Source organism: Carassius gibelio, chromosome B5 (genome assembly GCF_023724105.1).
Source record: "Carassius gibelio isolate Cgi1373 ecotype wild population from Czech Republic chromosome B5, carGib1.2-hapl.c, whole genome shotgun sequence".
In the NCBI taxonomy this organism is placed as follows: domain Eukaryota; kingdom Metazoa; phylum Chordata; class Actinopteri; order Cypriniformes; family Cyprinidae; genus Carassius; species Carassius gibelio.
This window is the reverse complement of record NC_068400.1, coordinates 8,440,392-8,512,480: the sequence shown is the minus strand read 5'-3', so window position 1 is coordinate 8,512,480 and position 72,089 is coordinate 8,440,392. Positions and strand designations below refer to the sequence as shown.

The following is a 72,089-nucleotide window of genomic DNA, read 5'->3' as shown; positions in this document are numbered from 1 at the left end:
AGCACAGTGCTGCTTTGGTTACAGAGATAAACATAGTAACTGCTGCATTTCTGCTTGTCCCAAAGCGCCATCTACTGTCAGAGAGTGAATTTGCATTTTCATTCAGCTTTTGTTGCCATCAGTGTTGCAAATTGAACCATCTGATGGAAAATGAGAACAATTAGGATAATAAGGTATCTAGAATTATTTGTCTGTTTGATTCGTAGATAAAGTATTTCAAATGGATTGCACATATGCAATTTTTGACTGTCTTCTGAGGGTTTAATACTTTTAGACTAGTTGGTTAAAAAATTTCAGTTTAAATGTCAGTGAAATTAGGCCCAAGTCTGCTTCAACTATATGTTTCAACCTCTGCAACTTGTGTCAGGCTTAAAAGATTAGTTCACATTTTCATCATGTGCTCATCCTCTTGTTGTTCCAAACCAATAAGACTGTTTTCAAATACGAAACCCAAATGAAGAGATTTTTAATGGTGTTTCAGAGATTTCTGTCCCACCGCTGAAAGTCCATTTAACCAAAACTCTCAGGTTTCATTAAAACTATTTTCAAGTTTTGAAGTCTTGTGGGTTTGAAATAACACAATGGCTAGTAAATCATTTTTTTTGTGTGAAACAATCCTTTAACACGGTTTACTCAAGTAGAACGAGTTCCAGCATCCTTGGTCCTAGAACAACATTCTTATTAATCCGGGATTTTGGGGTTAGGCTTTAGTTTGTGGTTAGAGGCTTGAACAACTGCCTATAAGATTTGTAGCAGGACTAGGGTCATGATTAGAGTTCAAACTATTTTAGTTTTCGATAGTAATGTTGTTCCTAAACCAACAAAAGACTTGTACTGCTTGTGAAAATGCACACTTTGCCAGAGTCAGATGCCGCACTGTTTGTCATTTACACTCTTAGGAGTTATATCTTGCCCAGCCTAAAAATGAGTCCATTTACTCTCTGGCTTTCAGGTCTACTGGAGATACTACATAGAAATGAGCTGGTTCTGGTATCAGTTGATTGAGCAGCTCTTGAAATATACTTTAGCAAAAAGCTTGGCTTGTGTGACACGTAATATTCCACAGTACACCAAAATGAGATTGTCTGTTTGTTGATTAGATGTTCATATACAAAGACACCAGAACCTGAATTAATTATCTTCAAAAACAAAGCTTAATTGCACAACAGTTTTTGTAAATCAAACTATAAAAGCTGTTTTGATCATGAAAATCCTATTTTATATCCACTTCACATATATGTTTACTTTGCTACGCCAGTACGTTGTTTAGTGTCTGTAAACAACTCATTTTCTGTTCATTTCCTGTTGTGAGCTCTAAAGAGGTCTTGAAACTTTTTAGTCTGCTTTGATTCATAACAGCACTGTTCATCTCTTAGGCGCCTATGGGATGAAAACATTCTTGACCAGTTTTCTCGAAGATTTGTGTCACGTACATCAACAAATGTGCAAAACAGTCATGCTTTGCGGGTGCAGGAAGTTTCGTGAAGAGATAAACAGAGCAATGTGTTTCCATGTAAGGTATATGAACCTTTCCACTAATCTTGTCATTTATCACGTTATACTTTTCAAACAGAGCACAAGCATTCTCGTCTGAATCGCATGTTAGTTCCCCCATTAGGGCCCAGTGTGAGATCTCTCTTATCCCCCCAAAAATGAGCCTCATTCTGTGCCTCTCCCGAGCTTGCACTCCCCCACTTGCCCCCCGTTGGCGACTGCACATTCAAAGCCATCCGTCTTCTCTGCAGTTCACAGCACGTGCCTCCTGCTTCTACAGTTTCTCTCTCTCCATCCTGTATACCTGTGCAACCCCCTCCATTTCCTTCCCAAAGAATCCTTGCTGGTTGCATTTTTGTTGTTTCTTAATTAAATCCATAACCGGCTCTAAATATGGTTGGTTGATAGGAATGATGACACATCCTTCTTTAATTAATCACATTAAATACTATTAACATGCTTTCTTGTGAATTAATAACCCTGATTAATGCATTCACAGATAATCTACTCACGAAGACCCTTTGTTAAGACAGACAATTAAAAACAGGGAAGAGACATGTATTTCAGAAAGATCTGCACTTAGGTGTCTGGGTGCTCTTAAAATAGGTCAGGTGTGTGTGTGTGAAGCAGATTAAGTGTTGGCGTTGACATTAAGTGTTGGCACGAAAGCTTGTGTTTCTACACACATAAACTGTGGTGTCCACAAGCATTCTGGGTGGTGATTGGACATGTTTAGGTTTACATACACACAGTGTAAAAATGTAAAAATTCAACATAACTGCATTCAGATTTTAGGTTCTATTGACTATTTTTTTAGTTGTGCCACATAACACTAAATTTGCCAGTTCAAATTAGTTTGTTTACCAGATGCAGAATGCCGCATTAATACAGTAAATTCTGAAAGGCAACTAAAGGTTTCTTGTTCTGCAAATTTTCAATTAGTAACAAATTTTATGTTAAGTGAAATATGGTGTCTATGTTTCTGAAAGGGCAATCACCTTACAAAACAGATCTTTGGGATATTATTTTAGAAGTTGTAACACTTAGCGCCCTATCATACACCCCGCGCAATGCGACGCAAGGTGCAGCTCAAGTGTGTTTGCTAATTTCCGTCCAGCGCCTTGTCGTTTAATGAGCAAATGCATTTGCGACCATTTGTGTGCCCATGGGCGTGCTGGTCTAAAAAAAAGGTGTGTTCAGGCGCATTGCTGGTGCATTGCTATTTTAAGGAGCTGAAAATAGTCGGCGCTGTAGACCAATTGCACAATATTTTTTTTATTTATTTAAAGAGCACGTTGGTAGAAAATGTGCCTCTGAGCGGGTCCACATTCAGCATTGACTTTGCTTATTACACACAGGGATGCGCATCACACAAACATGCCAAATATTAAAAACAAAAGGATTACACTGTAAAAGAATATTATTGTGTTGGCTTGCGCGCTTTAACTTTGCGCATGAGCAGATCGTTTCTTCGCTTGAGAAGCGTTCAGCTTTTCCTCCAAAATATTTCGGCATGTAAATAGTGATTCACCCTGGTGAGAGTACATCTTGCTCTTAAAGGGAATGGGAGATGACACTCTGATTGGTTTGTTGAACATTACGCCCATTACTTATTAAGAGAATAGGGACAACCCATTGCAAAAATGCGCCCCAGCGCACTGACCATTTTTCTGTCTATAAAATAGCAAAAGTAGATTTGGACACGCCCTGAGTGCACCTGCGCCGTGCGCTTTACACTTTGCATTTAGATCGTTAAAATAGGGCCCTTCAACTTCAAGACTGGTAAGAAAAAAAAATAGCAAAGTGTTAATGTTTAACACTCCTTTATTTTGTGTTATGGTCATCAAAAAATGCTAGTTATTGTTATTGCATAAGACAAAAACCTACTAAACCATTTTTAAAGGGTTAAAATAATCCAGTTTCTTATGGTTTGTGACTCAAAAGTGTGTGTTTTTCTTGTTTTAGTCCAAACTGCCACTTGGACTTATTAAACACATTTATTTAGTTGAATGAGTACATGTCAACATTATTTTTTAAAGGTAATAAACGTTCACATTAAGTATATCCCATTTCCATTTAATTAAAACAGAAAACTTTAATATATGACACATCAGGACGTCCCCAAAGGGGAATGTTTGTCATATTTAGCTCACTTCATGGGGACAAATTTGTCCCCAAAGAGTAGCTAAATAAACACACACATGAATGAAGCGTCATATGAAGTCATAATGCTTCACTTTAATGTCTTTTTATGAATTTGTTCTGTGTAAGCACAAATGGTTTTGTCATGCTCATGCTCTCTGATCTTCACTGAAAGCCTGGTTAGAAATTGAGGGATCAGAAAAGAAAAGAGATAGAGGAAACAAAAGATTGAAAGAGGAGAGTCATGCAGAGAGTGTATTATGTATCAGATATCTGCTGGGGTTATGCTGGGCCTGTGCGTGAGTGTGTGTGTGTGTGTGTGTGTGTGTGTGTGCGCGCATGCAACAGACACGAACAGTCTGCTTTCTCTGTTCACACACCGATCAAACCAGCACGCCTCCTGGCTCCTACTGACACTTACTCAATGAGTGTGTGTGTGTGTGTGTTGGAGTGGATATGATTAAGGGTCAGTTTGTGTGTGTGTGTGTGTGTGTGTGTGTGTGTGCTCATGATGTAGCCATATGGGGATGTAATGATAATAAAAGCTGTGATGGTAGCTGATGGCCTGCACATCAATACAGCTCAAGAGTTCAACAGATTGCAAAGGAAGTCCTTGGCTATGCTGGGAATGAAAAATTAGCTTACAGCATACTGTGCGCTTCAGTATATAATGCACATACACTTTTGTAAATAGTTTTAATTTTTTATCATATTTCGTTTAAAATATACTTACACAACCTTATCAATTAATAAATCCAAATTGGTTGATATTACTTCTGTTTTATTCAGTAAAGGAAATGTGAGGTCAAGTTAAGTGTATTGTATTGGAGTATATATGAACGATTTGGTGAATGTAGACTGTTATTCAGATGCAAACAGAAATTCAGATGTTGTGCTCAGTAAATACATAGTAAGCTATAAGTATTGTTAAAATCTCTTTTGGAAATGGGTGCTTCACATTTAAATGCATGCAAACTTTACATTTAAGGCCCCAAAATAATACATGATTTTTGTTCCACCCAAGCTTGACTTCAAGGATCTTCCAAATAAAATTCTCTCTTAATGCAATGCAACGTTCTTAGGTTACCATAAATTATCCTATAGCCTACATTTAGCTTTCTACTTCTGCCAATTGTGCTTAGGTTTTAAATTCCTAAAACATGTGTTCATTTGTGCAGATTACCATGATGAACAAAACATGCCAGAAACAAACTTTTGCTTGTCACAGAGTTTATATTCTGCAAGAATCCAACAGCCAACAGAAAAATACAATACACTGAAGTTTGCTGCTGCCAGAGTAACGCAATAACGCAAGTTAAATATGTACCTCAGACCATACACTTTCAACGCACCTGGCAAACATTTGCATTTGCATACTTAAAGTATGTTTCAGGCTTTACAGTGTTTCTGTGTCCAAAAGCAAACAATTTCATCTTTTTCTCTCTCTTTCTTTGTAATTTTCTCCCAACAGCAATACAAGTGCAAACACCGTCTAGCGTGCGTTTGCTGAAAGGCTGACTGCTAGGAAACGAATCCACACTCAAAGATACGTCAGCCTAAATGAAATATGTAAACAAGTTGAGACGAGAGAAGTATTGTTAATTCGTTTAGCATGGACTTAGGAGCAGTCCACTTTCCTTTCACGTGTCCCAGTCTGACGACGCCATAGTAACAGGAGCAAATCATTACTCATGGTGGTCCCCTTCAAAGACAAAGCCTTGTTTTCATAAGACAGCTTGAGAAATTGGATTTTGTCCGTGCAAGTTGCAGATGTTTCATCGCTTCACCGAGTTAGGCAGGTTGGCTTATCTGCTTATGTTGTAAAAGGTGTGTGTGTGTTTTGGTATAAATCAGTAGCCAACTTATTTTTGGTTTCTTTTTCTTAACGGTGTAAGAATTGGACGGTCATCTTAAAGTGTACTTAAAGAGAGATGTTTCTTTATACATTTTCTAAAGTGCACTTTGTAGTAACGTCAAATTATACGCTTTTCTTTAAAGTATATTTTAAGTCATGTTTTAATAACGTTGTCATGGTTTCAAGAAATACAATTATTTTGATGTGTCGATTAACATACTAAAACACGTTAAGTACTTGATCATTATTTAACTGTTTAAAAGTAATATATTTGAAGTGTACTAAACTGCAACATCATTACAAATGTGTACAAAATTTTAAATACTTTTTGTTTCAGTAGAACATTTAAAGTATATTTTAGCTTATAATAAAGGCGTGTCAGTAAATTCAGCAATACACTTCAAAAGACAATAGTAATTATGAAATTAGATATAAAGATGTACTTTGGTGGGTCAAAATAGCAATCTGAAGTTCAGATGATTGCATTTAATATAAATTGCAACTACAATAAGTAATCATTTAATTAACATGCAATTAGGTGTCCGAAAATATATTATTTCCGTAATATGAACTCTTCTTTTTTTTTTTAAGTATACTAAAAAAAATTGTGTGAACATGTACTTCTTCATAATGGTACTTCTGTTATCTAAAAGTGAAACAAAATATTCAAAAAAAAAAAAAACTTTATGCATCATAATTGAAACATGACAAATATGTATCACATATGAATGTCTGGTGGTTAGAGGGAATGAAAAATAAGAGGGCTGGATGAAATTAGCCAGAACAGAAAGCCATTTGAGAGGCTGAATAAGTTATCGCACTTGATGAAAGATTACAAAGAAGAACTTTTGTTTTCTTTGGAATAACTTGTTCACAACAACACCAGGAATGTTTACTGAAAAAGTAAATATGGCCTGTTTTCATCTCCAACTAATCGTTTAGACAGATTTAGATGGATTTTGCAAGTGTGTGGTTTGGTACATTCCTAGTAGAATCATCTGTAGTCCAGGTGTGCTTCAGTAATAAACCATTAGACACACAAACACACCGTCACGCAACAGTACTCGAATTAAATGCTCATCTCTCTTCACTATCTGTTCATCTCCATCCATCTCTTCCTAATCCCTGTTTTCCCTTTCATCTCCCCTCTGCCACTCTTTCTCCTTGGCCTCTTTTTTTTCACCACCTTTACATTTTCCATCCCTCCCCCTCCTTTCACTTTCTCCTCTCTCTCTCTCTCCTTCTCTTTCAGTAATTGGCACTGTCTCTTTTCCTTAATTAAAGTGAAAGACTAATTGTAGCCTGGTGCTGGTCTTCTGTCATTTACCTTTGAGAGAAAGTGAGGATGTGTCTATAATTAAAGAGGTTTGGAGTGCACACAGGAAAGACTGAAGGCATGATATCAGCTCAAGGTCACGTACCACAGTGTGTGATTTACATTCAAGATTTCTGGAAGAAAAATAATTCCTCAACTATCTCAACTGTTATTCTAAGATAGCTATGAGATTAAGTAGAGAGTAAATGGAGACTTTTGCCGTGGGGAAAATCAAAGTCATTACACAATATCGCTCAAATCTTGCAAAATACCAATGGCTGGCTGCTTTGATTAAAATCTCTTAGGACTAATTGAGTTTGTTGTCTTATTTTATGGCGGCAGTTTACTCGATTAAATAAAAATATAATATATATACTATTTTAATTAATCATTTTGAGAATTCTAAGTTTCCCCAGCACTGAAAAGCAACCTCTGAGCAATACAATTTTCCATTGAGCTTTTCTAGACACACACTTATACAGAAGACAGACATAAATGAGCCAGAAACGTGAAGCAGACAAACACTCATCCTTTATCTGCAGAGGTGAGAAACAAACACGACGCTCATACACACGTCTTAACATGCTGACAAGCTCAGACACAAATACAGAGTCACGTTTGCCATTATTCATATAATAAAAGTCAGGAGATATCACACACACACACACACACACTACTGTTCAAAAGTTTGGGGTCAGTTAGAGTTTTTGTCTGTATGTTTTTAAAAGCAAATAATACTTTTATTAAGCAAGGATGATTTAAATTGTTCAAAAGTGACAGAAGGACTCTTATGATGGTCCAAAGGATTCTATTTTAAATAAGCGTTCTTCTTTTGAACCTTCTGTTCATTAAAGAATCCAGAATGCTCATGGTTTCCACAAAAACATGAAACCGCACAGCTGTTTTCAGCACTCATGATAATAAGAAATGTTTCCTGAGCACATGATTTCTGTCGTGACACTGAAGACTGGAGTAATGATGCTAAGAATTCAGCTTTGCATCTCAGGAAAAAAATGACTTTTTATTCAGATAGAACACAGTTTTATTTCAAATTGTAATAATATTTCAAAATATTACTGTTTATCATATTTTTGAATGAATATATGCAGCCTTAGCAGAAGAGACTTCTTTCAAAAAGATTTTGAATAGTGCTTTTGAATAGAAGTGAGCGCCAGGTGTGTTCACTACTATTCAAAATCCTACGGTTGTCACAAAAGCCTCAAGTTATCTTTTACTTTCCTACCTAACCAACTGGAATATTATATTGCTCTTTCAAAGCTAAGGAGGGATAATAAAGTGCACAATTTCTCAGATTCTCTGATCTCTTAACATTCCTTAAATAAGTATTGTATTGGCCAGATTAAATAGATCATAAATAAAGAATTTGATGACAAATGTTTATTTAAAATTTCTGATATTTTATTGCAGATATGACATTTTGGCAAAACGGAGTGTAGTTTAAGACATTAAGATCTCAAAACATGACACTATTTGGCTCTTTCAGTCAGAAATCGACTTGAAGTCCCCATTAGCTCTCCATTTTATGTCATTGCTTCCTATGAGACACAGCCGAGATGTGAAAGTCTCACTTGTGAATTTGCTGCCGGTTTATCACTGAAGTGCATTTAGGTTAGATTTCATGTGAGAGCCGTGCAGTTCAGTGTGTCTGAACAGGAGCACTGCATTAAACAGATCAAAAAAATTGCCCACCGGGAGCCTAATCCTGTAGAACAGCAGCCACGACTGATGATATCAGGCCAGAGACGTACGGACAGATGTGTAGGTGTGTGTGTGTGTGTGAGTGTCAGGTGAGTGATAATCCTGGTGTCTAACCTATTTTTTGAGACAAGCCGTAAGGAGAAACACACTTTTTCCTGGCCCATTATAAGTAATGATAGAGTAGACAGCAGGATATAGACCACTGTAATTACATACAGGCACCCACACACAAACACACACACACACACACACCTCGTAACAGGCCATAATCTATCACCTCACACACCGTAGTCTTCACTAACCTGGTGTTCATACACACATGCTTCATGGATGAATCTCCAGGTCATAATTCATACCAACAAGATAATAAATAAATAAATAAAAAATTAACTTAAAAACAACAATAACAACAACAACAACAACACAAAACAAATTTAAATGAAACTTTTTATTTTAAATATTATATTTTATTTTAGGACCATTAAGATTTATACTTTCAGAGTTTTTAGTTTTGGGTTATATATATATATATATATATATATATATATATATATATATATATATATATATAAACACAATACAATATTTACAAAATATATACAAAAATATTATGATTAACTATAAAAACTAAATATAATTCATTATGAATTCTCAACTGAGAATAAAATATTTGTTATTTTAATATTATTTCTACATATCACTTTTATTAATATTTTGAATTAAACCATATTTATATTTATAGTCAAATTCTATATTTCATAGTTTTCATTTTATTTGTTTCATTTAAAAAAAGTTGTGCTCTTTGCTTTTAAAAAAATATTACTTTTTGTCTTTACTTTTGTAACTTTTTTTCTTTTTCTTTTTTTTTCCAGTTAGAAATTGCTTGAACTAAAAAAATCTAAATGAAATTAATTAAATAAATATTTATATTTAATTAAGTTTGATCTTCAATGAACATTAATGTTGTATCATAATACAGTAGTGAGTTGTTAATATTTATATTTGTTTTTAATATAGTAATGATAGATGTTTATATGTTGATAGAGTTTGAGGGGAAAGTCAATTTAATGAAAATCTCAATTTAAAAAATGTCAAAAGTATGCAACAGATAATTTATTTGTTCATTCTTTTTATTCTCTTTTTTTATTTTTTTTATTTTTTTTGTGGGGTGAAATATGACCTGGGCATGTTCTCGACAGGTTTCGTGAGATTCACCTGTATGTGTGCATGTGCATTTTAGTGTATTTGAGTCTGTAATTTGTTTCCCCTCTGAACTCGGAGCAAAACTCACAGTGGGAAATCACCGGCAGAAATCTGTCCTGTCTCATCCGTCTCTCGCTAGCTCTCTCTTTTCTGCTCACATCTCCAAAAGCTCCCGCCCTGTGTCCTCCCTCGCCCAGCACTCTTCCCCTCTCATCCCTCTTTCATCCTCCCCTCCGGCCTCCCAGGCGCCGCTCGCTTTGATTCTCCGAGCTGGACGCCGGTTATCAGCCGGCCCCAGCCTCTCCACATCAGAGGTGGGAGAGGGATGGAGGGAAGTGCGGAGAGATAAAGAGTGTGATGGGGACATATGGAGTTATTGAGAAGAGAAATGGAAACGGATGGATGGCAAGAAAGGAATGTGAAATTTGAAAAGCAGGAAAAGCAAAAGTGATGGGGAGAATAATGAAAGCGAGAGAGAGAAACGTCTGGAAGATGGATGGCGTTAGGGAGGAGTGTGTGGAGGTGTCACTGAGTGAGAAAGAGCACATGCCAGTGTTCTCCCTGAGGCCCTGCTGCATGCTCAAAAACCGAGTTTTGATTTTTATTTTGAATATTGATTCGATTCTGAGGTGAAAACCAACAACAGGAAGCTTCCAGTCCCCAAGACAAGTTCTGACCCAGATACATACAGATAGAGGCTCACCGGGTGTGTCGCAGTGATGTACTACTGTACTACTCATACTAGTCTTGCAGTAGGTATACTTTATGCAGTATGCTAATTTTCTATACAGACAAAATATGGTTGAAATACTGCATTTGCTTAATATACAGCTAGACACTTCTGTTACTATCATTTTATTCCAAACTATTAAAGTATTAAAGTATTTCAATATTTTTTATTTATTTTCTTATTTATTTTATTAAGTTTGTCATTTTACTCGGTTTTTTATGTTTATGTAGTATTTATTGAGTTTTTCGTTTGAGATATTTAGCACATTAGCACTTCTACTAAACTAGACGAAGATGAGAAATAAAATTATGAAATAAATTTACATTTAAATAATATATATTTGTTAAATTTGCATTTCCTTATAGCTATTACAAGTACTTTTACTAAATTAAAAGTGTTGTTTTGGCAACGAGAAGAAATAAAATATATATTTTTAATATTTTATTTAATTTTATGTTAGATAATGTTTATTTTATTTAAAGCAATGAAAATGTTTTTTATGGTTTTAGTTTTAGTTAACAATAATACAAAGCGCACATTGTAAACCATCAAATTCGAATTTCAAATATTTTATTTGATTGGAATTGCTAAACTAAAGACATTTTACATACATAAAACTGTATTTTAAGTTGCCATAAAATGGAAATTTGCCCTATCTGTTTTTAAAAAATACTTAGTATTAAATATTGAACTAGTCATCATATATTAGTTTTTTTATTTTTTACCTCATAATTTTTAATAAAATGTCAAAATGTCATAACTGGATCTTCCAGTGAAATGAAAGACTTCTCTCTGGTGACATATGCAGGATTTCTCCAATCACTTTAACCCCGCCTCTTTCTTAAAACCAAATGACAGCCAATCAGATAGAACTTAAAGCCCTACTTTTTTTGTTTCAAAATACATTTCACTCGGATGTTCATCACAAAATAAAAATCAAACAAACTAAAAAAAGTGCTGTTTCTACTTCAGCTTCTTAGCGACTTCAGAAAAGGAACAATATTATTCACAAAATTAAACATTTAACATTGTAATATCATGTAACGACAATGTAGCATACTACATTTTTAAAGTGTTTACTGTTTTATATGTTAGACGTTATAAAGTATATACTGCACAGTGTGTAATATCCATTCGGAACATAACCAGTGTTCTCCCTGAGGACATCTGTGCTTAAACAACGTTTTTTTCCTAATGTCATTGAAGATTTTCTGAGGTATAAACCCGCAAAAAGCTTTCTCTCCCCAAGACAAGTCTCGACCCAGATACATGCAGACAGAAACACATCGATTCCATCTCTGTATGCTAAACTCTAACACTCATGGGAAAAGCACATGCATAAAAGAGCAATAAAGGTGTTCCTCCTTAGAGACGAGGATAAGAAATGAGATTGAACAAATAACGCCAGGAAAGAGAGAGAGAAATATATTCTGTGCTGGTATTTTTAGATCAAAGGATCTTTGTGATTGGAGCCGGTTTGAACCGTGTGGTGGCTTCGGGTGGTCACATGACCAGCGCAGCTCCCATAGCAAGAACCTCAGGGCCAGATATGTGTGCGGAAGTCTGGAGGGGGTGACTGAATGAATGCCTGATTAAAACCCATCAGCGCCATCAATAAGTAATGACCAACAGCCAGTTCAAGCAAAAACGCAATCAAGAGCAGAGAGAAAGAGAGTGGAAATGGATGAAAGGAAGGATGTTCACTGGAAATTAAATGACCATCATTCACCGCTGGGTTGAAACTCTATATAGTGATTTTGTATTGTCGCTGTATATGTGTGCGAGTGTAAAATTAGGCTATGCCCTTGTTCCCATGTCCGTCGGTTTCCCTGTGGGATACTGTAGCTATGCAAGTCGATATGAGAGGGAAAAACGCCCATAGTTTCTACATTTGTTTTTGCCAAAGCTTCTGCTGGCCATGATTTGATAACCAAACCATCTAACCTCAGGGAACTTCCCTTGCCCTCTGTGCGCTCGGAGGAAAAATGTCATTGCTCAGATGTTGCCTTGTCATACCGTGCTGAAAAAACAGCAGATCTGCATGAATTTCCATGGGTTTTAATGGTCGCTGCTGCTTTTGCTAGTGGACCAGCGAAAACAAATGCTGTGGTGAAGCGGAGGACTGAGGAAATCTCGATCTTGAAGCCACGCTAGTTAAAAAACATTATTGAATAAGATACTACAGTCAAAACTATAATCCTTTATTTTCCATGTGCTTTAGTGTGATAGACAACATATCAAAATAAGTGTACGTATTTAAAGCAAGATAATTTAAAATGCACTTGTAACATTATTGACATTATTACCAGTTGCACTTTTTAGCGTATAGTGCACTCAAAAAATGGAAATTCTGTCAAAAAGAAGATATTTAAAAAAAGAGGTTGGTAACCAAACAGTTGATGGTAGCCATTGACACTTCCATAGTATTTTTTTACACTATGGAAGTAAATGGGGACTAACAACTTTTTGGTTACCCACATTTTTGATGAACTATCCCTTTAAGAGTGTTAAGGAAATTAAAGTGTCTTTCTTTAAGTAGACTTATGTGGCCTTATGTGAATGTATCAATATAATATTATCTATAAGGTGTTTTTTCTAAATATTCTTTTACTTATAAACTACAAGTGCACATACAATACAATTGAATTTTTTTCAACATATATGTTTCTTACTCTTTTTTTTTACAAAAAAAAGGAAAAAAACTGTTTTGAAGAATGTTCGTAACCAAACAAGTTTAATGGTCCACATTGACTTCCATAGTATGAAAAAACAGCATGTAATTCAATGGTTACCTATTTTGTTACCAACATTCTTTAGAATACCTTATTTTGTGCTCAAAAGAAGTTTGAAGTACACTACAAGTACACAGAAAATACAATTTAGTGCATTCTTTTTCACAAAAGGCAAAATTAAAGATTGCAATCTCATTTTGAATTTTTTTCACAAACCGTTTTCTCTGACTTGTGTTTGACAGAGGTCCTGATGAATACAAAGACAGAGACATCAGATCTGAAGTGGACAACATACTCTCGCTCTAAACCAGAGGTAAGAGCTGCAGCTCCAGCATCTGACCCTACATATAGAGCAAAAGCTCAGTGCTGACTGTATATTGTCACAGCTGATCTCCACTAACCAGTTGGTGTTCTTGTGTCTCCTCTATGTGTAGTGGGAGGAGATCAGCGGTCTAGATGAAGACAACAACAGCGTGAGGACCTATCAGATCTGCCAGACCGACGGCGCGTCCAGTCACTGGCTGCGTAGTAAGCTCATCGAGCGGCGAGGGGCGTCACAGGTGTACGTGGAGCTGCTCTTCACCATGATCGAATGCTCATCGCGGAACACACACCACCGATCCTGTAAAGAGACCTTCAACCTTTACTACTACCAGAGCGACACGGATGATGCGACAGCAACCCACCCAGCGTGGATGGAGAACCCCTATATCAAGGTGCACACATGCAGACAATCAGACGCACTCGAATGCGCATGGAAAACTGCAGAAATAAGAGATGTTATTTAGAAAGCTTGCTTGTAGTTATGAAAGTGCATTCCAAGAACACTTAAGTGGCCTTTTATTTCATTAATAGATATCATTTTGAAGGAAAAAAACCCTTTGAAGTACATCACAAGTGCAAATTTAGTACAATTAAGTGCACTACTATTTCATTTTAGGATATAGTGAAACTTAATCTATAAAATGAAAATGTCGATAGCATACCACAGTCTTTGGGCTTCGGAAGACTTTGATTGTTTTTCAGTGTTTGAGAGCACATTGAGATCTCTGATTTGAGTTAATCTGAGTACAGTTTGAGATATTATTGAAATCTCTAAAGGAGATATGAGATCCAGTTTTCTCTCTATTTAATCTCAATACTGAAAAACACAGAATATATTTGAGGTCAGTTGAGGTGTTCTCATTTAGTCTCATTGCTGTTTCATGAAGAAAAATCTATATGTAAATGAATCTCACCAGTTTTTGCCATTTCTATTAGGTGGACACGGTGGCCGCGGACCACCTGCTGCGTAAAGGTGGAGAGAAGAAGTCTAATGTCAAAACGCTGCGTTTGGGCCCTTTGACCAAACGGGGAATCTACTTGGCGTTCCAGGCCCAGGGCGCATGCATGGCCCTTCTATCCGTGCGCGTCTTCTTTAAGAAGTGTCCGGCTCTCACGCGCTCACTATCCGTCTTCCCGGAGACAGTTCCACGCTCGCTGGTCCAGGAGGCAGTGGGCCAGTGTGTGGCCAACGCAGCACAGCCTGGACCCAATCCCAGACCGCCCAAGATGTTCTGTGGAGAAGATGGACAGTGGGTGGACCAGCCCACCACCACCTGCACTTGCCTGCCGGGCTTCGAGGCCAGCCATGGAGAGCTGGAGTGTAGAGGTGAGTGAGAACAGAACAGACTTCTCTGAAACTAACTGGAGCTCTCTGTGAAGGTGATGAGCCACATTTCAGTTAAATTAAACAACGCTGGAAAATTATTTGATGTATCTTAAAGTGCTATTTAAATATCACAGAATAATGTGCTTAATATATTGTGCTTCTATAAATACCTTGGAGAAGCATTTTACACAAAAGTCGAAACAAAAAACCTCTCATGCTCACCAATGCTGCATTGATGTGATACAGTAAAAAACATAATATTTTATGAAATATCATCACAATTTAAAATAAATGTTTTCTATGTGATTTCTTTTTTAAAAAGCCAGTCTTTCTCCAGTCTTTAGTGTAACATGATCCTTCAGAAATCATAATATGCTGATTTGCTGCTGGAGAAACATCTAATATTATTATTAATGCAGAAAACTGTTAATATTAATGCTTAATATTTTTAAACACATTATGGATTTTTCAGGATTTTTGATGAATAGAAAGTTTAAAATAACTGCATTAGTGTATACTATACTTCTATATTAAAGCAATAAGCCCAGACAAGCCTTGGTTTACAGTGAATTTATAACAGCTAAGGGGCGTTGTTAGGCATGACGCAAAGTTTTTATTATTGCTTTTACAAAAGGGTTATTCCATATACGTAGTAAGGTTTCACAGAATAAAACACAGCAAATAAAGTGTAGTGACATGAATAAAAACAGTATTCTTCCACCGAACAATGTAGTTCCTCAGAACCAGTTGTGGTTCCAACAAAGAGTAGTAAACATAGGTGTAAGTTTGTTGAGTCATTTACAACAGCTTTGAATGTGGCTCAGCCAATCAGAATCAAGGAGCAGAACTATTCATTTTATGAATACTATTTTAAACATCTAAAAAAAATTACTAATCCAAAACTTTTGAATGGTAGAGTATATACTATTCCCATCTGATGATTAAAAAAGTGGAGCATTTTTAGTTTAATGTCTCCTTACTAACAATAAATACTGTAGTTTTACGTTTTTAATACAGTCTGCTTAAATAACGAAACAAGATCTAAAATAAATTCACAGCTTACTTTAAGTTTGTCCCATAAAAATAGAAGGTCAGGTTGTTGTGGATAGAGTATTAAACACAGTGTGCTCTGGTTCAGTGATACACATTTTGACAAATGTAGCTGGTCAGCTGGGTTTTCCATGCATACAAAACAGTTTCTTACTGTGCCCAGTATGCAGCAGAAAGCAAACCATTCAGAACATAAACTTCCATCTTTATACGTACTATCACAAACGTATCAACCTGAGAGACTGTCGAGTACAGAATATTTTGCACACACTCACAACCGTACCCTTATGAGTAAGTCTTGAGGATGTTTATTCTGACAACGGCTGAAACTTCAAACTGATAAGAGCCCAGAGAAACAGTAAAGGACAGATGGGACTGAATTAGACAAAGACTGTGACACTTGAGAAGGAGGGAAAACATTGACTGAACGCAAGGCAGAGCGAGAGAGAGTTGAGAAGAAGGTCTCACGGAAAAGCTGTTCAGACTTAGAGGAAAGAGACAGGAAGTGGAGAGATCAGGAGAGTGGATTACGGTGTATTTCATCAGTGTCCTCTGGCTGGACACATTTTCATTCTCTATTACATTACAGTCCTGTGCATCCGGGGTGCATTTACATTTCTGCATATATCAGACACTTTTATCCAAAGCGACTTGAGCTGGCGCACACAGTACACGTCTGGCCACAGTACTGCCATTTCAGACAAATTGCAAAAGCGTTCTTTTTATCAAAGGGCAAAATCACCCGTCTTTGATCGTTTCATGTGACACGCTCACACATGACAGATTAATTACCTTTCTGGTAAATGTTAGTCTTCAATGTGTCTGATATTTTGGGTCACAAGACCTCCAGCGTGATTGCATTTATAACTGCCATCTTTTGAAGAATGAATAAGGCCACAGTGACACTGATTGGACAAATGCTTGCTTTAGGAAGTCTGGGACTGGTAAGATTAAAAATCTTGTTTTTATTTTATTTATTTTTAACGTTGTTGGAAGAAGTCTAAGTGCAGTGAAATAATATTGTAAAATATTATTAAAACCAGTTTTCTATGTGAATATATTTGCCATTTACTCCTTTGATCAAAGCTGAATTTTCAGCATCATTACACCAGTCTTCAGTGTCACATGATCCTTCAGAAATCATTCTACTGTGCTAATTTACTACTCGAAAAAAAAATGTTTATTGTTATTATGAATGTTAAAAAAAAGTTATGCTGCTATATCCAGATTATATATCTAGTAGGCACTTATATAGCTCCAGAATAAATATACAGAAATGATTTAATTTTCATTATTTAATTGAAACAAAAAAAAAAGAAAAAAGGAATAACTTGATGCAGCTAGATTCATCTGTTCATCCTCATCATACTGACAATACAACTTCATGCACATAAAACTAATTTTAAACCCGCCGGCTCGAATTCCAGTGTAAATTCATGGCTACAAACACGTTTTCCTTCATTTTTACAATGCTCAGCGACTCAAAATGATTTTCTGTGGTAATCGGCAGCATATGTTGCATGTGTGTAGGTTGACCGGGAATAAGATTTAACCGGGAAAATTCATTTAAGGACACGACTGATCTACTTTAATTCATGTAATCGCCATCTCTCAGCGGAGTGGATCAGTCCAAATCCTCCAGGTTTCAAATATGTCTTCAGCTCCTCAATGAAGGTTTTTTTTGCAGTGGGTGGGGTGTGTGTGTGTCTGTGTGAGTGTTAAAGGCTGTACTCGTCTGTTAAACACTGCAGCTGTGCTTTCTGTGGGCGTGAACCCCTGGAGTTCACACACACACTCAATGACTTACTCAGCATTCATCCACTCAAACACACTACATCTGCTGTTCATCCCTTTCTTTCACACACCCACACACACAAAGGAAGCGCAAAGCCATAATAGTGGCGCCTGCGGGCAGGGATGTGTCCAGTACAAAGGCACTCTAATGACATGACCAATTAGGTATGGGCAGAGAGAAAAAGAGAAAGACAGAAAAAAAGACAATCCTGCAGTTTATTGGGCAGGTGAAACGCCGCATGGAAAGTGTGTGGTCACGAGGTCACAGGTGAAGGACTGTGAGGCCAGACAAGAAGTGTGTGTGTGGGTGTGTGTGGTGAACAGTACTAATGACTCCAATTAATCACATGCGGATTCACACATGTACAATCTCTTCTTTGTAATTGTGAAACTACTGCGGGAGAACCAGTGTTGGTATGGCACAGTATAAAAGCTTTTGAAAGAAGACTCTCCTGCTCACCAAGGCTGCACATATTGTATCAAAAATACAGTGAAAATAGTAGTAATGTGAAATATTTTTGCAGTTGTTTTCCATTTTTGAATATATTGTCAAATCTAATTTATTCCGGATGCAAAGATGAAACTGCTGAACAGTAATGTTGTAGTGTTTTTGTTTAATTGAAACCATTATGTTTAATGCATTAGAAAGTTATTCATAAGGCACAACAAATAATAGATAAGTATTTTAATATATTATAATTGTAGATCATGCAATGTATTATAAGATGATTGCAACACATTAAAACTACTAACATAATGCCTTATATATATATATATATATATATATATATATATATATATATATATATATATATATATATATATATATATATATATATATATATATATATATATATATACATGAGTTTTCACTAATCACATTAATAGTATCATACACTTTCAAGAAAACGTCTTCCTAGCTTTATTTAGTTGGAATGAGTTTTCTTAACAATATTGTAGTTGTTACTTTGAAGGGAGTTTCTGTTGTCTAGATCTGGGAGTTATAGACAATCTTGTATTCTCATTGTGAGTCTTACGAAACCCAATTAATTAATTATGCAATTATACAATTATGTGTATAATTAAGGGAAGGAATGAAATAAGATAAGGATCATACCTGACGCTGCTCTGAGCGGTTTCATGTCATTTTCTTTTAACATCAGCGGGATTGCCAGCAGGGCTCGCAGGACCACCAACCCAGAAAGCTTACAAAAAATGATTCTCCAGGCAGTCTAACAAGAAAATTAGCTTTAGTTATAGTGTTCAACGAAGGTTTAAAATAAATGAGGAGAAGAGTTGTGAAAACAATAACATAGCGCAATCACAGACATTCCTATCTGGACAAGATTAGTTTTCTTGGAGGACCCTCTGGTAATAAAAAAAAAACACAAGTAATTTGCTCAGTAATATTTTCCTGAGGTCGTGCAAGAAAAACAGATATGTTCAAATTGGATGGGATTAAAATCAGTGTGTGTCTATGAAACACAGACTTGCCTTGGGCAAAGGTACTCAGAAGTTATATGCACTACCGTTCAGTAAGATTTAAAGTCAGTACGTTTCTTTTTCTTCCTTTTTTTCAGCAAGGATGCAATACATTTTATAAGAAGTGACAGTAAAGTTATCAACGATGTAATTTTTTTTCTAATAAATGCTGTTGTTTTGAACTTTCTGTGCATCAAAGAATTTGGTTAAAAAAAATACGAAGCTATTTACGAAGCTACAGTTTTTAACATTTCTTGAATCGTCTTATAAAAATATTTCTGAAGGATCATGTGACACTGAAGTAATGATACTGTTAATTCAGCTTTGAATCACAGAAATAAATTACATTTTAAAATATACTCACTTAGAAAACTGTTATTTTAAAATTTTAATAATGTTTCACATTATTGCTGTTTTTACTTTATTTTTGATCAAATAAATACAGCATTGGTGAGAAAAAGAGAGATAAAAAAAAACCGAACCCAAAATTCTGACCGGTGTTGTACCATTTTGTTGAAAAATGGTATATAATCATTGATGCATTTCTTAATCTGTCCATCCGTGGTACAAATCTTCAACACAAGACACTGATATGGATTTCAACAGTAACATCATTTTTGTGTCTTTAAAACCACAAGAGGCCTGAAGATCTTTATCCTTCAGCGAGTAAATTCACAGACATTCATTATGGAAACGATTTGAATAACACACACACACACACACACACACACACACACACACACACACACACACCAGTGTAAAGCCACTTTAACTAGGAGGATAATTCAGACCACATGTGTTTTGGTCTGAGTGAAACTGATGTTAATCAAATCCAGATGTGTTTCCATCAATAAAGGGCTTGTGGAGAACTGATTATGAAATGCAACTGGTCAGGCAAACTTGTCTGTATACCCGTCTTTTCCAGTCTCACGAGACTCTGCTTTGCTCGTTCATGTGTGTCTGTATGTGTGTAGTGTTCTGTTTACGTAGCGTCAGAGAAAAGACTACTAAAGTTTCATGGGTGACCTGCATGCGTGTGGGTTTTATCTGCTGAAAGTCTGTGTTTGTGCGAGGCTATAATCAAGCGATTGAATAGCTAAACATGCAGAAGAACATGATCATATTTCATATCATACACCAGACGTTGCCACACAGAGATTCAGAAGCGGTTTTTATCCCGAATCAAACTATCATCAACTGAAATAGACACCGGAACATGTTTAGATTCGTTGTCTAAATGATTGTTTAAATGTTGATGCAAAAAGACAAATGAGGGTTGTGCTTAAGACAGCAAGTTCTTGAGAGAGGGGACAGAATGTGTGTGTGTTTATTTGATGGGAAAGTGTGTTTGTGTAATCATAACACAGCACTCATTCCCACAAAATCTGTTGTTTCTCTGTTGTACTGAAAAGACTGTGGTGGTCAAGACTGGTTAATGTAATGCAGGTTAAGCTCACGATTAGCATCCCTACTGTTTTTTTTATGTATCTCTTTGTCTCATTCACTCTGTCCAGCATGTCCTGTGGGTCATTTTAAGATGGGATCTGGTCCTGGCCCGTGTTCTGTGTGTCCTGACTCCAGTCACTCAGGAGAGATGGGATCTGCGTCCTGTGTGTGTCGCCCTGGTTTTTACCGTGCCCCTACCGACAGTCCAGATACACCCTGCACACGTGAGTACAGCTGCTCTCCCTCAGCCATATAAAGACTACTGGATCATATTTGATATGCACATTTGTAAGGCCTCTCAAATATTAACATGATCAAAACTGAAAAACTTGTTTTACACAATCTACTATGACTTCAATCTAATACGTCCCCTTTCAGGTCATGATTCAAATGTCTTTTTACTGTGAAATCTTCACTGATTTTTAGGAAGCAAGTATAAGAATAAATTTCATGTTATTCAAATATTTCAAGGTTAACGTTTCCCGAAGCATTTTTAGATGTTAAAATGTGAGTATCAAATATGATCAGGCCTTTGAGGAACTTTTCTTAGTTCATCTCTGTCAACATTGCATTATATGTTTTACCCCACACTAAAAACGTCAGAGCTTTGACCGTAAAACTAAGCATTTAAACATCATCTTGGGAAATAAAAGGGTGACAACTGATATTTCTATGCATACTGAAGATATCATTGATTTACATTACAAGCTATCAGAATTTAATCTTCAGTTTGGCCATATAAATATCAAAATTTGCACCAGATTGCATGTTTTTGCTCAGTTTGGGCTTCTGAATAAAACTGGGGTGATGTTTTATTTTCTCCATGAAATAAGCTCTAAAAGCCTGATGCATCATGTATGATACTCAGCGAAAACACATGCTAATAAACCTTTTCATTTCAAAATATTTGATTTTTCTGACTATTATTTCATATGTCAGGTCTTAACTCCCCTTTCTTTGTCGTCTTCTAATTCCATACTAGTCTGCTCTCCACCTTCTTGTGCTCTACATTGACTGTTCTGGTCTTTTTGTTGCTTTCTGGGTATTACAGATGTGTCATGCAGATGAATGAACTGTGACTGTAATTCAAACGTCCTGTGCTCGTTGTCCTTTTCAGGTCCGCCCTCTTCCCCGCGCAGCCCTGTTCCCCAGGTCAATGACACATCTCTCACGCTGGAATGGAGTGAACCGTTAGACAGCGGGGGCCGTACGGACCTCACCTACAGTGTGGAGTGTCGAATGTGCTCGGCCCCTGGGGGCTCCTGCATGCCATGCGGGGATGGTGTGAATTACCGCCCATCCCAAACTGGGATCCAGGGCCGGCGTGTGAGCATCTGGGGTCTCCGACCTCACACCACCTACAGCTTTACCGTGATGGCCCTCAACGGGGTCTCTCCTTTGAGCCAGCAGGGGCCTGCGGGGGAGACAATCAACATCACCACCAGCCCCAACGGTGAGACAGAGAGACAGTGAAGGTGCATATGAATGACAGCTGTTGTTTTAGTTGAGTGTGTTAATTGCTTGTGTGTGTTGTGTAGTTCCTGTACTGGTGTCGGGTTTAAGGAAGGGCACAGCCACAGAATCCAGCCTGACGCTGCACTGGAACACACCGACCCAATCACACTACAGGATCCTACAGTACCAGCTACGCTACTGTGAGAAGGTAAACTACTACACTATACTACACTGTACAACATTACACCGTACTAACTTAATTGCACTGAATGTGCATTTACAGGTATATCTTTCAAAAACTGTATGCATATATAATATAGTATTAATGAAATAAAAGCCCACTTAAGTGTACCTAAAGAGAGAAATTTTCTTAACACACAATAATTACACTTTTAAAATGTGCATTACCATAAATGCGACTGGAAGAAATAAAACACTATACAAGTCTATGCAACACTACACCACACTAGAAGTGTGCTTAACTGAATTGAATGTGCACTGTGAACTTAAGATCTTTAAAAAAAAAATCTATCTTTATCTATTCTTATAGATAAAGAATTAAATTTATTTATTCTGTTTTGAAATCTAAAAGTTTGTATTTGAAAAAAAAAGTGTCAAATGAAAGTTCATGTTAAATCATTGTTTCATAATATGTTGTTATAATAATATGTTTTTTAACTGTAGCTTGGAATTTAATATTGCATTTAAAGTTAATATATTTTAAATGTGAAATGTGTACTTAAAAATATATTTGAATACACAACATGCACGTTTCAACAAAAATGACATTAAAGTATGTTAAAGTTGACCATAAATTTGACCATAAATTCTTTGGCAGCAATTATGCAGTTATAATGACTTTTACATATAAAGATCTAAGTCTTTCGAACTGTGTCAAAAAGCACTCTTAAGTTCAGCTAATTGTATTTCATAAAAAAATAAACCTAATGCAATTTTATTTAATTGCAATTAACATTTAATTTACTGTCCTAAAACATTACATTCAGGTTGCACTTATGTATATTCTTAAAAAAAAAAAAAGTAACAGCAAGTAAAGTAATAAAAATATGTGCTTTACTTACACTCTTTACCTGTTATTGGTCACAGTAAATAAAGAGTACACAGGATTAACTCAGAAAAATGTGATTTCTCATCTCTGTAATTCAGTATTTTTTACCTCCATTATCTCTGCTCTCTTCTCTATTTTTATGACCTCTCTCTATTTCCCTGTCTCCATCCTGCCCACTCGTTTCATCTTTTTCTCAGCGCTTGTGTTTTATTGATCGCTCTCTGTGGCCCAGCTGCTCACTGTTTACAGTACAGGCCTGCCAGACTAATTAACAATTAATTCATTCAAACAGCTCAGAAATAGTACGTGGAGAATCAATCAAATGATTTGACATGCAAGATGACATGCAAGATACTGGTGTTTGTTCTTCTGACAGGAGCGCGGTTCTGAGGAAAACTCCTGTCATTTTATGGAGAGTAATAACAACGAGGTCGTATTGAGCGACTTGCGCAGGGCAACGCAGTACGAGGTTCAGGTCCGCGCTCGCACCCTGGCCGGCTATGGCAGTTTCAGTCAAGCTGTCGTCTTTCGGACCCTGCCTGACGGTGAGAAAAGTTGCATTTAGAGGCACCAGCTCAGTGTTGTGGTAATTTATTAGTGCCCGACTTTTTTGTGCTCCAGAGTTTTGTTTGAGAAGGTGTTTTATTGATTTGTTTTTCCTCCTTGAATAGATCAAAGCAATTGTTTTATTGTATCATACCTTTTTCCGTTTTTAAATCATCTCTCTCTCACTCTGGCTGTCTGCCTCTCTCTGTTTTCCTAGAAGATGATTCCTCGTCTCCGCTGCTTGTTACCGGGATCCTTATAGCCATGGGCATGCTGCTCCTCATCATCGTCATTGGTGCTGCAATCTACTGTATAAGGTACAACAAGAGACCAACAAGAAAAAAAGTCTACGTGGAAACTAGAAAGCTCAGGAGATTTCCACAGGCATCATCCACACATCCTCTGTCCATCGCATGCTTGCTTATTAAATATTTTAGTTAGAAATCTTAGTGTCTAACAGATTTTATCATATTTAAATGTGCTGTTTTCAGCGTTGAGATATTGTCTCTTATCCTGGGTCAATAAGAGGCAACAATTAGTAAGCCTTTTGTGGGTTAAGGACATGAACACTGACTTTGTGACACTTTTTTGTGAAAAACTGCATTTCAAATAGCATGTATCTGATTCATATAATAGTTTGGGTTCAGGAATACCTGTTTTATTGAGTAATGAATGATGGGCATTAAATGGGAAACCTGTTCAGAAACAGTATTATGTTTGCTCATATGATAAATGTTAGGTAAACTAAAACTAAAACCGAGGTTATCACCAATTATTAAAACTAAAAGTGAATTTTTACAAATATTATTTTACTTGGAATAAAATTAACACTCGCTGAAATAAAACAAAATATTAAATAACTTTTATTTCTGCTAGTTGCCCAAGTTACATATATAAAATAATAATCAAAATGCAACAACCTAAAACATAATACAAATTTTAAGTGAAAACAGAAAATATTAAAAATCAATATATAAAACAATAATAATAAAATTACAAATTATTTTCTGTAATTAAAGCAAAATAAAAACTAAATATTTTGTGTAGGCAATTAACTGAAATAAAATAATTTTATGTAGAAGTCCTAAAATTACTAAAACAATTAAAGCCAATTAGAAATATCAAAATAGAAAAATTTAAGCACATAAAATTACTAAAATCAGTTTTTTATGAATACTGTAATAGTATATAAATAATATTGTAATAACACAGTATGCGACACAACTCAATTTGCAGAATTGCACTGATTTCTCCACTCAGCCAGAGTGAAAAAAGTCATTCTGTGTGAAACTAATTAAATAAAGTGAGTTTTCCTCTAGCCTTTTGTATAGCAGTTTGAGCTGAATGACCTAATGTACTCTTCCAAAGTGATCAGGCTGCCCTAACAGTTATTTCAGATACATTTGTGGGAACAGAGAGAGAGAGAGAGAGAGAGAAGAGAAGAGAGGAGAAAGGGGAAGTGGAGACAGGATGTAGTAGTCCCACCCCAGGCTCCACAGGCCAAATCAGCAGAACAATAGTCGTGACCCTGGGGTAGCGCACACACACACACACACACACACACACACACACACACACACACACACACACACACACACACACACACACCTCTTTAAGCACAAGTGTACTTAAACAATGAACAAACTTTTTACATTCTTACACTCCAGTGGACACACAAACTCAGATATTGCTGATAAATGGGACGCATGTATGTCCACGTATGCACAGTTAAGATTACAGGAGCATGCCTGTTAAGGGCTTTACATATATTGTTCACAACTGCGCACATTACATATACAAACTTTCACACCCAGTTAAACGGGGAGTCCCTACAATCAATCTCTCTCTCCCTGTCACACACACACACACACACACACACACACACTGCGAGCCTCCGGTCCAGACCTGCCATCAGCACTGGGTGGGACAAATGCGGCTATTTTAGTCCTGGGAAATCAGGGAGAAAGATAGATGTGGGAAAAGTTTGTTGCTATTTCAAAACCCTGAGGTTCTAAGTTAATGTTTATTTATTTTTTATAATCAAAGTATTAACTTTTGTTTTAGATGTTTCTCCTAAAATGCCTAAAGTTAAAAAAATCTGAATCAACTTGGGTGCTTTTAGGATTACTAAATCTTGCACGGTTATACTTCTCAAGTCAATTATGTTTTAAGAATGACTTTTAAGCAACGCCTCCCTTTTCCGTTTAACCTTAAGTCACAAACCAATAAGGTTCTCCGAATACAGTTTTGAGCCATTAGCAAGCATCCAAAACACAAAGAAGGAATGAGAAGGACATTCCGTGAAAAGAGAGAGAAGAAAATAACAAGAATAACAAGGTAATTTAACAACTTGAGTAATTTAAGATGGTGTTAGAGTATAATACACTATGAAATGGTCTGAATAAGGACCCAGAGCCTGAGGTGAGAAACAGACACACAAGAAAAGACACAGGAAGAGGAAGAATGGGGTGGAGAAAGGGATTATTGTATGCATTCATTTCATTCTTTGCTCTGAGTAATATGACAACAGAGGACAAAAACAAACATGAAACACAACAAGCATAAAGCCTCACACTGTGCCCTAACCAGGCATGACACAACAAGTTTCCAGTGTCAAGTAATTTTCCACCCTTGCTAAAATATACAGAATGCACACAAAGTTTACAAAAAACCTGATTCCCAATTTATGCAATCTAACATTAGCATGTGGCTAAGCTAATAACACAGTGCTCAAATGTATTGCACGATTATTGGGTAATACATTCTACAACTGAAATACTTTTAGAATCAACATTTCTTATTTAATCAGCTAAAAACCTAAAGGGAGTTTTGCTTTTGTCACCATTGTGTATATTATCAAAAGAAGTCCTTCATATTTGGTAACATTGTGTTTAGATCATTAAGCAGACACTGACTCAGTTTTCTGTTCACAGGAAGCAAAGTCATTTCAAAGATCCGGAAATGAGTGACAAAAATGGCCAATATCTCATGGGTCAAGGTGAGCACAGCAACACACACGCGACATTTCATAATTATACATTCTGGTCAAGTTCTGGAATTTTGGATTAATGGAGTAACTGACATTTTTCTCTCCAAGGAGTGAAAGTTTACATCGATCCATTCACTTATGAAGACCCTAATGAGGCCGTGAGAGAGTTTGCTAAAGAGATTGATGTCTCGTGTGTCAAAATCGAGGAGGTTATTGGGGCAGGTAAGACACAGTGTGTCTTCTTTTGGACATATTTCAATTTCAGCCATGTGAATGATAAAACAAAAGCATACTATGCTGAATTGTTAATCTGCTTCTTTGATATTTGACATACAGTCACATTAATATTGAGATTGTTTCAAAGCAGCTTCACACTATCAAACATTAAAATAACAGGGTTCATTTAGTGAAATTCATACATTTTAGCTGTAAAGCAGCTCTACAGAAGACAGTAGTGTCACTGTACTAAAATGAATGAATTTATGAATCTGCGTTGTTTAATTTCTGTTCAACTGTGTCAGTATTACCAATTATGAATAGTTGAATACAGCTATGAGGGTTCACAAAAATAGACCTAAAAAGTATTGTTGCTCATGGCTTATTAAAGTCGCAACTTGTTAGGATTAACAAATTATTTGCATAAAAAGATTGCAAATTCCCAAAGCTGAGTCCCTTGTTTTGCTGTTCTCAGGTGAGTTTGGAGAAGTCTGTCGTGGACGGCTGAGGATTCCGGGTAAGAAGGAGAACTATGTTGCCATTAAAACTCTTAAGGGTGGATACACAGACAAGCAAAGGCGGGACTTCCTGTCTGAGGCCTCAATCATGGGCCAGTTCCAGCATCCCAACATTATCCACCTGGAAGGCATAATAACAGCCAGCTGCCCGGTCATGATCCTCACCGAGTTCATGGAAAATGGAGCTCTGGACTCCTTCCTGAGAGTAAGTATGCGCTGGATCTAGTTCTAAACGTTTGTTGACGAAACAAATTTCAAATCTCATTGGCTCTCGTACACAGAGTCTGACTGACATGGACCTTTCTTTCTCTCCAGCTCAATGATGGTCAGTTTACTCCAATACAGTTAGTCGGCATGCTGCGCGGCATCGCGTCAGGAATGAAATATCTCTCTGAAATGAGCTACGTACATCGTGATCTTGCTGCGCGGAACATTCTCGTCAACAGTAACCTGGTCTGCAAGGTGTCTGACTTCGGCCTGTCGAGATTCCTGCAAGAGAATTCATCTGATCCTACGTACACCAGCTCACTGGTAAGAGCACATGCTTACGCAACGTTGAGTAGTTAATGCAAGCAGCCACGTTTAGCAATACAAGCATCATGATTTATTTGAAAATGCTTTTTTCAGGGTGGTAAAATTCCAATCCGTTGGACGGCACCCGAGGCCATTGCATTCCGTAAATTTACCTCTGCATCAGATGTATGGAGTTACGGAATTGTCATGTGGGAAGTGATGTCGTTCGGAGAGCGGCCATACTGGGACATGAGCAATCAAGATGTATGTGGTTGTGATGTCTGACATTTTAATGCGATTGCGTTTTGTTTCACATTAAATTTGACTTTAGATTGATATAGAGATGCAGTAGAATTTTTGTCCACTATCTGTGGTTGATAGTTACTTTTGTTATGGGCAACAGGTGAAATGTCTCCAGATATTGCTTTTTGTTACACTATAGTTAAAAGGTATGGGGTCACTTAGTGTTTTTTTTTTTTTTCTTCTTCTCTTTGTTGAAGAAATTAATACTTTTATTCAGCAAGGTCACTTTAAATTGATCAATAGTGAGAGCAAAGACATTTTTAATGTTTTTAAAAAAATTATATTTTACATCTAAAATCCTGAAACCCTAAATATATCATGTTTCCCACAAAATATGAAGCAGCACAACTGTTTCCAGCATTGATAATGATCAGAAATGTTTCTTAAGCAGCAAATCAGCATAATTTAGAATTATTTCCGATAATGTGACACTTAAGACTGGAGTCACGATTCTGAAATTTCAGCTTTGAATCACAGAAATAAATTACATTTTAACTTATATTCAAATAGACAATATCCATTTTAAATATTTCACAATATTACTGCTTTTATTGAATTGGTTATCAAATAAATGCAGCCTTGATGAACAAAAGAGACCCCAAACCAATCCAATTTGTAATGTTGAGTGGTGTACATTACAAAAAAGAAGATGTTTACAATATCAGCCTAATCAGAATGAAACAATAATATTTTAAAAGTGCTAATATTGTCATTATACATGTGTTTTCAGTCATTTATCTTCCCTTCATTAACACAGTCTGTTTTACCCATCAGGTGATTAATGCCATTGAGCAGGATTACCGACTGCCTCCTCCTCCTGACTGTCCCACGTTCCTGCACCAGCTGATGTTGGACTGCTGGCAGAAGGAGCGGACGGCACGGCCACGCTTTTCCAACATCGTTTCAGCACTCGACAAGCTGATTCGCAATCCTGCCTCACTTAAAATCACCGCCCAAGAGGGGGCAGGGTACGTTTCATATCTATTACAGCCCTATATCACATATCATTTCAGTTGCTTCAAAAAGCCAAAGCAAAAGGTCCAAAAACCACAAAGATCTGGCAAATAAATCTACATCTTTTTTACTACTTTTTTTTTTCCAATGGAATGCATGCGTGAAATTGCCAATTGATTCTTTGATTTACAATCAAATAAATTCAAGGACACGTCACTTTTTTTAGTTCTGTTGCTATTGGTTTTATGTTACTGTCACCCCGAAATCAGTGTTGGACAGTAACAAGATTACTGAAGAATACACCGCTGTGCAAAAGTCTTAGGCCATTAGCATTTTCAAAAAAAAATGTAAGCAATGTGATTACAGTAATGCATTTACCCAACAATGCTTGTCAATCAAGAACATAGCAGTTCCTGTTTTAGGTTTAGTGGCATCTCACTCTGTCCATCATTTCATTAGCTTGGCTCTTGTACACACAGTATGGCCTCTTGTATATTAGTCTTGCTCCTCCCCTCTCAGCATGTCGGCCTGTCAGTCTGTCAGTCAAGACTCAGTATGACCATATATATCTGTCCATCACATTTAGGTCTTTGCCCTCCCCCTCTTTTCAAGGGAAAGCTGTCAGAGTCTTCCTCTCTTTGACAGTCTTTCTACAGCTGTGTTCCTGCAGGCCGACTCAAGACATCATCTTAATATGGACAATTACATGCGTTTTAACACTTGGCTCTCTCTTGCTCCTCAGACCCTCTCACCCTCTGTTAGACCAGCGTTCCCCTCTGACGCCCTCATCCTGTGGGACAGTGGGAGACTGGCTGAGGGCCATCAAGATGGAGCGTTACGAGGAGAATTTTCTCCAGGCTGGTTACACGTCCATGCAGCTGCTCGCCCACATCACCACAGAGTGAGTGAAGATAACAGCACCATCATTCAACAACATCATTCATTTGTGGTGTATACTGGAATACAGTTATAATAGACAGCAACATAGTACTTAATTACAAGGGAGATTAAATTCCTCAGGGAAGAGTAAATAAATACATTTGTCAAGTCAAATTTGTAAAAATAACTTTATAAACAAAGATATGGAAACAAAGAAATTAAATTAAAATATATTATATTACTTATTTTTATGCATATAATTCCATCAAAAGTTTGGAATTGGTAAATAGTTTCTGAAGTTCACTAAAGCTGCATATGTTTTAACATTAGAAATTAAAATAAAAAAGAAATTAAATAAAAAGATTATTTAACATTACATTATATTACCTTTTTAATGTTTTTGAAAGAAGTCTCTTCTTTTCAAGTCTGCCTTTGATTACAAATCAATCCATTTAATTAATAAAAGAATGGTTTTCTGTTTGAATATATTGTCAAATGTAATTTACTCCTGGGATGACAAAGCTTTCAGCATAATTTCTCCAGTCTTCAGTGTCACATGATCGAAAATCATTCTAATATGCTGATTTGGTGCTTTGAATTGAACTGATTCAGTGACAACTTTTGTGACAATTTTAAAGTCTTGACGCTCAGTTTTGACTAGTTTAATGCATCCTTGCAGAGTTAAATTATTTTAACAAATTTGAATCCAAACCGTAGTGTATACCTTTTATTAATTTTCAATATGTAAACACCACAATCTAATATTTTCTAAGCTTATTCTCTGTTGTTTCATTAAAAATATATTTCTCTCTGCTTCCACCTCTCAGGGATCTGCTGCGTTTGGGAATAACTCTGGCTGGTCATCAGAAGAAGATTCTGTCCAGCATTGAGGCTCTTGGGATTCAAAACAAAACTCCAGGGAATGTGCTCTACTGAGTGAACCATCCACACACACAAACGCTTGTTGAGTTGCCCAAGAACCTTCATGTAACCTGCCCACTCACAATCAGGAACATTTGTACTTCCTTTTTAACCGGGTCGCTTAAGGATCAAATGGCTTACTTACTTCCAAGACTACCTAAAGGGAACCAGTCCAGAAACCCGTCGGAACGATCACTGTAATACCACTAATATTACAAAGCTACATTTGTGATATCAAACGGGTCTCGTAAGGATGTTACCTTCACCATTTCAACATTTTGGGGAGCCACATGATGTAATCCATAAGCAAAGACTTGCCCTGACATCATAATGCAAAGACAGTGATGAAGTATTTCCATTTTTGCAGAGTATTTTTCTAAAGGAGACTTTCATACTGAAGAGACTGAAAGAAGATATACAGCAAAAGATGAGACGTATGATCTTTATAATGCAAGAGTTTGGATACAAGTATTAGATTATTAACGACGACTTCTTCATCCTTCGTATTAAGGATGTGCTGTGCGTGAAGGGATGCATACTCACACACACTAAGTGCCAAGTAATTGGTATTTTGTTTTTAAATGATGCACTCTGTGTGTGAGTGTGTATGTGAGCAGCAATAAGAAAAACAAGCACAAAAGTCTTAGCACTTTTTTTCTGAACAGAAAGACATGTTTGACGCAGAGTTTCCATTGGTGGATAAAATATGCGATATATACATGCTTATACAAATACACACACAAACAAAGAGATCTGCAACACTTGACTGGCACTAAACAGAGACCAAATAAAAGACTGTCTGTTGTTTTAAGAGTAGCCGAAAGACTCGAAACGACCTTTGAACGTGTGCCATACTGTTTTGTTTATTACGGGAATGTTGTGCTGGTTTGACTCACCAACTTGAAGCTGGTGTCCATCATCAACTAACCACAAGATTCAAAAGCCACCCCTTCATACCACACATGGGTTTGTGGGTCGGAGGATTTGGTCTTCACATTGGAGACCCACAAGAACAAACTAGGGACTTTTATTCTTTTGCCTCTTGGTTTTGTATAAATATATATTGATTTATGTAAAAAGATTCATTTTCTTTGTCAGTGTAATCTTGGTTTCCGTTACAATAAAAAGTATACATTTAGTCTCGTTCTGAATAGTATTCTTTGCTTCTTGCTTCTCTTTTAACAACATAGAATCACATGGGTTTCACTACTATCTATTTATGTAAATAAAATGGTTAGGTACAATGTACCTATTGTGTTCAAGTTGAATTGCAAATTACATTTTCTGCTATTTAGATTGGATATGCTTAATCTTATATAGGTGGTTTAGTGGGTATGTTGTAATTACAGGAAGGTATTTTTCAATGTAAATACAATGTAAAAGCATGCATGTATGCAATAAGTCCATTGTATTTTGTTGGTAAACAAGGTGAATAAATGTAACCAACTTGAACCCGTTGCAAAATCTGCATGGGGAAATCATTCGCCTCAGTTCCCAATTCCCAATCGCATGGATTCATATAAAAATATTTAATTTTGAACTTGAAAATTCATTGAACGGTAAATGTTCAAAAACCAGATCTGACAGCAAACTTGCAGCAACCTGTAAGCACAGCAAAAGGAAAGCTAAAAAGTACATTTACATATGCTTTTAAAGCACAGAAGAAAAGATAAATTGTTGAATTAAGAAGGCTGTTAAATTCTAAGGGTCAGAGAGAGTGTAAAAATTAATTATCCCTGTTTTTTGCACATAAAATCTTAATTTTATCTTTTTTAAATCTTAGCACATAAAAGTCGACCTCAGAGAAAAAAAAAATGGATGTGACCCTTTTTAATTCTTGCTCTCTTCCCGTTTCATAAACTTTTCCCCAAGTTCCTTTTTGATCCTTTTATCTGTGACGAAATATGCCGCTGTCTGCACACACACACACACACACACACCTGATGGACGCATATTTCTATAATTGTTTTGGGGTGATCCGATTTCTTGGACATTCTAGTTTTAAGTATTTCTCCCTGAAGATACAATGACCTTCTCTGCTCTGGAGAGGTGCGAGAGAGATTTGGGAATGGGGCTTAGAGTTCCCCTCCCCCGGTTTGTGTCTCTACACCAATCCCTTCAGAAGAAAGAACCAGTTCTTTCTCAAGACTGCTTGAAATGTGTCCTTGACTTAAACCTTCCATCTTCCTGTGGCTTCATCTTTTTTCTCCCATGTTGCAGCTTCCTTGGTTGTCTGTCTTGAAGGGTATCTATCCAATTCTTGCAAACACATGCAGTGGTATTTAATAAATCTAATGGAAACATGTCCAGGTAAACTTACATCTCAAAATCAAAATACATAAAATAAATAATATATTGCATAAAGAAACATAGTAATTTAGAACAATTTAGTCTTTTAATGACAATTATTAGCATTTTCCCCTGAAATTCATTAATGCAGTGATGCGCCTTGATGGTTTACTTATTTGCTTCTAATTCTCAAAGCTAATTATCTATAATATCTACTCAAAGATAATTATCCTTAGATTATCATTGCTGAAATGGAGTAAATAGATGAAAATCACAAGAGTCCCAAGAGATACACCGATTAGTTTAACCTATGTCGTCTTCTTTTTCTAAAAAGTTCTTTCTAAACTGACAAACAAGAAGCATTTCAAGATGTAGCCCAAAACAAATATAGAATAAATATAAATATGCTACCATTTAGATATTTTATTTATTTATTTATTAGTATTTAAAATATTTCAGTAATTATGTATGTAATATTATTCAAAAGTAAACAATAAATAAAAAATACTAGTAAAGTAAAAAAAATACTATTATTTTAAATAAATTCTATTTATCAGTTATTATTTGATTCTGAAACATTGACAGCCTTTTTTAACATTAAAAAAGCATTTTTGAGGCTGCATATAAAACCTATATGATCAAAGTTTTTCATCTGTGAGAAACTGAAACAAGAAACTGTCAAATAGAAGAAGTATTAATTATGGGTCCATATTATAAGGGCGGAAGAGTGAACAGGAGATTATGATTGTCCTTACTGTGGTAAGCTCTTCTGAATGCACCAGCAAATTATATGTTGCTGCGTGAAGTTTTCGGGGTCTATGATTGTCTGTCTTAGCTGCGTGTGTTTGCTCCAGGAGCCTTTATCTTTTGAGCAAGAACACAAAGCACATTCCTCAAGTGTCCCACCCAACCCCCATTCCAATCTTTGTCTTTAAAACAATGCCTGCCAGCCTCTCCTCTTACCATGCATCCTTTTGCAGGACAAAAGACAACAGTATGCACACTCCTCTCTTCCTATGGATTTATCAGTTTCCTCAGTCATTTCTCATGCCAAAAATCTGAAGATCCCAACTTAAACAGCTGTCCAGATGAAGCATCTATGCGCAAGGTTGTGTTCTCAACTCTATACTAAAGCAATAAGCCACGGGAGGCCAGTGGCTTTAACACAGTTAAGGGTTGCTGTTGTAAGGGTTGTCTTAAAGCAAACTGAAGATTACACACACACACACACTCAAAGAATATAAATATGTTTTAAATGTGTGTGCCAAACTACATTTCAAAAAGGATAATATTCCATTGACACTTACAGTTCAGATACTGTATAAATAAATTGTAGGCCAGGAAAAACATTTCTAAAAGCCAGAATAGCCTTCTATTTTGGAATGGAATTTTGTGGCTTTTAATCCATATTTGTTAGCTGGCTATTCAATGTGAACATTATTTCAAAGCTAGCTAAATTTATTACAAACCACGGATTAGTTAGGTTAGTTAAGTCATTAAGTAGATGTTTTTGATAGTATGATACGATTTAAGTAAAAATGTATAAGGTCCATTTACATTGTTTACAGATGACACAAGCAGTGTTTATTGAGGTACTTTGCAGTCAAGCAGTTTTTGAATAAGGTATTTCTCATACCTTATTATGATCAAGGTATGAGAAATGACAGTCATAATTCTCTGAAATAATACATACAGGAAAGTAATATAACAACACAAATTATGGAGGATATTTTATAAATTACAACATTGTGAAAAAAAAAAAAGAGAAAAAAACAGTTACCACCACCACCAACAACATAACCTGTATGTCTTTGGAAAACTAAGTGGTGCTGCCTTCCAACTTCTCATATACCTTGTGTTTAAAAGATATGAATATTTAAATCCAAGGCTCAAAATGGTACATGGGCAACTTGTCCACATCTGACAATGTTGCTATAAATGCATTTAGCAGGACTCAAGGAACACAGACAAACATTTCAGTTAAAAGTTAAAAGTTAAAGGTTAAAATTAAAAGCTAAAAGTTAAAATTAACATTTTTTAAAGCAAATTATTTAAGATTTCATGACCTGTAGATGGCGCTTTCATAAATTTTTAGCAGGCATCCTTAAATCATAGTACTGAAACTAAAACATAAGTTATCATTTCCAGGACAAAAAGTTCAAACTTTTTACTCAGAGAAATGTGAATATTTGAATTGATGGTAGCACTACAGAGTTGGTTCGAGGGACCTCAAAGATGGTCTGTGGTCTATATAGACATGGCAAGGGAAGAAGAATAAGAAGAAAACTAACTGATGATATGGGACTACAAACTTTCAGTGCATGGCCCCTACAAACATCAAAACAGGAAGGAAAATTATATTCCACCATGTCTTTAGTTTCAGGTCTTTAAGAGGAGTATCGTGGCTCAAGACAGAAAGCTAACAAAACAGAAATAATGATAAAAAAAATCGTTCCTCAAACACGATGGTGATTGGGAACTAACAACATACAGTCTTTGTCAAGCCGTTGAGTTGGTTACTTTTTGTAAAAAAATCCCTAAATTTAGAGGTTCTTTTAACCAATAAAAATGGCATTTCATTAAATGTCGGTAAACACCACATTCTTTACGTAATTACAGATATCGCTCTCAGTTTTTAAACCTTTTATACTGTTACTCCAAACTTAGACAATCCATTTTATTTTCCAATCAAAATACTGGTAATGACATGTAATTCTGTGACTGAAAAAGCACTGGTGTTGTCAAACACCGTGAAGTGCCGTAATTTTGTTTTTGAAGTCTCTTTGTTTTATTGCTCTGTTTTATAGGAGGTCATTCTCTTGTGTTTTAGTGTTTATTTAGTGTATAATTCTGTGTGTGACACTTGTCAGAGGGACATCTCTGGTGCCTGAGTGTTGACAGAGTGTATATGTGACCTTTGTGTGAAGCACCATCCATTATAGAATGACGGGGAAGATAAGGACAGAGGTCTGTCCTATTAGAGAACTGCGAGTGTGAGTGAGTGTGTGTGTGTGTGTGTGTGAGCGAGAGAGAGAGAGAGAGAACACTCAGCTCTTTATGTCTAGCCTTCATTCTTGTGTGCACTGAAGCATATGGGTAGACCTGACTGGAGAGGGGACATAGATAAGAGTGATATAAAGCCAGAATCTTCATAAGGAGCGCGTGTGTGTGTGTGTGTGTGTGTGTGTGTGTGTGTGTTTGAATGGTCTGGGCATTATTAACATTCCATGCTTTAGGGGCATTCATTGGTCATTATGAGGGTTAAAAAAAAGAATGTTCTGGGTTAATGCTTTGTGGACATCATCTGTGACACTGCTGATTGACACGGAAAAGTTTTGCGACTTGATTTGTGTAAAATAAGGAGGAAAATCCACCATGTTACTAATGCATAGTCACAAATTAATCCACCGGGAAAAGTTGTCCTACTTACAAAAAAAGAAAGAGCAGAGCTGGGACAGACCTTCAAAGTCTCAAGCCACTCTGACGATTCTGCCAAAGATAGCTGAACAAAAAGGCCCTCAGCTATAACAGTGTGAGCTGAGTACTTGGGCCCCGGGTTCCCCTAGAGCATGTAAACTTCAGCATACTAGTTGATGATTTTGTGATGAGGATGGCAAGAAAGAAATACCATATAAGAAAGCTTGGCCTGAAAAGCAAGATATTGTATTGTCACTTCCTAACTGACCCCCAAAAACATATGCTCAAGGACTGGACCTTCAATCTAGACAACTTAACAGCTCACGTTACTACTTGGTACGCGTTATTAAAGTACAAGCTGCACATTTCTGCTTTTAACCTCTCCTGTACACTTGGCTGATAGTGTACTGAAAGCACATTATTATGACATAACTTTTCACAAACTGAGAGTTGAGTGAATTATTATTTTTTCATTGGTAATGGACAGCATATCTCAGGCACTGCTATATCAAGTCATATCCTCAATTAAAGGTCATAACCATGTCTTGAACATGACCAAACCAATTTTTAAAGAGATTTAAAGGTATCATCAGAAATGAAAATAAAACCTAGAATTTACTGTAATACATTCAAACCAAATTTGCAAATATTTCAATTTTAATATTCAATATTATGTTAGATATTTTTATATTTTAAAATATGCACACACTCTTTCTCATATGCCTATGCTGAAAACAGATCAATTGATATTTCTCATCACAATCAATTATGAATTACATGATGTAGCCTGTATTATCCATGGACACTTTTCCTAATTCTGTATTCATCCCAGAAGTGGAAGTCGCCATAGTTGTGTAAACGTACAACTGTAGGCTATTGGGGAATTATAACAAATATCAGTTTTGCATTTCTAATTGATCCAATAGCGAAATGAAAAACCCATCTAGTATTTCAATGACTTTCCAAAAGAAGACAAAATATATTGAGAGATTATTCAGAAAAGAGAAAAATGCCAAAGACTTGTTGCCCTCACTGTTTATGATGGTTACAGTCATGTCACAACTCACAGTAGCTAATCACAACCAGGAAGAGTCCAAACCCCGTCAGACAGAGCAGGCCATTCTCAGCGGTTTCGCTTCACAAGGTTATCTTTCCCTCTCTCCATCAATCTGTTCATGCCTTCCTCAGTCTGTGTACGGTTTAGTGTTTGCCGACCTCTATCATTCTTTCAATCAGTCTGTCTTTGCTTTAAAGCCCAGTCTATTTGTCCTCTTTCATATCACTCCATTTGTTTTCACTTCCTCAATCTGTCTTCCTTGTCCACACATCCACCTCATCAATCTGTTTTCCTGTCCTCCCTCTGTCCACCTGTGGTAATTCAGTCTGTTTTCCCTCTACTTCCCCACCGTCCCACTCTTCAGTAATTTCACCTGGCTGGGAGCCGTACGCTAATGAGAGGGTAATCAGAGGGATTTAGGGCCCCAGGCTTCTGCAGACCCTCAGGGACCTAAGCTCGGGGGACACTGCACAGTTAAGACTGTCTTATTAAGCTTCACACACGGTCTCCGTCCCACAGTGAAGAATGCCATTGTCAGCTGACCTCTGATCCGGGCGTCTTTCCTGCAGATCAGCAAGTCTTAAAGTGATTGTCTTGACTGCTCAGACTCGGTCCAGAACCCTGCCCTGCTTAACCTGGGTGGGGGTTGGTTTTAAACTCTGATACGGGATCAGCTTTAGCCAGTCTAAATACTTTTTATCCTTGTAAAGATAGCATAAAGATATCAACATACATCCCCGTCAAGGGAAAAACCACAGTTTGCAGGGTTGTTAAGTACCCTCAAACAAACACGTTTTGTTCATCATGATAATCTTCACTAATGAACAACTTTTATGACCTTTGGAGCCTAAATACAATCAACAAAAGAAGAGCTAAATGCAGGCTATAAACAAACTACACCATTGTACACATGACTTTATAAATCACCACCAATAAGCTTCAACAGCTCTTTGAAAACATTTCCCCTGAAAGTTTAAGTTAGAATAGTTAGCAATGAGGGTGTTAGTGTGAAAAATGTAATAATAACAATAGTAATAATTCAATCGCATGCGGGTATAACAGATGTGAAAATATTTTAAGTTTGTTTACCACAGACCTTGTTTCAAAGCCCATTGACGGCAATGGAACCAGAGTTGCTGAAATGTTAACTAGTTGCTAACTATTCTACAAAATATGCAGCATTTTTATAGAACATACTGGCAGTAGAGATTTGGCCAGGTGTGTGTGTTACTCATTTATGGACAGCTGCTTTCAGACACTGCACTGTGCACAATCAGAGACTATAGCGATGTCCTAATTCATAAGCTACAGCTGACTCGTAAGCTGTCAGGACAAAGGTCCTTTGAAGGATGCGGCCGACATGGCCTTCGAAGGACACACAGAGTCTAGCCTTCGCAGGATTTCCAAATTGCACCACCAGGTTTTCTCGACTGCTGCTCTGTCACGTAGCAACGGTACTAAAAAAAGAGCTGTCATTCTGAGATTTTATTTGTTAATGAAATTGAAAATAACTATGGAGCCTGAATTGTTAATTTACTTTTAATGACCGAATTACACTTTAAATGTAAGTATTGGGGTTTCGACTTAGGACATTGCATTTTATATTATACATATATATATATATATATATATATATATATATATAAAACACACACAGTAGTCAACATTTCAAGTGGATCAAAACCTTTCTTCAAAGTTGTCCTAAAACCAAATTGTTTTCTTGTCTTAGGACAACTTTGAACTTTTTTGATCCACTTAAAATGTTGACTATTGTAAACAAGTGTTAAAATGTTGACAGCTTACCAAAACATATATTCATTACGTTCATAAATGGACCATGATTAACAAACAGGTGTTCAACCACGTTAAGTTTTATGCAGTTGAATATAAAAAGTTCACTCACAAAAGTTACTGCCACTTGTCACAGTCCGGTCCTGGGCTAATGCAGCTGCAGTCCACCCCCCCGTAGAGGATTATAAAAGAAGTGCTGTAAACAGCAATATGGTTTGCACTACAAACCAATTGGTTCAGAATTAAAATATGGCAAGACATTTTGTACAGAAAAAAAGAAAGTTATAATTGGGCACAGCCACTCTTACAGGAAAAATAAAGTGGATAAACTAGGTTTTCATAGGACACGGCCTTTGAATTGAGACATTCAATCCGCTTCAAAATGCATGCAAAGGATGTAGCCTACAAATTGGGACACAGCTGGTTGCATTAGTGTTATGAAGCTAAATGTAACACTGCACCTTACATTTTAGTACTACGATCAGTTGGTGAAAAGAATTTCCATATGGTATATTTAAGTTGCACTTTAAAAACGGTTCTGAACACTTAATTCATAGGGTCACATTTTTAGCGTAACACTATGACATGGATCCAACAACTCACTAGTTGACAGTTAACCATTAGTCTAGTCCCAACCACCTCAGCTTTAAACCATTACCCCGCTCCCACCAGATTAAGGAAAACCACTTCCTCCGTCGTCTTAAAAAGGTAAAAATCTTTATTTGGTAAACAAGTGCACAGATAAAACAACGTCTTGAATAAAAACCCATTCAAGTCCCTGCATCACTTTTTTCCCCTTCTCCCTGGGGCTTTCGTTGCAGCACCCTTGTCTCCTGATTCACCCTCTTCTGCCTTTGCGGTTTTCTTTCCGGTTTTCTTAGCTGCTGGTTCCTCAACTCCTTTTGATGCTTTAGAGGCTTTTTTAGCTTTGCTCAGTTTGGGCTCAGTTCCACCCTCCCCTGCAGCATTCTTTGCCTTTGGCTTCTTAGCAGGGGCCACCTTTGAGGCAGTGCCATCTCTCTCCGGCGTCTTAAGCTTAGCATCCTAAGAGAACGGGAGGAATGATAGAAAGGGGGTGGGTGCATGTTCAGACTTTACAGCGGAGATGGTCTACTCATGTAGAAGGTGAATAAGAGAACTCACGTCTGCAGCCTCCTTTTTCTTTGTGGACTTTTCTTTGCTTGCTCCTTGGATAGAGAAATGGAGAACACCCAACATGGTAAAAATGACAAAAGGCATTGTTATACTCAATTAAAGAGAATCCACCATTTAAAAAAAAAAAAAAAAAAAAAAAAAAAAAAAAAAAAAAAAAAAACCACACACCACACCCCACACACACAACTGCCATGGTGACGGTTTTGATACAGACTTCCAAATGGTGAACAAGGGCTTTTAATTCTAAGGCCCATTTACACCAATAATGAATTTTATGAAGCATTGTGTGTGTAATTATATTTATAATATTAATATTTATATTGCAGTCATATATATACACACACACACACACACACAAAATAACTGCAGTGCAGTTTTAAAAAAAAGTTGTGAAGTTTGATTGGCTGCAAACACTCATTAATCAGAGAAAATGAAAAGTTGCATGGGACCCAAAAAAGTTTTCCCCACTGTTCCACTGAACTGGAGTTGCAAATAGGGAAAGCAGCACTTCAGTCTTTCTACTGAATTTTATATTTAATTCAATGCACCACTTACAAATTCCTCTGTAATTAGCGCATTAACAAAATCCAAGGGAGTCATGTTAAGTAAATCCTATAATTAAGAAAACGGTGTATAAACTTTACCTTCACCCTTGGTTTTAGTTGCCTTCGCTTTCTTAGGTTTAGGTGCCTTCTGTATATTGGGATCAGTATTTTCCTTTGACTGCGCCTTAGTTTTGGTCTTGGCAGCAATCTGAAATCAGAGATACAGTGATGGTCATATCAGGAACTGCATTCAATCAGAAACCCTAGCAGTGATCAAACGATGTCAGAAACTGGAAGGTACCCGGAAGCGTCCTTGGGCACCGGTTGTTGTTGACCCAGAGTTTGCAGGCCTCACAAACACACCGGTCTCGATGCCTTTGTTCAGGCTTCGACGCACCATAAACTTCAGCCTCGTCTCATCCACAGTTGTGTATTTCTCTTTTATGTAGCCCCGGATGGCTTGAGACGAAACACCCTTTCTGGAATCCAGCACTTTCAGAGCTTCTTTCACCATCTCCATCGTGGATGGGTGTGGAGAAACTTTCCGTCCAGCGGCCTTATTGCTTGAGCTTTCAGAAGCATCTTAAACACGATTTAAATGAGTCATAAAAAGGAAAACAGAAATCATAACCTACCAAGACAAATCCTAACAGGAACATAGAATAATTAATTTAGGACTTGGCAAACCTCATGAAGCTGCTTACAAACCTGTTTTTGTTTCACTGGCTTCATTCTCAGAATCCTTTGGGACTGTAGCAGTTGGCTCTGCAGAAGCTTTTTTAGGAGGCATTTCAAAAACAAATGTGAGGTCAATAAGCTTCAAACAAATTTAAGCCACTGCAGCATAAATCTAACTGGCTTGTGTGTCTGTTTTATTAACATAAGGTACCCTCTGTTGTTGTCTGTCACCTGTTCTTCATTAAGTCGTTCGTCCCCAATTAGTTAGCCACATTAACATGATTGGTTGAGTTGTCAGAGAAACAATTATCTCAAAGCTTAAGTGAATATGTCTGTTGTTTCCTTCCCAAGTGTTCCGTTTGTGTACCTTGTCAAAAATGTTCTAGAAGAGTTTTAACAAGACAGATCCTTTGATTCTAATAGCTAATATTTTTGGTTCTGTTAACATTACATTGCAAAAGTTGGTAAATGAGCTAGAAAAGAACAATATAGCAATTATTAATCTTAATTAATGGTCCTTTTAATATTTGGTACGGTTTTCTTTTAATCAAAAGTTGGATCTCAACACTAGTTTATACACAATAAAGAGGCTAAAAAAACAGGCTAACTCATTAACAAATAGCTTTAAAACTAGCTCATTGTTTGTCGAGATCAGCAGTGCCTTAAAAAATGTTAACAAATTAGACCTTATGGTAAATTATTACTCAAGGAATTTTAACATATTGCATAATGTATATTAATCTTCCTGGATTATTTGATTATGATGCAAAACAATTTATGATACATTTGCAAAATAAAGAAATTCTGAGAAAAGTAAGCTGTTTTTCAATATGTCAATCATTATTATTATTATTTTTTTCTCACAAAGTTAAAAGATACGCTATGTAACTTTTGGTCTTCTAGTGTTTAAAAAAATAAAACTGCGGGTCTTGCGGAAGAACATTATTTTGGTTGTGCTTCGGCTCTGTCTGAGCAATAAATAACAAATACATCTTTCATGTTTTTACAATCTGTAATTCTCCTGGGGGCTGTTTCATGAAACAAGTTTACCAAATAAGACTTTGTCTGACTTCTTTTCATTTGATTTGGTTCAAAATAAGTCAGACTAAATGAAATAAGCCTGGCTTATTTAGTAAACTTGTTTTATGAAACAGGCCCCTGAAGTTTGACGTTTTGATGATCCATGGCCAATTTTCCTCATTCGTTGTGACAACAAACTTTCATCTTCATGCTACTCACAACTGGAGCTACTTTAATCCATGTGATATGCAAGAACAAATGATGTATGTTTGCAATTTCCCACAAATTCCATCCACACAGCTCTGAAATATAAAACATAATCAGTTATCAAAGTATATTTGGAAGACAGGTTTTTGCCATCTGTCATAACATTTTGTTTATGTACATAATAATAGGCTAATGATAAAAAATTACATAGTCCAATGTTACTTTGTATTTCTTTTTCTTTTTTTTTTTTTCGAAAATGTTTTCCCTTCCAGTAATGTTATGATTCATCCTGCAGGTGGCTGGTTTGGTTCAAGACTCTTTTATTGAAAAATTGTAAGAAATCCCTACGGAGAAAATTAATTCGGAAAAGAAAATCTGGAAACAAGGCTGTTGGAAAAGTCACTGCTTTCCCCTCGGTTCTCTCTCTTTCTTTTTCTGTAGCACCTCATCCTTTCTATTCTTCGTTTACAATTATTCTTGTCAGAAACTTGTTTACCATAAATTCTTAAACTCCCCGACACTGACCGCAAATTGACCACTGCTGACCAAGAACCTAAACTCCTCTTTGAGAAGCTAACCCTAACCGATATAACCGCCGTGCAGCCAGAACATCTTATTAAAGTTGATTTACTACCTTGTTTCGGTCCTTTAAATTACTTCAGAAAAGACAAATTGACTTTGCTGAGGGTCATGTGAAGAATGAAAGGTAGAAAGAAACATAAAATCGTTTCATTTGGAATTAATCTGGGAAATAAAACATAATTTATCATATGCAATTACAAACAGTGGATTGGATTTATTGATAGATGTGTAATCAGGGAAACGCTGATTTATATTATAATGAGCTGAAGTATACTGCCTTTGTCTCATGAGTTAATTTGATCGTGATGTGATCGGTCTGTCGGCCTATTATTCATTAGGCAGTAACACATGCTAACTCATAACTGATGACATGTAGATCTGTGCCTTGTACATGTGTGAGTTTCCATACGTTTGCGTGCACACACACCCACACCCACACACACACACACACACGTTCCAGGACGGATCATTTGGTTTGGATTTTTCCCAACATCTGGTTACAATGTGACTGTTTGTCTTTCAGTAAGTGGCGTTTGTGTTGGGTTCATACGAGTGTGTGTGCAGTGAGTGTGATTTGAGTTCAGACTGGACTTGTGTTTATACATGTGTTGTGTAGATCACAGGGACTGTGAGATTGCATGCGTGTGTTGCTGTTTTTTTAAACCCATTTATACGAGAGCCATGTCACACCCCCATGAGATGAGATTACTGTTATCCATAGCAAGGCTTTAACCACACTCCATTTCACTCTGTCTCTCAATCCACACATGCTTTCCAAGAGAACGGCTGAAATTCAAATATATACAAAACTCACTTAAGGCTGGAATACACTACACAAATTCTGCCAAGATCTTTGCCCCGATTTAAATTCTGCACAAGTCAACACTAATTGCTGAAAGTCAGAGCAAGTGCATGTTTGAGTTTTTACAGATTTGATAGAAAATTTGATAGGCGTATATATGATTCCATCCAGTAGGTGTACATCAAACATGTTTGACAATTTTGAGCCGATTTTAGGAAACAAATTGTTTTCATTTGTCATGCATCTGCTAACAAGATGTCACATGTTTCTGCGTGAGTTTGTTGTGTTCGGAATGACTTCAAAGTGTGTTATTGTGCGATCATCGGTCAATTAGGGGGTGTTAACAGAAGTTACAGCATTTTTAAATAAAATGGGAAACTTTTGAAAACGTATTTTAAAGTGCAAGGTTTTGAAAATAATACCGTTGTCATCATTGTGTAAACTACAATGCTGCAAATTTGTAGTTTACACTAAAATCTTGCACATATCTAGTTCAATTTATTAAAGGCACATAATGTTTCTTTACAAAGTGACATCGCCAACTACTTGTCTGGCATGTACAGTGCTGCAATTTATTTATTGTCATTTTCACATATCTGTGTGACAAAGTTGTCACCTGTGCGCAAAACCTTTAAAAAATGCAAAGGAAACACTTTTCAATTTGTAGTACAATCTCTGTTGTTTGTTGTTTTTCTCATAGTGCATGTTTAGGACCTAAAAGAAAACCTTCAACATTTTTATAATAATAATAAAATAAAAAAAAACACCATCACCACCAACAACAACATTGTTTCAATAATGAATTGTTTAAATGAAAGTGGAAATTCCCAATTGGAGGTTTTAGCTATTTAAACTTCTGGGGACAAATTTGTCTTCAATGCTCTAGACATTTTCTGTTTTTCTTTAAACACATTTCTGTAGGGAGTGTGTTGTATGGGGGAAGACATTTCTTCCAGCTTAGACATTTGGCTAGGTGTTGTCTGGACGAGTGTACAGTAGAAATGGCCGGCGCTGATCAGCGATCCCTGGGGAAGTCACAATCCCACTATTTTCACAAAGATGTGTTTTGTGCAAAGTGAATTATGGATATTTTGACCTTTGCAGGCTTATTGGGGCCCCCAAGACACCATTTGTGTGTGTGTAATTTTGTCCTTTCCTTTACACCGCTCTCTTTTTCCACAGTAATAGAAACCAGGTTTATCTTAACTCACAAAACCAGCTCACTGCCCAGAAACTAAAGTAACTTTTTTTTTTGAGCGTGGCTTATAAACCCCATGGAATAAATCCTACAAAGTATGTCTACGCTGCTTCTGTCTAAATGATGCTTTTTTAATATAAAAAAATGGTAATGTCTCAATGCACAAAGGGCTATTTATAATTTTTTTGTTGTACCTGCAGTTGTAAAGTGCTTATTTTCTGTGATTAACATGCTTCTTCTGGGCGTTGTGTTTATTCAGCTGCTAGTCTTTGTATTGGCCAGTACAATGATTTGTGCACTTTATTATAAGATGCTTTGGAAAGACCACATCTGCTAAAAATATACATTTAAATCTAACTTTACAAAAAGGTAGAGTTTTGGCGTCTCATTACAAGGTCCCCCATTCAACCCTGTTACCAAAGTTATAGTAAGAATAATTATCAAACAATTTTTTTTTCCAGTTAATTTCAGCAAAATATTCAACCCCATTAATGATTATGAATTATGATCATGAGTTGTTTTAGAAACATTTTTCATTATAATTTAGAGTTTTAAACTGTTCTCAGATATAAATACGCCAGATATAAAGGCGTCAAAAGGGCAAACATAACATCAAAAATGTCAAATAAGACATAGCCACATATTTAATTTGACCTCCAGATGTTTTCTTTATGAAGATTAAGCACCTTTACTTTTTTTGAAAGATAAAAAAACACTGACTTAAGATCGTATTATAAACATTAAGTGTGAAAAGTCTAAAATTTATCTGAGAAAATTATAAATGAATGAAACGCATTTAACATCAAAATTTCATTGTTTTTTTTTATTATTACTGTGGTGGTCCAGGCTAGTTTAAGCAAGCAAGCAAGCAAACAAACATAATGAAACCATTTGACTACATCTTAAAACCAAAGTATTTACCAAAAGTATGCTTTTCAGTGATTCCATAGAAGAACCATTTTTCATTCAGCAAATAACTTTTTAGTGAACAGTTTTTAAAAGATTCATGTGAAGAATATTTCAACAATCTAAATAATAAAAAAACAATATAAATGATCTTTAATTGTTTTGATATGAATTTTTAAATTCAATAGGCCATATGTTACCCAATAAAAAAAAAAAAAAAAACAGAATTACAGTTTTTAGAAACTTGGCAGTTTCAGATGGGCAGAATCAGTTAAGTTTTACAGGAAATCTAGCTTGTGTCAATTATCTCACCTCTCTGTTTTCCTACCTCTCTGCTGTCCTACAGTATCAATTAAAAGCAAATATCCAATAAAAATAACTAGAAAACGTTATGGGGCCAACATAATCCCACACTGGGGAGCAGCATCCACAACATGTCCTGCTGACCAGCTGTAGTGACCTTTAAAGCACAGAGGTCCAGGGACTAAAAGATTTGGTTGACATATTCACACGTTGGGGCAGAAAGAGCAGCAAATGCTTAAGCTGCCATTGCTTTTGAACACCTGCATTCCTAATGCCTCTGTATCAGTTGTTCTGTATGTGTGTGAGAATCCCAGAGGACACTGGCCCACAGTGGGGACGGCAGCTCACCCCAGTAATTGCATTCTTCCCCTGTTGAGATGGAGCTGGAGGAAGAATGAGGAAGAATTTTGCTTTTTCTCCACTGCACCATTATCTTGCTGCCACTTCCTTTGAGGGCCTTTCCCTCTTTCATCTCCAAATGTTAATATGTCACAGGATTCAGTCTATCGCCCCTGACACACACACACATTCCCTTAACAATCTCATTCACTCTCATATCTTTATTGGGGCACATAGTTGACCTTTCTGTCTCTCACTAGGGGGTTCAAATCCTTACTGGGCCTGAAACTTTGTTTTCTTTGACTGTTTGTCCTCTCTAAATTTCACATTAAGTAAATAGTTCACCCAAAAATGAAAATTCTATCATCATTTACTCAGCAACCTGTCATTACAGAGCCATGAGACCCATGGTTAATCTTTAAAACACAAATTAAGATGTTTTAATGAAAACTGAGAGTTTTCTTTACCTTCTATTGAAAGTTTGGTTAACCAAAATTTAGATGCTCTAAAATGCTCATTAAAATCATTATTAAACAAACCTATATGAATTAAGTGGTTTAATCTAAGTCTTTTGGAGAGATATGATCACTTTATATGATGAACAGGTTTGATTCAAATGGATTTACTTTATGATGCCTCTATGACCTTTTTAGCTCTTCTAAATGTTGGTTAACTAAGAAAAACCTTTCTGGTTTTATTAAACATTAACATAATTTGTGTTTCAAAGATTAACAATGATAGTGAGTAAAAGTAAATAACCCTATACGTTTGTTTTTATTAAAATGACGCAATTGTGCATTCTTGTTGCAAATGGCTGCATGACAAATTGGTAAAAATAAGTAAAATACAGCTAAACTGAACACATATCTTCATGCCACTTTGGCTAATTTATTGATAAAATGTTTCTTTTTTTTTATCAATAAATGCATACATGTAAACCTCAGTGTGGTGGAAGAATGTGGAGATCTGATCCACAGAGATCCACAGAGAGCATGTGTATGGGCATATGTCACACATACAGATTTTGTTTAGTTTGTGTGTGTGTTTGTTTGTGTTTAAGAGAGAGAATGTGAGAGTGTGTTAATGGTTTCACTTCAATCACTTCTTTCTCATGAATAATAAGCCAAGATAAATATTGTGCAGTTATTTATGTATGAGGCTTTGCTTCACTCCCAGAGATTTTACAAGCCCTTCCCTTACATAGGCAGTGTGTGTGTGTGTGTGTGTCTGTGTGTGTGTGTGTGTGTGTGTGTGTGCATGTGCGTGCGTGTTTACTTGAGCATTCTGACGATCTTCATTTTGCATTCAACTCACATTTGGAATCATTTCCTTTACGGATACTTACATTCACATATTCTGGCAACATCATCATCATGTTAGCATTAGTGCCAGGATGACTTTCTCAGCTGTCTTCTATGCTTTTACTTTGGATTTGCCCCCCACACCCCACACACTCCCACCCCTCCACTGCTGGAGAGTCCATCTACAGTAAAACCAGACTGTGATGGTTTTATATGGGTTCTAGCTATGGTTATTAACTAGTCCAAGTTAGTATAGATCTACATAGTTTCTTCTCTATTTATTCATCCTGATTTCTTTCCAAACCAAAAAGTCCCGAAAAGTTGGTATTCTTTTTTTTTCTCCCAGCAAGGCTTTTGAAAGAGGTCTCTGCAGAAGATTTCATCTATTTGATCAAAAACAGTAATATTGTGAAATATGATTGCAATTTAAAATAATGGTTTTCTGTTTCAGTATATTGTTAAATGTTTTTTATTCCTGTGATGCAAAGCTGCATTTACAGGATTACTACAGTCTTCAGTGTTACACACTCCTTCAGAAATCATTCTGTTTTGCTGCTCAAGAAACATTTCTTGTATTATAAATGTTGTAAACAGTTGTGCTGCCTCATATTTATGTGGAATCATTTTTGCAGGATTATATAATGAGCAGAAAGTTGAAAAGAGCAGCATTTATCTGAAATAGAAACCTTTTGAAACATAAATGTCTTTACTGTCAATTCAGTGCACCCTCACTGAATAAAAGTATTGATTTATTTAAAAAAGTCTAACCTCTATGAATAGCATTGTGAATGGTCAATGTCTCACCTCAAATTTACTCTGTAAAAACATGACTTGTATTAGACGTATTATTCTTGTAGGTTTCCCTCTGCTCGCTTTCTTCCTCATTTCCTCTGACTCTGTCGTTTCCTCCTCCCTCTCCAGCCTCATGTGTTCCCTTTGGAACGCTCCAGTAGATGATTACAGTAATTGACTGCAATGACTTCATCTTTGTTTATCTAATTGAAGCCCCTCATACCAATAAACCCAAATCCCTGTTGGGATTTGTGTGTGCGTGTGTGTGGGCGAATACTGTGCTTATTTAGTGTAGAGGATTCATTTTTCACATACACAGTTCTCATGCTTCACTGAAGTATAAACTTATCTCAGACATCTCTTATTTGATTTCTTAGGAGAATGAAAAATACGGTAAGTGAGACAATTGTTGTCATACAGTAAGAAAATGTCAGTGGTGCTTTCCCGTGGAAAACCTGCAGCAAAATACAATACATTAAAAAAGTATAAACTGATATAAAGTGGGACGGAATGAATTTTTCTTTACAATTCTATTTAAAACTATCCCAAAACAAAGCTCAACTTATATACTTATAAATGGACTTATATAAGAAATATATATCTAAATTAATAGGAATATCTGAGGTGGGGAGTAACTGATGCCATGTAATTAAATAATCAGATTCCAAAAATTAGGTACATTAGATGCTCATAATCAGATTACATTTACTTTTAATGGATTACATGACAATGTTCTCACCAGGGTGGTAAATGATTATAGTTCTCTGATATCGGTTAATATCGGTTATATTTTCTTTCTCTTTGGATTCTTTTTTAAATTGTTTGATGAAAAGTAATCCAAAAGTAATCTAAATGTAGTCAGAATACATTACCTAAAATCAATAACCTAGTTTACATTATTAACTACAGTTTTCATCATGTAATCTGTAACCAGTAACAGAATATAGTTTTTAAGTAATCTACCCAGGTCTGCTAAAATATGATAGATGGCAACAATTGCTAAAGGAAGATTGGTTATTAAACAGAAATGAATGCTAAATGCAGCGGAGTTCATTTGGTCTTGGAAGAATTTGATGGGAAATGTTCAATTTGAAACCTTGGAACATCTCGATAAATCTGAGCACAGCTTGAGACGTTCTTGAGCTCTATTCTGAAATTCTAGAGGAGATGCATGTCAGATTACTTGGGTCTTTGGGAAAAGTAAACAGAAGTCTCTGTTTGCTCTGTTCAATTCCTTTTTTTCTTTGTGTCTTTCCCCTGCCTGTTCTGTGCCTCCTGATTCATTTTTGCTCTCTTCCTCTTTTTCCAACATTACCACAGCACTGATTCAACAGCAGTTTCAAATGGCGAGGGTTATGAAACAAAACAACTTGTGTTTCTCTAATAGCAGATAAATGAATGAAGCCATTTAATGCTCCTCAATCTCACCTCATTCATTTCACAGCCAACCTCACACATACCGCAGAGAAATGACCTTCAAACCAACGCCGTTGAGCTCCAGTCAAAATAGCTTCTGAGTTTAATGCAGACATCTTTTTCTATTAGCCTAAGGAGGTATTTTTTCTTTGCTGGTGAAAAGATTTTCTCAGCCATTCACTGGCAGAGTGAAACCCTATAGTCCAATTAGAAATCTTTCACTCACGCTATCAGTCCATTACTTGTATATTTCTGTTCAAACGCTCATATACTTATCCTAATATACCATAACTAACATGTACTTAATACTGGCTTTCAGAAATATTGGACCACAGTGCGAGCTACATGGTAAAAGTAGCTTGCTGCATTCAAGCCACCTCATTTTTATGTGTGAAATATTAAAATCTAATTCTAATATGCGTTTATTTAAAGAGGTACATTACTGCCAGCTAAAAGCGGGTGGGTGGGCTGGAGCTGTAGATAATAAATAATAAACAAATATTAAATAATTACAGTGCAATTTTGATAATTTACATGTAGTTTGCCAGTCTGAGTTCAGTCTGGAGAATGTGAGTAGGTGAACCTCTCGCAAAAACCCTGTTAATGCTCTTATGAATCAACAAATATATTCTATAAAATATCATTACAAAATTTATGTCATTGGGAACATTCAAATTAGGACAGACTTTTTCCACATGAAAGCAGTTTTCTTTCCAGACATCTTCTCCTTGCTCTTCCACTCAAGTACTGTAGGTGTTTCCTGTTATAGCTATTTATTTTATAGTGAGGTATGTTTGGAGCCTGCAACCAAAAACAGCTTTTTATAAGAGTAGTCACAGATTTGAAACACCTGTGGTTTGGTTAATGATGTTTCTGTCAACCTGAGGCTCACTGGAAAAAAAAGTGCCTGTGGTGACATTTCTGCAAAATGATAAAATGTGATTTATTTATTTATTTTTAATTTTGTGACCCTTTTAAAGCTTATTGTTCAGTGAGTGGTGCTAAAAGGTTAATCACATTTGAAAATAAATGACCACCTATGCTAAACCTAACCGATAGTGTTAACAAATGCAAATATGAGATAAAAATGCATTTGCTGAAGCAACCGTTACGTTTTAGCTTTTTACATGTGTTTTACATTTGGCAGAGGATAAAGCTAAGAAAGCTAAAAGTAGCCTTGCACAGCCTCATACACTCTCTTTGTGAAAATTCACAAAAGCATTTTAGTAATAGTGATCAGAGCCATTAATAAACACTAGCGAGTCTGTTATGTTAGAATACCATTAAACTAATTATATAAAGTATACTTTGGCATAAAACATTTTTAAAAGAATACTTATGACAGAAATAATATATTTAAAAACTAAAACTAAAATATACTTTAATGTTGTTTCTACTGAAACTTTTACTGTGTCTTTACTGAATGTACTGAATAACACACTAGTTAAAATTATATTCAAATGCTGTTCATGTGCTTTAGTATATGTTAGTCAGGATATTAAAATAATTGCTTTTCTTTAAAGCATAACAATAGATTAATAAAAAATAAATAATACATAATTTAAAATGTTCTTTTATGTAAAACGTTTGATTCAACATTATAACAAAGTGAACTTTAAAACCTGAATTTGTGTTAAATAGTCATCTATAAGTTTTTTTTTTTTAATATAAGATTTGAGCTACAAGTGTGGATGATTTATATTAATCAGAATTACATTAAAAGGATTATCAATGTGAATAACCATTTATATTAATAAGTTATTCTATGATCAAAGTAACATATTTAAATGTTTGTTCTCCAATATGATGAGCTGCCATTAATAGAAAACATGGGATCATCTTGTGCTGACATGTGATGAACTGAGTCCTCTTTGTTTTAATATTATACTGTCATCACATGAGGAAATATAGATTTGGTTAAAAGTTGATAAACAACAGTGGCCTGTGTGATATGTACAGTACCTATTGTTCCCATCTGCGGTAGAGCATATGCAAAACTATATAAAACAGTGTGCAGAGACAGATTCTCTGCAGAATCTCTTGGCTTCATTATCTCTGATAATAAAGTTTTCCTTCTGGCATCAAAACCCTAAGACTTCGAGAGCGATCTTTAACAGAAGCATCAGAAGCCACCAGACAAGTACACATCTGATACAATTCAGCACAATTTATTTATGTTTCACAAGGGTCAATCTGATAGTACTACAAACATATCGGATGCATTTGTGCCATAATTGTCCAAGAGTAATGAAATACTGTAGTGTTTGACAGCACCACACTCAACTTGATAAAGCACCATCACAGCCAGCTTTAATAAGATTTCAACTTGACAAAGTCTCCACTCCACCATTGCTGATACATGGAGATAAACAAGTACACTACTTTGCATTTAACACTGAATGTAGTAAATGAGGAACCTACAACTGTAAAGAACCCAGAATGCACCCCTGCAACACACTTAAGTGGGTTAATAGCACAGAGAGCCATTTCAGCAAGAGAAAAAGTGAAAAAAAGAGATAAAATGTGAAGCTTCTGTGAGAATGACACATCACAGGTAGTCTGGGTTCCATTACCCTCCTGCTGCTACCTGCAGCTAATGTTTACCACTCTTCAGCACTTTGTGGCCTAGTCATCTGTGAAGATACCGTAGTATCTTACTTCTATCTACACGTCTAGCTTTCTCACTTTCTTTAAAATAAAATAAAAAAATCCTCTTCCTTTTATGTATGCAACACACGCATCGCTATGGTCCAATCAAAGAGCCACCGGCTAAAAATAGAGATGTTTAGAAATGTCTCTGAGTGGCATGAAAAAGCACACTTTTCACTTTTAAGTGGCAATCTGGTTTTGAGGACAGGTTCAGTCAAACTGTCCTTCCAGACAGTCTTTTTGAAAGCTTGAGCTGAAGATACAATCACACAGATGCTGTGAAGTGATTTCATTGATTATTGGTGCCTAGCCGCGGTTCAGAAATCTGAAGAGTGTCACATGTCACTGAGTTCATGGCTCCGAGTCATAAGGTTGAAAATATTCATCTAAAATGTTAGTGCTGAGAAATATGCTACGGTTTTCAAAGAGGATGTTAGATGATTGATAACTCAAAAGATATAGACTTGATGATATCCTGTTTTATCCATGGACTCATTATTTAACCATTTTTTGTCTGGGTCAATTGGTTTCTGACACTCAACACTATGAAAAACCCCTATAAAGGTACATGTAAAAATTAAACTAAGAATAAATGTTTGAACTCTGCCTTTTTATGTCTGATTCTCATAAACCCTTGTGAGGGTAAAATGGGTTTCTGACACTTCAGTGTCACAAAAACTTTGTTACGGAGATCCAAGCTAACAACCAAAAATATGTTTTGACAGAATTTTTTGACCTTGAAATTGAATAGTTGACAAAGTCACGAACTTTCCTTGGATGATTCAGAAGATGAGTCTTCAATTGCAGTTTTCATGTATTTTGTATTTTTGTGTTTTTCAAGCCACTATAAAGGTTTTATGTTTTTGTACCTGGCTCTTTGCTGTTTTCAAAGTGTTGATTTCTGGTAAATTGCATAGAAACCAATGGAGGTCGATTTGACCCCGATGTACTATAATAACCCATGTAACCAACATTTGTTCCGCCTTTCCAAAACATATCCATGTGTGTCAAACTGAGCCCGACACAACATGAGGATTAAGAAATAACAGGAGGTTTTCAAAGCAATGCCATAAAAGAACCATTTGGATTCCTCAAAGAACATTTCACAGAACAAAGAACTATATTTTATTCATGTGAAGAAATTGTCAATAATTTGAAGAATGTTTCCACATTAGGGTAAGAGAGGGGTCAAGCCCAGATCCCTCAGTATCAGTATAATAGTGATGTCTGACTATGCAAACACCACCAGTTGATTTCTTAATGCAAAAGATAGGAATCACAGTGTGCAAGGCACGACACAACAAGTTTTCAGCATAAATATTTTTCTGTTCTCTGTGAAAGTGAAATGCTGCACGAAGCACAAAAAAAGCTTCCCATCAGAATAATACATGATGCTGCATTGTCATTTTAGATAAAATTGACCTTCATAAAACGGTGCAACAAAATTGGAAGCACAGGATGTCATTATAAAGTGTAGCATTAAGATTTGTTTTCATAAACTAATGGAATTACTTGAATAGCAGAACTCAAAATTACTTACAAACTCAGGAATTACTGGAAAAGGCAAATTTATCAGAAGGTGGTGTTCATATAATGCTGGACATAAAGTGCATCTTCTGGTCACTTTTCTGTGTCTATCCAATGTGACTCTGCTTTATCTAATTGGTTGGGACATGGTCAAGCAATGTTATCTTACCTTTGACCATGAGATTCTGAAGAACTGGTGAACTTTTCCTTTAAGTTTAGTTTTGTCTTGAAATTTGATACCTCCGCATTTTTCTGCGATGTGGGTGATAGCCTTCAAGGCTCTCTGCGTTTTGGAAAAAAAAAAGAAAACCCAAGTCTCTGGGGCACAGGCTGTGTGCAGAGCTTTTTCCAGCCTCATGTCTGATGTCAGATAAGCAAATCATGGCTCATTAAACACACACTCTTTGCAAACCCTACAAACACAACAGAAGAATATTGCTCTGATCACTTCAAGCTGAAGGTATTAATCCTTTGGATTAGAAATTAGCTTTTGGTGTCAATCACAAAATTGTGAGCTTAAACTTAAAGTGACAGTAAACAAAAATATTAAAATAGTTGCATCATTTACTCACCCTAAACTTTTTTTCAGTAAATTTAAAATGGCTGCTAAGACACTAGCACTCTCTATTCTATTCCTATACTATCTACTGCTTTACTTTTTATTTATTCAAAATTGTTATCATTAAATTATAAAAAAGAAAGGAAAGAAGAATGTTCTGGGCATATAATGTATTACTGTCTACTTTTTATTTTAAATATAAAGATCAGCCACAGTTCTTATAAAAATATAATGTCATGTGTTACATGTAGGACTTAAATAATTTAATATTTTAATTAGAAAGCAAAATTGAGTACAGTTTTTTCAAGTGACTATTTTAGACTGGTTTTACACATCCTTTTTTTTTGCACTCTGTTGGTGTGATGCACACATTAAACACAGACTCACTTCCTGTTAGAAAAAACCTTTTTGGAAAACGGAAATACCTGCATTTCCAACATTTCCTGATAAGAATATAACTAAAATGTAAGCACCTCACATGTCAAAAAATTATATAAAGTTGTATATGTATAAACTGTTCCCATGCTTTGGGCAACTAATGACCTGGCATGATGTGTCAAGGCACAGTTTTTGGAAACAAATATGAATCTGGCCATAAATCAAAATAAGATTTAATGGCTTCAGCAGACAGCTGAATATTTTCAGCAAAAAAGAAAAAAAAAAAAAGAAAGAAAGAAAAACATGACTTTGGTCTGTTTCCTGCATAAAGCTATCCTATGCCTTAGAATACTTGGAATGCAGTGCATGTGTCATTATAGTACATTTATTTTAATTGCCACAGATATATAGAAATGGAATTTTGGTTTAGCATGTAAAGGATACCGTGGATACTATTGCAATTTATCTTTTGCACCAAAATACTTGCTGTGCATTAGCATGGAAATATTAAAGGATGGATGGATAGACAAGCTGAACCATAGAGAAAAACACTCAGCATGGAGAAAATAGCTGTAATCTAGAGCTCTCACAGACATCTGTCTTTGCTCAGACACTGCATGAAAACAAAAAGAGACATTGATATTCAACAAAATGGGGCCTGTTTGCTTTCTTGATGCATATTCTAGGCATTATTATGACCAATTCATAGGTGCATGTTGTTCACAACAATAATGGCACAAATCTCTAATATTTTTAACCCCCTATAAGCACTCATTCTTCCATTCTTCCATGTAACACCCACTTTTATTATCTTATCAATAGAGCACTACAGTGACAATGTGTTTTTGTAGGCCAGCCTGTAAGTTTTCATAACCTGGTTCCCTTGACAATAACCAAGTAGGATTTTTCCACTGACTCTTGGATTATTGCAGAAAATAATATATGTGAACAAGACATGTGAATACAATGTTTGTTAACTTTAAAGGGGGGGTGAAATGCTCATTTTCACTCAATCTCCTGTTAATCTTGAGTACCTATAGAGTAATACTGCATCCTTCATATCTCCAAAAATCTTTAGTTTTATTATATTTATAAGAGAAAAATAGTCTGTGCCGATTTTTTTCGGAAAAACACGCTGGAGGCGTGACGTGTGGGCGGAGCTAAAGAATCACGAGCGCCAGTAGGCTTTTGCGTTGAGAGCGTTTGGAAGTTGTGACATTACCGTGAGGAAAAAAAAAACCATCATCCAAAACAAACCATGGCTAACAGTCAGATTCAGCCGTTTATTTATGATCCAGAATCAGATCCCGAGGCTGAAACTGTACGAGAGCATGTAAATGTTATGTAACCCCTCTCTCCCGGATCCTTTCTGACGCTCCTCGCACTCGCTCCGAGCGGGGCTCGAACCCGGGTCTCTGGCATGGGAGGCAGACGCACTAACAAGGAGGCAGAGATATTTGAAGCAGTTTTACGCACCGCCTGCGGTTCGAACACATGATCGTGACCCTTTTTCGTTGGGATTGCATCATCCTTAAGAAATAAACGATACGCAAATCCGGCGTCAAACTGGGCCTTGTTTGTAAAACAAGCATCTTCGAAATGCAGGGAACAAACAAAAAACTTGCACAACTCCGTCTATGCTCTTTAAAAATAAACTCCGTCCATGGTCCCTTAATGTTTTTTTTTGTTTTTTTTGGTAATCTGTGCAGGGTTGCCTTGCCCTCGCAACCAAAAACACACTTCTTTTGTGACATTTCTCTCTCGTTCTGATCAGTGAACGTCTGTGCTCTCAGTGCTCTGCTATACGGGAGCGCGCGCTCTTCCAGGAGAAGTGCGCTTAGAACCCATATAAGGAAATTCCACTCCATCTAACGTCACACAGAGCCATACTCGAAAAAAACTTTCCGAAACTTGTGACAAACGTACAACTTAATTTTTGAAACTTTGTCCATGTTTAGCATGGAAATCCAACCCTTTAACAGTATAAAAAACTCAGTATGCATGAAATAGCATTTCACCCTCCCTTTAAAGCCTAAATACATTTCATTCAAACTTCATCGTCGACACCACCAGAAATAAGCTTCTGACAACTCTTTCAATCTTTTTTTTTTAAACACATTTTCCCTAAAATTTTGAATTATAATAGTTTATACAAGCCCCCCAATATAATTAAAAGTGGCCAAACTGTCCCCCCATATATTTTTAATTCTTGCAATTCTTGCAAAACTTTAAAAGTTCTATTTTGATCCTGGTCAGCCTCTGTAGTTGGGTTTACCATTCACAGAAACAGAGCGCAAAGTATTAGTTTAATGTTGACACTAAGAGTGAGTTAAGAAATTGCAAATCATTTAGTATTAGTCAACTGTTTATGTTAGAAATATAGCCATTTTGAGAGAGAAATAGTTGAAAGTGGCGTTTGTGAATTACCCTGTGAGTTTAGTTACTTCAAAACAGAGACTTTACCTCCTCGTTGTTGGGTAATATACAGTAAGCGATCCAGTATGCTACTGTATTTTATTAATAAAGGTTGCAGGTCAGTGTGTAAGTTTCTGTGCTCTGATTTTGGCATCAAGTTAATATAGCTTTTTATATATTTGCCCTTCAAATGTTTAGGATCAGTTAGAATTTTTATGTTTTTAACTGGAGTCTCTAATACTCATCAAGGCTGTATTTATTTAATAAAAAATACAGAAAATAACTGCAATATTGTGAAATACTGTAAAATTCAGCGCTGAATTTTTATCAGCCATTACTCCAGTCTTCTGTGTCACATGTTTCTTCAGAAATCATTATATGCTGATTAATTATCAGTGTTTAAACTGTTGTGCTGCTTCATATTTTTTTTATTTTTTTTGGAACCTGTGATACATTTTGCTTTGATCCTTTGATGAATAAAAAGTTGAAAAAAGAAGAGCATTTATTCGAAGTAGAAATCTTTTCTAACAATATAATACAATATAAGTATTTACTACCATGCCAATATAGTATAGCATTGGCATGGTATTTATTTTCTTTAAAATACAAATTTAAGCCAAATTTGGAAAGATCAACTAATCAGTTAGTCTAGAAGAAGATCTGATCGGTACTGACCTTGCAGTGCATGCTGGGATGTGGCTGAACCTTTATATCCACTGTGCCTTGTCCAATTACACATTCAAAAATGTACTTTTTTTCTGCTTTCCTGCAGTTCTGTGCTATTGCCTTGAAATGTGTAGTGATTCAGTACTGCTAACATCATCATCATTTCTTTAAAAGAAATTGCTTGCATTTTGCCTCATTTGCAAGTGGCTTTGGATAGAAGTGTTTGCTAAATGAATAAATGTAAATGTGAACCAACAGTGCATAAACACAGAGGGCTGCAGCCGTCTGAAATATCCTTAGAACAAAAGGCCTGTGATTGGTGTGCATCTAGTGAGTCACCAGGTCACCCAGAAATTACACTCCAAAATCAATTAAATTAACACACTTGATTAAAACAGCATGCTGACAACCTGATAGCGGTTTATTAAAGAAGAATGCTGCACAGACTTTTATTGAAACGTAAATCCTGGTGGCATTATCACCAAAGAAAGGTGCTATTATTCATTGAATACAATGGGTTGAGCATTGTCTCCAGTACAGATCTATAAAATGTTGCAATGAAGTGTTTGTACACGTAGTAGGAAAAGGTCACACATGCACACGGCCCTAAAGCTTGCAAGACCTGCAGGAGTCGTCCTCCATCTCAGCAGCATCTCACAGCCAACTGACCCATCGTAAAATAAAAATGTTGGGCTTCTCCACAGGGAACCCATGTCCAATTTTACTGTGTGTGTGTGATTTCTTTTCTGCCACCTCCGTGCTCTCTGTCGGAGGGTGAAAGGGGAAACAGGGAACTTCAAACCAAATATGAGAAAACACATTCCTCAGAGGCAGTTTGAAGAGTTTGTGAAAAGGTCGAGGACAAAGTTCAGGAAACGGACACACTCAAGGGGGAAGGACTGAAGACTGAGAAAGAAAGAAGAGGAAGAGTGTTTGTGGTGTCTTGGGTTGTTTGTCTCTTTAATGAATGTGTGTCTTTAGTTGAATCTTCGCTCACCATGTCTTGCCCCACCGCTGTGAGCCTGTGGTGATATCATGTTTGTTTTTTCCCTTCATGGTCACATCCTCAGAAAGAAAGAACAAACTAAAGAAAAAAAAGAATGAATGAATGAATGAATGAAAAACTGTTATGACATGGGGCAGAAACATAGGACAGTACGCCAATGCCAACCCTTTTTGCCAATGCATTGCAAGAACGCAGCACACATCCTTGCACAACTGCGGCGATAACAAACCTCAGAATCTCAGTTATACAAACAACAGTTGTGATTGGTCCGCATTATAAGCCCATGATGGTAAAAAAAAAAAAAAGAAAAGAAAAGAAAGTCTGTGATAGCATCGCATCCGTTGGGTAATGAACGTAATTGAGCCTGATTGCTTGAAGCTCCTAATGAAAGTGGTGAGGGCGGTTACACAAACAATAAACCAAAAGTGAATCTAGTGATCCAAAAAAAAAAAAAAAAACCTCAATAATGTATTTGTTTATCCTGTCCTACCATAACAGATTTAAAGAGAACTCCTACAAATGTTTATTAACCACAGCTGCAACAAACGTGGCTGTCTATTCGTCAACACTGTTGTTGCTTCTCCAATGATGTATTCACTTAGGTAAACAAATGTGATCCTTTGCACACGCTTTGCTTCTGTAGTCCATACAACTCGCATTCTGCTGTATATTTGGCATTGTGAATAAGTGTTCGTAACTGAATTGTGAATCTGCACTTTAAAAAATGCAGATAGTATAACCAATACAAAACCAATACAAGTCCCATTTTAACTTTAATTATTACAAATTTTGTGATTGTGTCTATTGATTTAGTTTTTGTTTATCAGCAGGAAGTACATTCGTTAAAATAATATATATTTTTTTCTGTAACAAGTACTTTTTAAAAGTATGCTTAAGTGTACTTTCACAAATGTGTAAAACATTGCAGAGACACCAACACAGAACTATAACGGCATGTCCAAATTTATGTCCATAGTCTGGTTTACATTTTTTTGTATTCACATAATTATTTCCTACTTTCTCCAGCACTGTGAACAAAAAAGTCAAAAAATAAAATAAAATAAAATAAAATTAATAAAGATGTCCCCAAATTAATAATTACAGACACATCTCCATCAAAACACAAGTCTGAAACCCAGTAAGGAGCTCTTCAAGAGAGACTTTCATTTCGCTCATCTATTCCATTCCCTCTTCTTATTACACTTCTCCTCATCCCCTCGGCCTCTTGTTGTTTTTACAGCAAATTACATCCGATAATTGAGCCTGTGTTCCCTGCGTAGAGTAAGATTGAAATAAAATTGAGAGGAGATGTTTAAGATGTACCCAAATCGAGAGCTGTGGCTATTGGTGTGGAACAGAGGTCATTGAACACACACACACAAACTCACAGCCCAGTGTGTGTGTGATGGCTTGTGTAGACTGTTTCTAACTATAGATTATCTGTCAAACTGAGCTGGTATGTGTGTTTACTTATAAACCCTGAACACGCGCTGCTGGGCGTCATGTTACTTGCTTACAAAAATGTGTAAACTTCCTCGGCTTTCCTCAAATTGTAAACAAAATCGCAAATGACGCTCTGTGAAGTTACAATGAGAACATTTCCTGCACTGAGATTGAAAGGAAACAATAACCCGCCTCATGCACCTCTGGCAGTGACATCTAGGTAGGAGGCCAAAAATGTCATGTTTTGTCATGATGGGGCAGCAATCGGGCGTACACAATCAATTTTATGAAAATAAACAATGAAACTTTTGCACAGCATGTGGTTGTGTGCTCATGTGGGACACAGGCTTGAATGTGGTTTGCATCAAGTCCTGCTCCCATTGATCCTCTCTCTCCTTCTCTCTCCCTCTCTCTCTCTTTCTCCTGGACTCCTCTATTACTGATACCATGAAATAGATCTTACAGATAGGTACTGAAATAAAAGTTTTGATCATTTTGTCCATAGCTTTAGGATGACCTAAAGGAAACCATTTCAGTTTTAGTATAGTTCTAGTACAACAACTTAAACATATTTTATTTCAGTTAGTTTCCAAGGCAACATTTAATTTTCAAGGTGTTTTACACTACTCAGTTTTCACATTTCCCACTAAAAATGGAAAACGATGTGTTTTGGAAATTCATCATTCATCATTTACATGACAACAGTATTTTGGATGCTTGAAAATGCAAATGTTTGAAAATTGGCTTCAAAGTAGGCACATGTTTCAAAATTATGCTGTTAATGTCTGTAAACTACAAAAGCGAAGTGAATTTGGGAAAATTGTGACATTATACACATGCATATTACATGAACGCATGAAGCCCCAATTGAGCATCTCTGGAGAGACCTGAAAATGGCTGTCCATCAACGTTTACCATCCAACCTGACAGAACTGGAGATGATCTGCAAGGAGGAATGGCAGAGGATCTCCAAATCCAGGTGTGAAAAACTTGTTGCATATTTCCCAAAAAGACTCATCGATGTATTAGATCAAAAGGGTCCTTCTACTAAATACTGAGCAATGGGTCTGAATACTTAGGACCATGTGATATTTCAGTTTTTTTTTTTTTATAAATGTACAAAAATGTCAACAATTCTGTGTTTTTCTGTCAATATGGGGTGCTGTGTGTACATTAATGAAGGAAAACATTATTTAAGCAAATGGCTGCAATATTACAAAGAGTGAAAAATTTAAGGGGGTCTGAATACTTTCCGTACACACAGTAAATACAGGAAAGTGACAGTAGCGCGATGTGGCCAAGTGTGGTAACCCATATTTGAAATTAGTGCTCTGCATTTATCCCATCCTAAGTGCACACACAGTGAACGTGATCTCACCAAGTACAACATGTTCCTGGATCAACATCCTCGTTGATCCTGGAACAACATTCCAGTCAACCAATCAGAAGTGAGGTACAAGTTTTCAAAAAATGTCAGTTTTAGGCATACAATCAGGGTTGGATGCTTCTACACCCTTGTTATTCATCTATCATTTTCCTCTGTTTTAGGAATAAATTAGGGGTAGGGGTAGGGGTAGGGTTTGGGTTTGGGTTAGGTCTGTATTTTTGGACAACTAAAGATGTTGATCCAGAAACAACTCTTACTTGGCAAAATCTTGGCGACCATGCACACACACATCATGAACACACACCCGGAGCAGAAAGAAACCGTTATGTTCAAGCCATTTCATCGGATCTCTAGAGACAAAAATCTCTTTCTCCCACCAGAAATCTAAATGCCATTAGATTATCCACTTTCCTATTACAAAAATACAAGTAAGCCTCATTAATTTCCGACACACTTATTTAAACCGTTTAATTTTTACATAAACTCAAGAAAGGAACACAGATGCATTCCTCACTGATCATACAGCCAGATTACAGCTCCAGCTGCACTGACTCCAGCCCACTGTTTATGGCAGAGACTTTGCAAGATAACAGCCCATCTCATTCTCATTAAGCAGAGATTTTAATGGGCATTGCTCACAGCGGGTGGTCCGCTGGCCCTGGACTTCAGTGATGGATGAAGGAAGATCACGATAAAGAGAGAACAAAGAGATCGTGGATGCGATTTTGAGAATTCTAAACATAAAAATGTAGAAATGGAAGATTTATTTTTTTGTTTGTTTGTTTATTATTCTATCTCACAACCTGAACACCATTTAAATGGGGCTTGATGAGTGCAGTTTGTTTTCTTGTGTTGATGTCTGCATGTTCTTGTGTTGCGTTCAAGCATGTCAGAACATCATTTTTCTGTAGTTTCTGAATGATCAATTACATGGAATTTACAGATCAGTAAAAAAAACTGTAAACTCTCTTTATTGCAAGATGAATCAGTCAATAAATTTGATCTGTTTTTTTTTTTAGATGAATAAGTCTGAGCTGGACTGGGGGGGGGGGGGGGGGGAAACAAAGAACAAAAGATCTAATATTGAAAATAAATAAATAATTCAACAAACTGAAGGGAAATCTTTTTAATGAACTGGGGGTAAAGTACTGCCATGACACAACATGATAGTTTTTTGTTTTTCCAATCTTCCCAATCATTGATCCGAAACCAATCCAATTTTCTGACAAAGACTTTTTAGCACATCTAAAACACGAAACAGGACAGTTGTGATATTATAAACAAAATGTCTCATTATAAAAGTTTCAACAGTCTATAATTTATGAATATGAATACAGATGTCTGAGTCCACCAATACTTTGAAAACAAAGGAAGTTAACCGAGCCAGTGATAAATGATAACTAACATGGAATACAATTGCATCTCTCTCCTGTAATTCAGTCACTTTTTTGTTTATTACAGAAACACAGGAGTGACCCACCTATGATTGGCTACACTGAAAAAGAATTTTTATTTATTTAAATGTGCATGTCTGTGTGAAAAAAAATTGCTCTTAATTGTATTGAATAAGCACTTGTAATGTATTTGAAATATTAAAAGCATACTTAAAAAAAATAATCTGAACTTGCAGTTAAAATAATATTAATGAAATAAAACACCACTTCAGTGTACTTAAAGAGAATTCTAGACATACTAGTTATAAAAGTGTCCTACTTAAGTGGGTGAAAAAAGCACTCTAGTGTTCAACCAATTGTATTGGATATAATGTAAACTTTAATACATTTTCATTTAATTGCAATTAACATTAATTTACAAATGTCTAAAAACTAGTGCTGTAGTAAATTGTTTTAAAGTATTTTATGTCTGTAATAAATATTATTCTTTTAATATATGCAAAAATCAATTTCTTTTTAATAGTTTTATAACTATTTAAGCTATTTTGCTTTAATGGGGCCTTTAACAGATTTGGCTTCTACAAAAATGTTGAGGGATTTCAGTTACGGAGACAGAAAAATAGAAAGAGAGAGAATGCCTGCGTTGCAGTATCAGTGAAGCGTAACAGACACAGTGAAAAAAAAAAGAAGAGTGAGAGGATTATTTGGGATTTTGCTGAGGAGAGAAGTGCTGGAGATTTCAGTAATGAGAAATTTGAGTATTTGTGTGTGTAAAATATGTAGGTATATGTCTGCCTGTATGGATTATCTTGTGTGTGTGTGTGTGTCTTACAATGTAGACTGCAGGTCTGCTCACATCTGCAGCCAATCAACCTCTACCGTACACCAAACCAGGAAATCACAAACAATAGGGGACTGGGCTACTGCCAAACACTAAGTGTGTGTGCCTTTCTTGTATAATTCAATGCAGTTATTCATGTGTAATAACATGCACAATGTGTAAATTTTACAAGTCTGTTCTTCTGGGTGGACTGTTTAAAGTAATTATGTCTCTTAATTTGGGGAGTAATGGTTGAGATTTGTTTCTAATAATTGCACAAACATCAACACTTAAAGACAAAAGAAAGACAAAAGACAAAAAAAACCAAAAAAAAACATGTGTAGCTAGGTTATGTGGAACACTTGTGATATGTCAGAAAATTAAACAATGACAGTATTTATTGTTTTTCAGTGTATTGTCTGATACTGATCTTAACAGAGAGCACTAAAGTGGTTTACTGTAACCTGAATGATCATCAAAACAAACAGAATTGGGATGTTCACGGACCACAAGGTAAAAAAGTGTTACGTAATACAATGCAAAATAAAAAATAATAATGTGCAAAAAATATTATTATATTTTGTAATTATTTAAATGGCGATGAAGTTAATGTTTGAATGACAGAATTTAATTTTTTTGGTGAATTATATGATTAGAAATAATAATATGATTCTGGTGGCAACTGGGAGCCAGTGGAGTGGGACCAGTAATAATAATTACAATAATTTGAGGAAAATGTTTGTCAGCAAAAAATTCTACCTTATTACATTTGCATAAATTCAGAATAACAGGAGTTGAAATAAAATATAAAATCAGGATTTACAACAAAACATCCTTTCACCTTACGGTTTAGAATTTCATAAAAAGTCTATTTGTCTTACAAGCTTACTTTTGTGGTTACTGAAAGATTGTTTATAAACACTGTTGAAACATTCCTCATACACTATTTAGAATTATATCCATTTCATAGACAGGCGTTTTTAGACCTCCAAATCTTTGTGGTGACTTTGTTTGGGTGGCGGGGCTGGATGGTGATTTTTCAAGCCCTTAATTAGTAGGGGTCAGACCCCCCGAACTTTACGGAAAACTTTGCGTCAGTTGTTAAACATCTTTGAGCTGTCACTGGTCTGTGAAGATTGCATAATATGTGGGTGTGCTCTGAGGTTCCACCTTTGAAGTGGAAAGCTTTTTTTCTCTCTGTTTGTGAGGTCAGACACAAGAAAAAATTAGAACAACTTAGTGACGAATTGCAGAGCTGTTGCAAACACATCCACATCCCTATGATGGCTTCTTAAACTTGCTCACATTAATAGTGTTTTACGAGCCACTGTGTGTCACATTCTGCTGTGGTGACTGCATTGTTACTGAATTATAATGACACTTCTATTGTCTTCCAGTTCTAGTTCTTTATGGACTTTCTCTGTTCCCCTGTTTTATTGACTTCCAGCTTTACCCTGGCAAGTCACCATGCTCACAGCCTGTTCGAAACAAATTGCACACAAAAATGGCAAGAACTTTCTCTAAACTGAAAGCCAGCTTGGTTGGCTGGCTTCATCTAATTAACAGCAAATTCCATTGAAAAGTGAACATCCACAATCCTTACAAGCTAAGCTAAATCAAGCTCTCTTGGTCTCACTTCATTGACTGCTTGTAGCCACCCAAATTCAAGGCTTTAACTTACGACCTCAACCTCAACAAACACCTATATGTGTATGTTTCCTCCTGCCATATAGTAAATCAACAAGTGCAGTTGAATGATTGCTGCTAAGTGTTTGGGAAAGTTACTTTTAAAAGTAATGCTTTACAGTTTTGAAACTTAAAGCCCCTTTTTACATTGCCATTCTGAAATAAAAATGGGTAATGTGTCCCGGCAATTGTTCCCGGTTTGCTAGATAAAAAAAAAACTAATGGTTAGAGAGTATGATTCCTAACCCTAAGGTTGTGGGTTCGAGTATTGGGCTGACTTAGGTTCCCTTGAGCAAGGCACAAAATCCCCAACCACTCCCCATGTGCTGCAGCATAGATGGCTGCCCACTGCTCCGTGTGTGTGTTCACTGCTGTGTGTTACGCACGTTTATTTAAATGCAATGTGTGGACTTTTTACACAGATCTCACAGTAATTCATACATATTTGTATGTGGCTTATTCGTTTGAATGACCACACCTAACCCCACCCCTAAACCTAACCATCACAGAAATCTTGCTAAATTATGATTTATTGAGCATATACATTTTACGTGCATGTCTGTTCTCTGGGATTGAACCCATGATAGCATGATTACATATCAAGGTATAACGCAAGAATCTACAAACTGAGCTTGAAACATGAAACGCAAATCAGAGTGCAAATAAAAGAGTACAAAACATTAATATGAAAATGACCATTTGCTGATAGTGGCGCAATTGTAGCATACACTCTAATGGGTCGTATTTCAGGGATTTGGACAAACCACTTATATAAATGTATTGGTTGGAGGCCAGGTTGGTGAGGTCATATAGTGCAGACCTATAGGGCCCTTGGCGCGAGTCCATGGGGGCGCATTGAGAGGTGTGTTTGGAACAGTCAAGCAGGTCCGGTCTGGTTGCTTTTGCTTATGTCACCTGGACATTAGGCAATATATACACACTAATTTAAATAATGTATACAGTTGTAATAATAGGTAATGTTCCATTTGAATTAAGATTACAGTTTTAACACATAATAAACATGTGCAGGAATTTACAGGTTTAAATATAAATACTAGGTTTACATATGACTCAGTAAAGCCCTGACATTCGGTTCTATTTATTTAATGAATCAAAATGCAATCTTATTATTCAACGCGCTAGTATTATGTTTGAGATATCAACCACTGTATAAACTGTAGGTAACAACTGGTAAAATGTACACCTAGGTCATAAAAACCGTAATGATACCTACAGTTAAATATTTTCTTCTCAGCCATGTCATCAATTGCTCTTGAGCGAAATCTCCACCCATCCGTTGTCTGATTGGCATTTCGCAAGGATTCCTGGGTAGTTAAAGTATGCGGAGCCTGCATCTATGCTTCAAGGGTACAAAGGGGGCACTGCTGAGCACACTTCAGAGTGTTAAAATGATGAATGGGGCAGCCTACAGACTCGTAATCTCGACAAGGACACGCAATTTAAGTACACCAGACCCAAAGGCCACATTAAGTGTGCCATTTGATTACCCAGAATATGTGCGCGTGTTCAAAGGTCCTCCACAGGTGGAGTGATTGGAAGTGAGCGACACCTGCGCCACTCACCGGTCTCTAGTCCCACGGAGGAGATCTGGAAGGGTACAAAAGAGGAGCTACAACAGTGAAGGACGAGAGAGGACCAGGCCTGGATTTTATTTCGTGTTTTAATTTATGCCATTTTATTAATCGAAATTCCGTAAATTTGTGTGAAAAGGACTAAAAGGTATCAGAGTTTTACTGCCTGTAGTGTTCATTTCTCTTTTGGAAACTGTACGTATTTCACTCGTATCTCGCAAAAAAGTGCCCCCAGGTACATTTTTGCTAGTAGACCAGGTAGTTCTCATCTCTGGATGTGAATACAGCAACAGATTCTTAATGCTCCACTTTAACTTCTTGTCATGACAATATCTGTCCTTTCTCCTCCAGGTCAGCGTGTACTATCCCTTCTAATCCCTGGCTCTCCGATGTTCTTCTTAAAAATTGGACCAAACTCAGGGCAGCAGACAGAAAGTGGTGCAAATCAAACGATCAGTCGGACCTAGGTATGTATCAGTCTTTGCTTTCATCTTTCTCTGAAGTCCATACTGCCAAATGTTCATATTTCAACAACAAAATCAACAGCGCTTCAGTCCCTTTAATCTCTTCAAACATTCAATTCTTTCCTCTCTCCCCCTCCACCAACTCCTACTACCTATTTACCAGCTGATGATATTTTTCTACATTCTTTGCAGACAAAACAAAAACCATCAGCAGTCAGTTCCCTGCACCACACACACAGTAACTCAAATGAACTACATCCACTGCTTAAACTCTCCTATCCTGTTTCTGTCCCCTCACTGAGGCAGAAGTATCAAAACCTCTCCTCTCCAGCCATCCTACAACCTGTCCTCTAGACCCAACCCCCTCACACCTTCTCCAAGCTATTTCTCTTGCACTTTTACCAGCACTCAAAACATATCATCAACACATCTCAACACAACACTCTAAACATTCTACTGATTTCTCTCAACACGGGAACAGAAGATTTGTCAGTAAACAGAAAGGAAAACAAAGTAACTGGTGTTACATATTTGAGTACCTCAGATATTTCATATTAACGTGTTACTCTACATAACTCACATTACTGGTAATGTGTTACCTTTAGCACTGGACACAGTTTCCAGAACCTTCACACTGTCTGTTCCTCTGCGGTGGAGCAACCTGACAAGATCCAACTGATCTGCTTAGACCATCAAAACATTCAAGAAACAGCTAAATATATACTGTACCACCTTCATAAGCACTTATCTAACTTGCAGTCATAAGCAAAGACCCTTCCTGTAACAATTTTGTTCACTCTTTTTATTTTTTTCTCCACTTATGTCCTAGTTTGTGTACCAATTGAGTTTATACATGAAACATGGCATTGTGTACGGTAATTATTGTTGCTTCTTATAATAACTCTGTTGTGATACTCCTTATTTATAAGTAATTTTGGATAAAAGCATCTGCTAAATGATTAAATGTAGTGTCATGAATGTGTGCAGTTCCTTGGCCAAAATAAACTAAAATATGGAAAAAACATTACACACATACCTCAGGGGACCTGCCGACCTCCCATTCTGTGTGTGAGGTTTAATTGACAGTTGTTAAAGAATGTATTGTTTCTGCTTAGTTGTTGTTGACCTAGAAAACATCCCATTACAGGAAGAGAGTGGGAAATGGTGGGTATAGGGAAAGTAGCAGAATGTTCTGGGAGAATGGAGAGAAGTGATCTTTGTGCTTATAGTATAATTTACTTTTCCAGCTGCCCCGGGAGCCTGTCATGTCTCCATGATTTACATTTTAAGTCACAAACTGTAGCTAAAAACATACATTACTACGCAAGATCCAAGCCTACCTCACACACATATTTGCGAAACCACTATTGGTACGTGAAATATGAAGTGCAGTAAAACTGAACAGAGAGCACCCCTGTAGGCATTGTCATCTTTGGCTTCAGAATATATCAACCAAAAAATTAAGATCTTTTTAAAATAACCATATACAGTCTCCACAGGGATTTTTTTTGTTCCACATCTTGCCGCAAACCCCCATCTAAAATAAGCTTATTATGGTGGCTTGTTTAACATGGTTGCAAAAAAATATTTTTGGACTGGATTTTTTTGACTGGGACATGAGAGGTTAGACTACCATGTTCCAAAACCTAGCTTTACCATCTTAAGCTGGAATATTTGTTCCAGCATAATGCACATCTGAAACAGTGAAATTGTGTAAAACATGCATAATTGCTTTTTAATGGGAATGGTTACGGCTAATGCCAGGTAAGATTTAGTATTAACATAGAACATCCAGTACATTTGCATTTACATGTATGCATTTATCATATGCTTTTATCCAAAACTATTTAAAAAAAGAGTAATTTAGAAAAGAAGAAGAAAAAGAGCATTGGTTTAAAGTTGTGGTGTAGTTAAATGGTATTTGAAGAGGCATGTGTTCAGCTCTTATTTGAAAGCTGTGATGGTTTGAGCAGTTTGGGTGGAGATTGGAAGCTCATTTCATTGGAGAGGAGCAGAGAGTGTGTAGGTTTTGAAGAGTGACTTTGTGCCTTGAAATAAAGGAACAACAAGGAGGTGCTCGTTCAGTGACTGTACCTTGCAGGAGGCAGCATACACTTGTAAAATCCTTTAATTTAGGGAAGTGTTCCTCCAGTGGCAGCCCTCAAATAAAATTTGGTCTTCGTGTAAAGTCGGCGGAGTAAAAACAACAGCTTGTCACTGGGGCAGTACCCACAAAGGGACATATTACCTTCATTACACCTAAAGGTTGCATATTAGAACCTTAAAGTAGTATTACCCTTAAGGTGATAATGCACTAACCCCAGGTTCCTTGCTGGAATTACTGTTGTATACCCCAATTTAACAGTAAAGTTGTAGTCAATTGACAGGTTTGCAGGGAATACAAGGAACTGCAAAGTTTGGCTAGTAGTGGTTTGCAGTTTTTATTTTCTGTAGAACTGAGTGTTGCATTTTGGATGATTAAATGCTGTGAGAAAGTTGCCAGTAGTGAGGGAAGTGTTGATGATGTGAGTGAGAGCCGGTCGCAGTGCTGTGGAGATCTCCTGTTGGAGGTGGGAGGCAATCAGGTCTCAAGGACAGGTTGCAGGATGGCTGGCACAGAGAACTTTGGAGACCTTATTCTCAGTGAGGAGAGAGAAACAAGAGAATAGCTGAATGCGTGTGGGTGGATGTTGGCTGTGTGTAAGTGATGTAGAGAACTGGTTGCTGATGGTTGCCACCTTATCAGTGGAATGGGTGACATAACCATCAGCTGTCAGAAGATGCGGGATGGGGTGGAGGAAGAGAATGTAGTGAATAGTTTTCAGGTGTCTGGGTTTTGTTTTGGTAGAAAGAGAGTTTGGTTTAATGGTTGTGAAGAGCATCTGTGATTCAAGGGCAGAGGGGTGCTGACCTGGAGTTAAGAGGACTCATATTGCAGGATGAGAGAAGATAGTATTAGTAGCTTGATTAACATCAAGAAAAGTGGTTGGTGGAAGGAAAAGATGCAGACGCAACTGAGGAGAAGTGTACAGGGCAGAGAGAGAGAAAGAGAGAGAGAGAGAGCAGAGGTTAAAGCAAAAGCAGACCAGTGGAGGAGTCATTAGGGAAAGTGATTGGAGATAGATGTGGTCAGAGAAAGATGCTTGTCAGTGCTAGAGTTATGTGCGAGGATGAGTTTATTTTCTTGTAAAATCAAATGAGGCCAGAAGAGCAGGATAGGCAGCCGGGGTTGTTATTTTTTTTTAAGATGAAGGTTGAAGTCACCAAGGACTACTGCGCCAGCGGAGTACCAACTACTGAAAAAGAGGACTGCAGCATGTTAATTTCTT

The 72,089-nt window shown here is 36.5% G+C and overlaps 2 protein-coding genes across 3 annotated transcripts; one reads left to right on the top strand and one right to left on the bottom strand.

Moving 5' to 3' along the window:
- Positions 1 to 13,411: 13,411 nt before the first annotated feature.
- On the top strand, positions 13,412 to 32,114 carry LOC127958320 (ephrin type-B receptor 4a). 2 transcript variants are annotated; one of them, XM_052557137.1, is made up of 16 exons: positions 13,412 to 13,503; positions 13,625 to 13,906; positions 14,451 to 14,841; positions 20,682 to 20,837; positions 21,731 to 22,066; positions 22,152 to 22,276; positions 23,514 to 23,682; positions 23,904 to 24,000; positions 26,617 to 26,681; positions 26,781 to 26,894; positions 27,364 to 27,611; positions 27,722 to 27,937; positions 28,034 to 28,183; positions 28,997 to 29,190; positions 29,919 to 30,077; positions 30,883 to 32,114. In XM_052557137.1, the coding sequence occupies exons 1-16, from the start codon at positions 13,441 to 13,443 to the stop codon at positions 30,989 to 30,991; spliced, it is 2,874 nt and encodes a 957-aa protein (XP_052413097.1). In that variant the 5' UTR covers positions 13,412 to 13,440; the 3' UTR covers positions 30,992 to 32,114. The 2 variants fall into 2 exon arrangements, with proteins under 2 accessions (XP_052413097.1, XP_052413096.1); XM_052557136.1 differs by having other exon boundaries at positions 23,901 to 24,000.
- Positions 32,115 to 40,230: 8,116 nt separating this feature from the next.
- On the bottom strand, positions 40,231 to 42,116 carry LOC127957050 (protein B4). The gene is made up of 5 exons (XM_052555393.1): positions 41,939 to 42,116; positions 41,532 to 41,812; positions 41,330 to 41,438; positions 40,674 to 40,717; positions 40,231 to 40,574 (listed from the first exon to the last, which is right to left on the bottom strand). The coding sequence occupies exons 1-5, from the start codon at positions 42,018 to 42,020 to the stop codon at positions 40,314 to 40,316; spliced, it is 777 nt and encodes a 258-aa protein (XP_052411353.1). The 5' UTR covers positions 42,021 to 42,116; the 3' UTR covers positions 40,231 to 40,313.
- Positions 42,117 to 72,089: the final 29,973 nt, after the last annotated feature.

Excerpts from the sequence above, each read along its gene's own strand:
- LOC127958320 (XM_052557136.1), top strand. The coding sequence starts at position 13,441 with ATGAATACAAAGACAGAGACATCAGATCTGAAGTGGACAACATACTCT. Across the intron at positions 22,067-22,151 it reads CATCACCACCAGCCCCAACG|TTCCTGTACTGGTGTCGGGT; the intron begins GTGAGACAGAGA and ends TGTGTTGTGTAG. Across the intron at positions 29,191-29,918 it reads ACCGCCCAAGAGGGGGCAGG|ACCCTCTCACCCTCTGTTAG; the intron begins GTACGTTTCATA and ends CTTGCTCCTCAG.
- LOC127957050 (XM_052555393.1), bottom strand. The coding sequence starts at position 42,020 with ATGCCTCCTAAAAAAGCTTCTGCAGAGCCAACTGCTACAGTCCCAAAG. Across the intron at positions 40,718-41,329 it reads AACTAAAACCAAGGGTGAAG|GAGCAAGCAAAGAAAAGTCC; the intron begins GTAAAGTTTATA and ends TCTCTATCCAAG. Across the intron at positions 40,575-40,673 it reads AGAAAAAGGAGGCTGCAGAC|GATGCTAAGCTTAAGACGCC; the intron begins GTGAGTTCTCTT and ends CCGTTCTCTTAG.